At 47.2% G+C, this 71,864-nt stretch overlaps 2 protein-coding genes across 2 annotated transcripts; one reads left to right on the top strand and one right to left on the bottom strand.

Moving 5' to 3' along the window:
• The first annotated feature begins 13,879 nt into the window (after positions 1-13,879).
• Positions 13,880-38,253, top strand: Nlrp5 (NLR family pyrin domain containing 5). The gene is made up of 8 exons (XM_032896294.1): positions 13,880-15,366; positions 17,930-18,100; positions 20,824-20,991; positions 22,387-22,557; positions 29,592-29,762; positions 31,726-31,896; positions 33,766-33,936; positions 38,121-38,253. The coding sequence occupies exons 1-8, from the start codon at positions 13,880-13,882 to the stop codon at positions 38,251-38,253; spliced, it is 2,643 nt and encodes an 880-aa protein (XP_032752185.1).
• A 7,135-nt stretch (positions 38,254-45,388) lies between these two features.
• Positions 45,389-70,694, bottom strand: Znf787 (zinc finger protein 787). The gene is given in 6 exon segments (XM_032894594.1): positions 45,389-46,323; positions 46,326-46,451; positions 46,454-46,486; positions 46,489-47,088; positions 57,362-57,450; positions 70,650-70,694. Coding segments are annotated over 5 exon segments (1,131 nt in total). The 5' UTR covers positions 57,441-57,450; positions 70,650-70,694; the 3' UTR covers positions 45,389-46,030.
• Positions 70,695-71,864: the final 1,170 nt, after the last annotated feature.

The raw sequence follows: 71,864 nt of genomic DNA, 5'->3' as shown, positions 1-71,864 counted from the left end.
TCTGTAGATGTACCACATTTTCTGTATCCATTCCTCTGTTCAAGGGCATCTGGGTTCTTTCCAGCTTCTGGTTATTATAAATAAGGCTGCTATGAACATAGTGGAGGATGTGTCTTTGTTATATGTTGGAGCATCTTTGGGTATATGCCCAAAAGAGGTATAGGTGGGTCCTCAGTTCAGTGTCCAATTTTCTGAGGAACCTTCAGACTGATTTCCAGAATGGTTGTACCAGTCTGCAATCCCACCAACAATGGAGGAGTGTTCCTCTTTCTCCACATCCTCGCCAGCATTTGCTGTCACCTGAGTTTTTGATCTTAGCCATTCTCACTGGTGTGAGGTGAAATCTCAGGGTTGTTTTGATTTGCATTTCCCTTATGGCTAAAGATGTTGAACATTTCTTCAGGTGTTTCTCAGCCATTCGGCATTCCTCAGCTGTGAATTCTTTGTTTAGCTCTGAACCCGATTTTTTAATAGGGTTATTTGTCTCCCTGCGGTCTAACTTCTTGAGTTCTTTGTATATTTTGGATATAAGCCCTCTGATCTTTTCCCAATCTGTTGGTTGCCGTTTTGTCCTAAGAACAGTGTCCTTTGCCTTACATAAGCTTTGTAGTTTTATGAGATCCCATTAGTCGATTCTTGATCTTAGAGCATAAGCCATTGGTGTTTTGTTCAGGAAATTTTCTCCAGTGCCCATGTGTTCGAGATGCTTCCCCACTTTTTCTTCTATTAGTTTGAGTGTATCTGGTTTGATGTGGAGGTCCTTGATCCACTTGGACTTAAGCTTTGTACAGGGTGATAAGCATGGATCAATCTGCATTCTTCTACATGTAGACCTCCACTTGAACCAGCGCCATTTGCTGAAAATGCTATCTTCTTTCCATTGGATGGTTTTGGCTCCTTTGTCAAAAATCAAGTGACAATAGGTGTGTGAGTTCATTTCTGGGTCTTCAATTCTATTCCACTGGTCTATCTGTCTGTCTCTGTATCAATACTATGCAGTTTTTATCACTATTGCTCTGTAATACTGCTTGAGTTCAGGGATAGTGTTTCCCCCAGAAATCCTTTTATTGTTGAGGGGATAGTTTTAGCTATCCTGGGTATTTTGTTATTCCAGATGAATTTGCAAATTGTTCTAACTCTCTGAAGAATTGGATTGGTATTTTGATGGGGATTGCATTGAATCTGTAGATCGCTTTTGGTAAAATGGCCATTTTTACTATATTAATCCTGCCAATCCATGAGCATGGGAGATCTTTCCATCTTCTGAGGTCTTCTTCAATTTCTTTCTTCAGAGTCTTGAAGTTCTTATTGTACAGATCTTTTACTTGCTTGGTTAAAGTCACATCAAGGTATTTTATATTATTTGGATCTATTATGAAGGGTGTCTTTTCCCTAATTTCTTTCTCGGCCTGTTTCTCTTTTGTGTATGGAAGGCTACTGATTTACTTGAGTTAATTTTATACCCAGCCACTTTGCTGAAGTTGTTTATCAGCTTTAGTAGTTCTCTGGTGGAACTTTTGGGATCACTTAAATATACTATCATATCATCTGCAAATAGTGATATTTTGACTTCTTCTTTTCCAATCTGTATCCCCTTGATCTCCTTTTGTTGTCTGATTGCTCTGGCTAGAACTTCAAGAACTATATTGCATAAGTAGGGAGAGAGTGGGCAGCTTTGTCTAGTCCCTGATTTTAGTGGGATAGCTTCAAGTTTCTCTCCATTTAGTTTAATGTTAGCGACTGGTTTGCTGTATATGACTTTTACTATGTTTAGGTATGGGCCTTGAATTCCTATTCTTTCCAGGACTTTTATCATGAAGGGGTGTTGCATTTTGTCAAATGTTTCTCAGCATCTAATGAAATGATAATGTGGTTTTGTTCTTTCCGTTTGTTTATATAATGGATCACATTGATGGTTTTCCTTATATTAAACCATCCCTGCATGCCTGGGATGAAGCCTACTTGATCATGGTGGATGATTGTTTTGATGTGCTCTTGGATTCGTTTTGCCAGAATTTTATTGAGTATTTTTGCGTTGATATCCATAATGGAAATTGGTCTGAAGTTCTCTTTCTTTGTTGGGTCTTTGTATGGTTTAGGTATAAGAGTAATTGTGGCTTCATAGAAGGAGTTCGGTAGTGCTCCATCTGTTTCAATTTTGTGGAATAGTTTGGATAATATTGGTATGAGGTCTTCTATGAAGGTCTGATAGAATTCTGCACTAAACCCGTCTGGACCTGGGCTGTTTTTGGTTGGGAGACCTTTAATAACTGCTTCTATTTCCTTAGGAGTTATGGGGTTGTTTAACTGGTTTATCTGTTCCTGATTTGTTCGGTACCTGGTATCTGTCTAGGAAATTGTCCATTTCCTGCAGATTTTCAAGTTTTGTTGAATATAGGCTTTTATAGTAAGATCTGATGATTTTTTGAATTTCCTCTGAATCTGTAGTTATGTCTCCTTTTCATTTTGATTTTGTTAATTTGGACACAACTCTTTGTGTCCTCTCATTAGTCTGGCTAAGGGTTTATCTTGTTGATTTTCTCAATGAACCAACTTTTGGTTCTGTTGATTCTTTCTATGGTCCTTTTTGTTTCTACTTGGTTGCTCTGAGTTTATTTCCTGCCTTCTACTCCTCCTGGGTGTATTTGCTTCTTTTTGTTCTAGAGCTTTTAGGTGTCCTGTCAACTGGTGACATATGCTCTCTCCTGTTTCTTTCTGCAGACACTCCGAGCTATGAGTTTTCTTCTTAGTACTGCTTTCATTGGGTCCCATAAGTTCGGGTATGTTGTACCTTCATTTTCATTAAATTCTAAGAAGTCTTTAATTTCTTTCTTTATTTCTTCCTTGACCAGGTTATCATTGAGTAGAGCATTGTTCAACTTCCATGTATATGTGGGTGTTCTTCCCTTATTGTTATTGAAGACCAGCTTTAGGCCATGGTGGTCTGATAGCACGCATGGGATTATTTCTATCTTTCTGTACCTGTTGAGGCCCGTTTTTTGACCAATTATAGTCAATTTTGGAGAAAGTACTATGAGGAGCTGAGAAGAAGGTATATCCTTTTGCTTTAGGATAGAATGTTCTATAAATATCTGTTAAGTCCATTTGGTTCATGGCTTCTCTTATGTCTCTGTTTAATTTCTGTTTCCAAGATCTGTCCATTGATGAGAGTGGAGTGTTGAAATCTCCTATTATGGTTGGGGACTTAGCTCAGTGGTAGAGCGCTTGCCTAGGAAGCGCAAGGCCCTGGGTTCGGTCCCCAGCTCCGGAAATCTCCTATTATTGTATGAGGTGCAATGTGCGTTTTGAGCTTCAGTAAGATTTCTTTTATGTATGTAAGTGCCCTTGTATTTGGAGCATAGATATTTAGGATTGAGAGTTCATCTTGGTGTATTTTTCCCTTGAATATGAAGTGTCCTTCCTTATGTTTTTTAATGACTCTTGGTTGAAAGTCAATTTTACTTGATATTAGAATGGCAACTCCAGCTTGTTTCTTCAGGCCATTTGCTTAGAAAATTGTTTTCTAGCCATTTACTCTGAAGTAGTGTCTGTCTTTATCTATGAGGTGTGTTTCCTGCATGCAGCAAAATGCTGGGTCCTCTTTATGTATCCAGTCTGTTAGTCTGTCTTTTAATTGGGGAATTGAGTCCTTTGATGTTGAGAGATATTAAGGAATAGTGATTGTCACTTCCTGTTATTTTCACTGTTAGAGGTGGAATTATGTTTGTTTGTCTCTCTTATGGTTTCATTGCAAGGAAATGATATTCTTGCTTTCTGTATGGTGTAGTTTCTCTCCTTGTGTTGGAGTTTTCCATCTATTATCTTTTGTAGGGCTGGATTTGTAGAAAGATAATGCATAAATTTGGTTTTGTCATGGAATATCTTGGTTTCTCCATCTATATTAATTGAAAGTTTTGCTGGATACAGTAACCCAGGCTGGCATTTGTGTTCTCTTAGGGTCTGTATGACATCTGTCCAGGATCTTCTGGCTTTCATAGTCTCTGGTGAGAAGTCTGTTGTAATTCTTATAGGTCTGCCTTTATATGTTACTTGACCTTTTTCCCTTACTGCTTTTAATATTCTTTCTTTGTTTTGTGCATTTGCTGTTTTAACTATTATATGATAGGAGGACTTTCTTTTCTTGTCCAATCTATTTGAAATTCTGTAGGCTTCCTATATGTTGATGTGCATCTCTTTCTTTAGGTTAGGAAAGTTTTCTTCTATAATTTTGTTGAATATATTTACTGGCCCCTTAAGATGGGAGTCTTCACTCTCTTCTATACCTATTATCCTTAGGTTTGATCTTCTCATTGTGTCCTGGATTTCCTGTATGTTTTGGGCTAGGAGCTTTTTGCATTTTACATTATCTTTGACAGTTGTGTCAATGTTTTCTATGGTATCTTCTGCCCCTGACATTCTCTCTATCTCTTGTATTCTGTTGGTGATGTTTGTGTTTATGGCTCCTTTTCTCTTCCTTTGGTTTTCTATATCCAGGGTTGTCTCCCTTTGTGCTTTCTTTATTGTTTCTATTTCCATTTTCAATCCTTCACCTGTTTGGTTGTGTTTTCCTGTAATTCTTTCAGTGATTTTTGTTTCCTCTCTAAGGGCTTCTACTTGTTTACTTGTGCTTCCCTGCATTTCTCTAAGGGAGTTCCTTATGTCTTTCTTTAAGTCCTCCATTATCAAAAAATGTGATTTCAAATCTAAATCTTGCTTTTCTGGTATGTTTGGATATCCAGTATTTTCTTTGGTGGGAGAACTGGGCTCTGATGATGCCAAGTAGTCTTGGTTTCTGTTGATTAGGTTCCTGTGCTTGCCTTCTAGCCCATTGGGTTATCTCTGGTGTTTGCTTCTCTTGCTGTTTCTGGGAGTGACTTGGCCCTGCCATAGGCCTCTGTGTCCACAATCCTGTAGAACTGTTTTCCTGTTTTCTTTCAGCCTTTCCTGAGAACAGGTGCTCTGCTCTCAGCTGTGGCGGTGCTCCTGGAGACTGTCTGCCAGCTCTAAGTGCGGGCAGGAATCAAAGGGTCCTGCCCCTGATTGCTCGTGTAGGTCCTTGCGGGCACAGTTGGCACTATGTGCTTCCCTCTTGGGTCTGGACTGTGGGCAGAGGGTAGTCTCCTCTGACTTCTCGGGAGTATCCACACTTCTGAGGTTTCAGCTCTCTCCCCCATAGGATTTGGGTGGAGGGAGCTGATTGGCGGGATCAGTTGGATCCTGGGTGCAGACCAGAACTACGGGTACTGGCGGCTGTCTGTTCCCTATATCCCTCTGTCCAGAGGCACTCTGCAGTTTCCCCTTGGACCAGGGATGTGGGCCGAGGTGTGCAGAGGTGGCAGTTTGTCCTGCAGCCTCGGGATGTCTGCACTCCTGGGTGGTCTGCTCTCTTCCCTGCTCCAAGATTTGGGTGCAGGGAACTGTAGGATGGTATCAGTTCACCTATATTCAAAACTCCATTGGGTGCCTGCAGATGAAATAGACCATGGCAAACAACTGTGTACCCACAGCAAACAACTCTGTACCCACAACAAACACAATGTTGAAGATAACTCTAATTACAAGTATCAATTAAAAGCTAATTACAGTCTAATTATAAGCTGCTTACACAGGTCTGAAATTTAAAGGAATTGAGGATGAATAACCAAGATGAACCCTAAATGCCTATAACAGGACATCTCATTGCGAAACCCACCATGAGGCACTCGGAAGTAATAGTGTAGAATGTACAAGTTAGGGTCCAAATGGAATAGCTTTGCCTATCTCTGCTGCTTTAATGTACTCCTGAAGCAAAAGATCTGGCCTCCTAGTGAACACAGGGCATAAACTGAGGAGAGGCAGCTTCCCTTAGTCCTCTATGTAATTTGGACATAAAGTGTTCTCATCCCCAACTGGGAAAATTACACTGAATTAACTCTTCTTCTCTATTGCAGAGAGGACAGTTACTCCAGAAAAACATGATAAAGCAACCCAGAAGGACCACGAATCAGAGGAGGAACAGATACCAGGTTTGCAGGCAGGAAGGGTGGGGTGTAAAGATGGGTACACTTAAAGCCACATGCTGTATAGGTTTTCATCTGAAGAATTAGACCCCCAAATTTTTATGTGTGTGCATGCAGGTTTGAGATGGTTTACCAGCCACACCCACATGAGGTGGCTTAGGTATAAATCCCTCTCCAAGAAATCGAGCACCTCTGTCCTCTGCTGGCACAAGGCTCATCCATAGCCACAGATAGACATGGAATTAAAAGTTTAAAATAAGTCTTTGTGTTAGGGTGGATGTTTCCTGAGTAACAACCCCTAAGGTTGACCTCTGGCACCAACATCAACATGCACACACAAGTAGCACTTTATTACATACAACACACATATGGTTGGGTTTTTTTCCAATTAATTTATTTTATGTATATGAATACACTGTGGCTCTGTTCAGAAACACTAGAAGAGGGCATCAGATCCCATTGCACATGGTTCCGAGCCACCAATTGGTTGCTGAGAATTGAACTCAGGACCTCTGGAAGAGCAGTCAGTGCTCTTAACCCCTGAGCCATCTCTCCAGCCCATAACACACATATGTACATGATTGATTCTTCTACATTCTCCAGACAGAGGTGTGGGAGGGTAATTTTGGGTTTCTCAGCCCTAGGTGACAGGTCTCTGGGCCTGTCCTTTTACAGCTATCCCCATTGGCTAAATTGTTGTTTCTTTAATGGTATGTGACTTTTTATGTGATTGCAAGATTTGGGGGTGGGGTGGGTTCTTGGTTTCATTCACTGTATCATGAATTTTAAAATCACCTTGACAATTTCTTGAATGGAAATGATAAGCTAGTCTCCTGATATAGACTGCATTAAATTGCATCTGTGTTTGGGTATATAACTGTTATTAATTTTGTTGTATCTGGAAGTATTTCTTGCTCACTCAAAGTAATGCTTCCTGCACTAGAACCAGAGTTCCATTCCCAGAAACTACCTAAATATGCCAGTGGGAGGGCCATGTGCTTATAATACCACCACCAAGGAGGCAGAGACCGAAGGATCCCTAGGACTTGCTTGCCAGCCCAGTCTACCATGGTGAAATACAGGTTTAGTGAGACTCTCCAAAACTAAGATTGGAGAACAGAGAGAGGGTTCATTGTGAAAGATCACTTGGCCAGTCTTCTGTAGGATCCAAGTTGAGTTTTGAGCTCTGACAATCCAGCTAACATCTGTAAGTCTATTCCAGGGGATGTGCCCTCTTGTGGTCTTAGCAGGCATACCCTGCCGGCACAGGGTACGGGGACATACATACAGGAAAAGCATTCTTAAATAAAGTTAAATACATCTTTAAAAGTTAATATTGAGAGTGAGTAAGACATGAAAAGTCAACCTTTCGTCCATACATGAGCACACAAATGTGCACATGGACCGCCCCCTCCAAGTACACACTGAGAGCTATTACAACCAAGCAGAGGTCAAGCTCCTGCAGAGAAATGATTCCAAGTGCTGACACTTCCTCAGGAGCCCCTACCAAGTGTCTTAGGCAATTTTAAGTGACTCAATCTCGCACAGGTAGTCCCAGCTGCATGACTTCATGTGCCCAACAGATGTATGATGTCCATAGGACAGCAGTCACACCTCTCCTCACCATCATCTGTTGCCTAAGGGTGGGGGAGAATGATACACATGGTACCTCTGCTTTGAACAAACAGCAATATCATGTTCCATTCAAAACACCCATGTTCAAGTGACTCCGAGTCCACGTTCTCCTCTGGCCTCCAAGGCCATCTGCCTGCACACAGAAACATGTAGGAAAATGAAATGTATATTTTTTCCAAAATTTGAAAGGTCCCTGCAGAAGAAAAAGACCACAGGTGACACCTGTGCACCCACACAAACAGAAGTTGAAGACAACTCTAACTACAAGTATTAAGTGAATATCTGCTTTTGCATGTCTGGAAATTGAAGCAATTGAGGTTGAGTAATGAAGATGAACCCTTAAATGCCTATGACCCAGAACCCCTTGTGACACCCACCCTATGCCTCTCAGAACAAGTAGGGTAGAATGCACATGTTGCAGTCCCAGTGGAGCATCTTTGCCCATCTCAGCTGCTTTACTGAACTCCTGAGGCAATGGTCCTGACATCAGAGACTACACAGTACATAAACTGTGCAAAGTCTTCCTTAATCCTCTATGTAGTTTGGACATGAAGTGTTCTCATCCGCAGCTGGGATAATTAGACTGAATTAACTCTTCCTCTCTATTGCAGAAAGCACAATTACTCCTCCAGAAAAAGATGATGAAGCAATCCCAGAGGACGAAGGATCAGAGGAGGAACAGATATCAGGTTTGCCGGTGGGGTAGGGTGTAAAGATGGGTACACTTAAAGCCAAATGCTGTATAGGTTTCGATCTGAAGAATTAGACCCCTGCATTCTCATGTGTGCATGTAAGTTGGAGTTGATTTACCAGAAGTCACATCAGGTGGGGCAGAGCTAGGTATAATCCAGCTCCAAGAAATCCAAGACCTCTGTCCTCTGCTGACAAAAGGCTCATAGATACCCACACAGAGACATGGAATTAAAAGATAAAAATGTCTTTGTTTTAAGGTAGATGTTTCCTGAAGAAGGAAACCTAAGGTTGACCTCTGGCACCAACATCAACTTACACACACATACTTAACACTTATCATATACCACACACATATATACACAAATAATTCCTCTGCATTGTTGACACAGAGGTGTGGGAGGGTAATGTTGAATTTCTCAGCACTAGGTGACAGGTCTCTGTGCCTGTCCTTTAACAGCTATCCCCATTGTTGTAAATGTTGCTTCTTTCAGGGTGTATGACCTTCTATTTGTCTGCAAGATTTGGCGGGTGATAGGTTCTTGGTTCTGTTCATTGTATCATAAATGTTAATATTGCCTTTACAATTTCTTGGAGGGAAGTGATCAGCTAGACTCCTGATATAGACTTCATTAAATTGCATCTGAGTTTGGGTATATAGTTGTTATTAATAAGATTGAATCTGGGGGCTGGTCTTGCTCAGTAAAGTAATGCTTTCTGCACTTGGACCAGAATACCATTACCAGAACCTAACTAAATATGCCCGGTGGGAGGGGCCTGTGCCTATAAAACCACTACCAAGGAGGCAGAGACAGGAGGATCCCTGCTGCTTGCTGACCAGCCCAGTCTACCTTGGTGAGATCCAGGTTTAGTGAGACTCTCCAAAACTAAGATTGGAGACCAGAGAGATGGCTCAGAGGGTTAAAAATCACTTGGCCACACTTCTGGAGGATGCAGGGTCAGTTTTCAGGTCTCACATGCCAGCTCCTATCTGTAAGTCTAGTTCCAAGGCATGTGCCCTCTTGTGGTTGTAAGCAGGCATAGCCTGTCTACACAGCTTACAGTGACACATACAGGAAGAGCAGTCTTACCTTTTAAATATGTATTTATCATTATTTATTATTAACAGTGGCTGATAGAGACTTGAAAAATCAACCTATTGTCCATACCTTGTGCACACAAATGTGTACATGGACCTGCCCACTTACATATACACACAGAGATCCTTGACCACCAAGTAGATGACTTGCTTTTATGGAGAAGTAACTCCAAATACTGACACTTTTTCATGAGCCCCTACCCAGTTTTTTTTTTTTAATCTTTTTTTTTCTTTTTTTTTTTTTTTTTTTTTTTTTGGAGCTGGGAACCAAACCCAGGGCCTTGCGTTTGTTAGGCAAGCGCTCTACCACTGAGCTAAATCCCCAGCCCCCCCTACCCAGTTTCTGATGCAATTTTAAGTGATTCAATCTTGCATATGTGGCCACAGCTGCATGCCTTTGTGTGCACAACAGGCATGTATCATGTGCAGAGGACAGAAGTTCACAGCTCTCCTTCCCACTCCTCTGTTCCCTTAGGATGGGGGGAGTTCATACGAATGGTATCGCTGCTTTGAACAAAAAGCAGTATCGTGTTGTTTGGGTGGTTTGCCCTTTTTTGAAGCCTTACAAGCTAAGGAACAAGATGCAATGACAAAGGCGGGTGAATGAGGTGTTAAAATTCTTATTGTGGCCAGTCTGTAAGGGAGACTGAATGAAAGAAGCATATGGCATCCAGATAGGAGTATGGGCTCCTTGTTTCACTAGTGTCTCTCCCTGAACCTCCCCTGTGAATACTGGGGACAAACATCATAGACAGAGCCCTATGGCTCAGTCAGTCTCCGTCGGGTCACAATTTAGGAAAATTTCAAATGACTCATAAATCCAGCAAACTCAGAACTCAAGCCCAAGGTTTGCTAATTCTAAACACATCTGAGAGGAGTTTACCAGGGCAATCAAACTTAGAGATTTTTATTAGGTTGCAAATTAGCATACGATGTGAATTTTCTTTTTCGTTAATTGATTTTCTTATCATAGATTATATATAACGAGCTTCCCTTTGATACTTTCATACAACTATCCCCACCTCTACCTTGATGTGTGGTCACCCAATGAGTTTGATCAGGTTGCTTAGTCAAGCCTGGGAGAAAGGTTATTTACAGAGGCCTGGACAGCTTCCCAGTGGTAACCCCACTGAAGAAAGCCTCATTCCCCAGTAACCATTAACTGCTAATCAGTACTCAGGCAGGGGCAGGACCTCATGTAGTCCAGGCTGGCCTCAAACTCTTTATGTAGTTGAGAATGATCTTGAATGCTTAATCCTCCTGAGTGATAGTTACAGGGGTGGGTAGGAGTGTGTGTGTGTGTGTGTGTGTGTGTGTGTGTGTGTGTGTGTGTGTGCACGCGTGTGTGCGCGCGCGCGCGCTTATACATCCAGTTTATATGGTGCTAGGGGTTTAACACCAAGACGAGTGGCTCTATCCACTGAGTTACCCTCCCAGACTCACTGTGTCTTCGCTCATGCAGTTTATTCTAATCTGTCATCCTCTTCCCATTCCAGCCTCTGCCCTCCACTCCATAGCCACCTTCAGCTCTCATGTCATGTGTATTGTCATCCCCACTTCCTTCTCTCCATTACTTAATATCCCCTCGCCCCTTCTCCAAGGTGTCTCTCTACTTTTATGGTGTGTGTGGGGAGGGGGTTGTTGTTGTTGTTGTTGTTGTTGTTGTTGTTGTTGTTGTTGATGATGATGATGATGAAGATGATGAAGATGATGATGATGAACAATCTAGGAGAAAATATGCAGTATTTTTTTTCTGAGTCTGGCATATTTGCCTAACATCAATCACCAGTTCCATCCATTTTACTGAATAAATAGAATTCCTAAGTAAAGCCTGATGGTAGTGGCTCACACCTTCAATCCTGGCACTTGGGAGTCAGAGGCAGGTTGATCTCTGAGTTTGAGGCCAGCCTGGTCTACAGAGCAACTTCCAGGAGAGCCAGAGCTACACAGAGAAGCCCTGTCTCAGAAAAAAAAAATCCATTGTAAATATCACTATTTTTTCATTCCTTGTGATGCCTTGTGCTATTACATTGTTAATCCCAGCACTCAAGAGGCCAAGGAAAGTGGATCTCTTTGTAACTCCCAGGCCAGTAACGTCTACATAGTGAAAAATTAAAAGTAAATAACTTTCCATCATGGAGCTGGAGAGATGGCACAATGGTTAGAGCACTTGCTGCTATTGTAGAGGTACAGGGTGCAATTCACAGCACTCATATGGCAGCTTGCAACCCTCTGGAATTCCAGTTCCCAGCAATTTGAGGCTGCCTCTGACTTTTTCAGATACCAGGCATGCATATGATATACATGCATATACATACACATACATGAAAAACACTCATACACATGAAATTTTTAATCTAAAAAAGCCCTAATGCATTGTATGAGCAAGGTGAACTCTCAATTCTCCTACTGGTGGGATTTTTTCTTTTGCTCGCTCTTCTTTGTCAGTGGTAAATCCAGCTTGTAAGCACATTGTGCCCACTGAGGGACTGTTTAAAAGCAGTGATCAGGGGTTGGGGATTTAGCTCAGTGGTAGAGCGCTTGCCTAGCAAGCGCAAGGCCCTGGGTTCGGTCCCCAGCTCCGAAAAAAAAAAAAAGAAAAGAAAAAAGAAAAAAAAGAAAAGCAGTGATGGAACTTGGATGAGATATTTATATTGAAAGCTTAGTAGGATGGAGAATCTGACCAGTTCAGACAAGAGAATCCAAGCTGCATCCCATTTTGCTTCAACAGCCCGGTGGGAGGCAATGCTGGGAGTCATGACTCTAGACCTTTTGGGGGTCAAACAGCCCTTTCATAGGGTCACATAGCAGATATCCTAAGTATCAAATGTTTACATTGTAACTTATTACAGTAACAAAAGCATAGTTAGGAAGCAGCAATAACTGGTTGGAGGTCACCACAACATGAGGAACTGTATTAAAGGGTCAGAGAATTGGAAAGGTTGAGAACAACTGCTCTAGACTGCAGGCTAGGCCTGTGCAACTGGTAAATGCATCATGTTGGCCATGCATGAATTATACCATAATTCAGGCCATATTTGAAAAACTGATACTTTCCAGTGTCTTCCAAATTAGAACCCATGCTATTTGAGAGAGGGTTAAGTCTTCAAAACAGGGTTTTCTGTCCTGGAACCAGCTGGCTTCGAACTCTGAGATCCACCTGCCTCTGCCTCCTGAGTGCTAGAATTAAAGTTGTGTGCCACCTCTGCCTGACTGGAATCCATACTATTAAATATAAATATTGATGGCATGTTGAGCTATTCACTATGGGTCAGGCACTGTGGTGCACATAGTATATGTGTCACATCACTTGTTTAATAACTACTTTGTTAAAGGAATTAATATCTGTCATTGTCAGGGTTTCTATTGCTACAACAAAATACACGACCTAAAAGTAAGTTGAAGAAAGGATTTACTTGGAAATCTGGAGCATGGGTGTAATAATTAAGTATGTAGGTGATTGGGGCAGGGGGCAGGAAGCCAGAAAGTCTTAGGTCCAACTGGCAGGCTGCCTTCTGACTTTGCACGCAAGCCCAAATCTGTTAGCATGGCTCATGTTCAATATAAAGATATTACATTGGTCCAATTCAGCAAATAGAGATTAAGATCTAGGTGAAGAGCTTGCCTTACATGCATGAGAGCCTGAGTTTAGGACCCCAGAATAACATAAAAAGTTGGGTAGGATGGCAACGTGGTTAATAGTCACATCAATGGCTTGTAATCACAGATGGGATTGAAGAGAGAAAGGCGAATCGCTCCAGCTCACTGGTCAAAGATAGCCCAGTCTACTTGGATCTCATGAGAAATACATGGCTCAGAAGGAGCTAGACTGAACTATGGATGTAACTAAGTTGGTAGAGTGTCCCCTAACATGCATAAAACCCTGGGGTTCAGTCCCCAGTGCCACATAAAACTAAGCATGGTGGTGCACACCTGTGATCCTGGGAGTTGGGACATAGACAGGAGGATCAGAACTTTAGAGCCATTATTGTTTACACAGCAAAGTTGAGGCCAGCTTAAGTTATGAGACTCTTCAAACAAGTAATGAAGTGGTAAGAATATTGCATATAGCTATCGGACTTAAAACTAAGGAGAGAGTGTGTGTTAACACATATTTGTACATGTTCAGTACAATGTATTTTGATTCATTAGGGATATAGCAGTGCTCAATTAAAGGCAATTAGCATTTTAATTACCTTAAACTTCCATCATTTCTTTACTATAAATCCATTCAGATTTCCTCCCATCTATTTTGAGATGTTTTAAGCCATTATTAATTATGTTCATGGTGTAGATATATATGTCAGTTTCATTAAAAATAAGATTTTATTCACATTTCATTTTTCTTCTATCCTCTTATCTGACTTCATATCGTGGGGGTGACCTACAAGACTACAAGGCCCACGTGATCGCTAAATTCGACACAAGTGTGGATCTGCACTATGACAGCCCAGAGATGAAAGTATTGTCTGATGCTTTTAAACCACACCAGAAAACCTTCAGGCCTCACACCATTATCCTACATGGAAGACCAGGAGTTGGGAAGTCCGCTTTGGCCAGAAGTATCATTCTGGGCTGGGCACAGGGTAAACTCTACCAAGACATGTCCTATGTCTTCTTCTTCTCTGTCAGAGAAATGAAGTGGACAGAAAAGAGTAGTTTGGCACAGCTGATGGCCAACGAGTGGCCACACTCCCAGGCTCCAGTGACAAAGATCATGTCCCAACCAGAAAGACTCTTGTTTGTCATAGATGGTTTGGATGATATGGACTCTGCCCTCCAACATGACGATATGACACTCTCCAGAGACTGGAAGGACAAACAGCCCATATACATCCTGATGTACAGCCTCCTGAGGAAGGCCCTCCTATCCCAGTCCTTTCTCATCATTACCACCAGAAACACGGGCTTAGAAAACCTCAGGTCGATGGTGGTGTCCCCCCTCTACATACTGGTTGAAGGACTATCTGCATCAAGGAGATCTCAACTAGTCCTCGAGAACATCCCTGATGACCATCAAAAAATACAAGTCTTCCATTCTGTGATAGAAAATCACCAGCTATTTGACCAAAGCCAGGCCCCCTCCTTTTGCTCGCTGGTCTGTGAGGCTCTACAGCTGCAAGAGAAGCTGGGTAAGAGTTGCACCCTACCCTGCCAGACTCTCACTGATTTATATACCACCTTGGTGTTCCACCAGCTCACCTCAAGAGGGCCTTCCCAGAGGGCACTCAGTAAGGAAGAGCAAATTACCCTAGTGGGTTTGTGCAGGATGGCACTGGAGGGAGTGTGGACCATGAGGTCGGTGTTCTATGATGATGACCTGAAGAGCTACAGTCTAAAGCAGTCTGAGATCTCAGCCCTCTTTCACGTGAACATCCTTCTCCAGGTTGGCCACAGCAGTGAGCAGTGTTATGTTTTCTTCGACCTCAGCCTGCAGGATTTCTTTGCTGCCTTATATTATGTTTTAGAAGGGCTGGGGGAATGGAATCAGTATTTTTCCTACATTACAAACCAAAGGAACATCATGGAGGTGAAGAGATCCAGCGACTCTCACCTCCTCGAGATGAAGCGTTTCTTATTTGGCCTCATGAACAAGGATACCTTGAAGACTCTGGAGGTTCTGTTTCGATGTCCTGTGACCCCGCCTATTAAGCAGAAGCTCCAACACTGCCTCTCTCTGATAGGTCACCAGGTCAATGGCTCCAGCCCAATGGATACCCTGGATGCCTTCTACTATCTCTTTGAGTCTCAGGATGAAGAGTTTGTTCACATGGCTCTCAAAAGCTTCCAAGAAGTGTGGCTTCTGATTAACCAGAAGATGGACTTGATGGTATCTTCCTACTGTCTCCAGCACTGTCAGAACTTGAAGGCAATCCGGGTGGATATCAGTGACCTCTTCTCAGTGGATAATACTCCCAAGCTGTGCCCTGTCGCTCTCCAGAAGTGAGTATGGGATGATTTTTATTTAAAGCCAGTTAGTCATTTTTGTATGTTACTATGCTTAGACATGACTTTTGGAAATATTTGGGGTACCAGATGGCACTTAAAGAATGATTCGGTTACTAATGGGACATGGAAAAGTCTGGTTTGATATTATCTAGTGGAAAAGCCCTTTTAAAACTGTACCATGCTGGGGATATAGCTCAGCCAGTAGAGTCGTTGCCTAGCATGAATGAAGCCTGGGGTTCAATCACAGCAAGGTAGACTGGGTACATACCTGCAGGCCCAGAAATCCAGGTAGCAGAGGTGTCAAGCTAGGTTCCACCACTAAGCCTATTAGAAGAGCCAAATTAATAATAAAATGCAGAAAAGGGAGATTCATCCAATGAGGCCACAGTGGAAAGAGATCAAAGGTCCCCATAGCCTATCTTTTGGATGCTGAAGTGAAGTTAAAATAGAAGTTCAGGGACATGCATGTCTTAAGTAGTTCTGAGCAAAGTGCATGAGCCCTTCCCACTGTTGACATATCATCTGCCCTCCAGTCTCTCCAGCAAGGTGGTCTGCTCTGTGTGGAATTGCTTTCTAGGAGGCAGGTTCCCCTCTGGCTGATACCAGGCTCAGGGAGATTCCTGGAGATTGGCCTGTTTCCAAAATCTGATAGTCAGAATGATGGACAGATTAACAGACAAAAATATCTAGACAGAAGAGGGGGCTCAGTGATTATGAGCATGCGCTGCTGTTCCAGAGGACCAGAATTTGGTTCTCTGCACCCAGTGGGGGTGTCTCTACAACTCCATGGCCGGGAGCTCCAGTGCCCTCTTCTGGCCTCCACAGACACCTGCATGTTTGTGCATGTAGTCACAGGGACATGGCATACCATACACATATATAAAAACTAATTTTAAATATTTTGATAATAAAATACCTTCATCTCTGTACACTGGTTACAGAGAAAGGATCAGATGTTCAAGTTTTTTAAGACCATTTAGCAGTTTTTAAGTATATATATGTAACATATTAATATCATCATCATATATTAAATCACAATGTGCAGATCTAAGTTTGTTCCTTCTGATTGTGATAGTGTGGTCTTTGACCATCTTCCCTTTCCCCTCCTCTCAGTCTCTTGTGACTTCACCATTCACTAGTCACTTCTGGAGAATTTTGTTTAAGAAAAATGGTTCCATTTATTGTGTGTCTCTGTCTCTGTGTATGTGTCTTTGTGTGTCTGTGTGTGTGTCTCTATATCTGTGTGTACACATGTATATGCATGTCATGGCATGCATGGAGGTCAGAGACCAACTAACAGTAATGGATCTTCCCACCTCTGAGGTCTCCGGGTTTGATCTCAGGTACTCAAGCTTCACTGCAAAGTCTCACCTCACACAGATAATGTCCTGATAGGAGCTGTCAATGGAGTCATGTTTTCAATTAGCCACTTCCACATATACTCTAGCATCCTCCAAAATCACTTGCAACTGACATAGGGCACAATAAGACAAGCTGGAGTCCCATGTCAAGGGTCCTATAACCTTCCTCTTGCTGCTATTAGGAATTAGCCACACTTCTCTTATCATAGACCTGGCTCTGCCTGTACTGTTGTGTTCAGGTAGTTGCCACAACTAACAGGAAGTGGCAATCTCTACTCCAAGATGGAGATGGAATGGTCTATTATTGCCAGAGTAAAAATAAAATCAAAGCTAAAGAGATGGCTCAGTAATTAAGAGCACTTTCTGTTCTTCCCTCTGGATTTGATTCCCTAGCATCACTTTGGGTGGCTTATAGTCGCCTATAACTCCAGATCCAGGGCAATTTGATGCCTTCCTCTGGCCTCCATGAGCACATACATAGAGATACAGAGACATGAAGACAACACGCAGACAGACAGACACACACACACACACACACAGAGAGACTGAGAGAGAGACTGAGAGAGGGACTGAGAGAGGGACTGAGGGACGGACGGACTGAGGGACGGACGGACGGACTGAGGGACGGACGGACGGACTGAGGGACGGACGGACGGACTGAGGGACGGACAGACTGAGGGACGGACGGACTGAGGGACTGAGGGACTGAGGGACGGAGGGACGGAGGGACTGAGGGACTGAGGGACTGAGGGACTGATGGACTGAGAGACTGAGAGACTGACGGACTGAGAGACTGAGAGACTGACTGACTGACTGACTCATGCACAGACGCACTCCCAGTTACACAATCTTAAAAATAGAATCTCTTTTTAGTGCCTTTATAACACAACCATACCATTTCACCACTACAGTGAGCTAGAATTTAAGTAAATAGGTGACTGGGAGGACTGAAGGCTCCTCCAATTGGTCTAGCAAATCCCCAGGAGATATTGAAGTGTCAAAGGAGGCTGACTGTAGGGTTGGTCCTATAGAGAGCACACCAGGTAACATCTACTGGCTGGCTTTATTTCCTCAGCTGTCCTGTGCTCCCTTACAGTCTAGTCTCCCTCCTGTGGCTGGCCTCACTGTGGCAGTCACTCCTGTTCAAATCCTCCTGTTCAATCCTATTTCTCCCACTCTTCCCCTCACTGACACAGGACACAATGCAAGCCCCTCATCATAGAGTGCTGGGAAAACTTCTGCACTGTGCTCAGCACCCATCCGAACTTGAAGACACTGGACTTGGGCCACAGCATCTTGAATGAATGGTCCATGAAGATTCTATGCCTCAAGCTGAGGAATTCATCCTGCAGCATACAGAATCTAACGTAAGTGCCACCCAGCCTGGTGCAAGCAGTCTCCCATGGCTTCTCCTGCGGAGACAGGGTTCATCTGTACACCCTGAGGAGATGTATTCTGAGAGAATGCATGCTGTAAAAGATCTCTTGCATGCACTAAGTCCCCTGAAGCATGGGATGGGAGTTGACCAAAAGACCTTATAAAGAGAGGTGCAGAGGTTTAAGGCAGGCTTCATTATCGTGGATTTTGAAGCATAAGTAGGAATTGATCAGTAATTGAGAATGTAAGAGGAGGACTTTGGGGCCAATAATGTAACATGAGGTAATTGGTCAAGGTGTATGATGCATGTCATTCTCTGATCACTCTTTAATAACTCTAAAGCTATACAAATATGTGAACAGCTAATGGTTAAATATAATACATCAGTCAGTTTGGGAAGGAGCTGACATAATTACCTTCAGAAGAGGCGGTATTATGGAAGAGCAGAATTTACAGGAACAATACAGCGTGGAGAGATCCAAACATGATGGGGCCTTTAAAATGCAGAGGTTTCACTTTAAACACTGGAGAGAACAAGGCGGAGGGATGGAGGGATGACTTGTTGGTTAAGAGCATCAGCTGCTCTTGCAGAAGACTTAGGCACTGTTCCCAGTACCCACATGGTAGCTCACAGCCTCTCTCAACTCCAGCTCCAGGGGATCCAATTTCCTATTGCCACCCCCTTGGGTCCTGGCATGTATGTGGTACATGTACAGTCATGCAGGTGCACACACACACATACACATTAATGAGTATGCCAAGTCATCGCAAGAGACATGTTGGGGCTGAGTCAAAAGGGACCACTTTAGAATGAGCCCCTTGTTAACACATCTCTCACCAAATCCCTCTGAGAAGTCTCTCTGGACCAAATCCCCAGAACAAAGAGAAGGTCTTGCTTTTAGGAGTAAGAAGTTTCCCATCACATAATTTAGTTCAGCATAGCATATGTGACAAGGAGCATAAGGGACCCAACTGAGAGCTGTCAAGTCATGGCACCAGACACTTAGCTCTGTCCCAGGGAGAGCTGCAGAAAGGCGGCAAGGCCTGTTCGCTTACCTCAGACTGTGCCATCTGACCTGTTGTCAGAAACACTACCTTTTAGAGGCAGCCTCATACTCTATCACTAATAAAAACCTGAGCCTGCTAAAGATGTCAGGTATCTTGGTGAGGGAGGATAAATCCCAGCTCTGCTCTAGACAAAAAGCCGACTCTTTAACTTGCCCTCCCAAGCCAGAGGAAATCCCACATGGCATCCAGCTAGGGGCTGGTCAAGTTCTCAGTTGCTAATACGTGCATTGAGTTCCTGCCCTGACTTCCCTAGATGAGAGATGACAAGCTGTAGTTGTGGTGTTTTATTATAGTGATAGAAACCCCAACTGAAACAATGACTAAAAGCTACATGAGGAGAAAGAGTTTTCGTTCATAACTTTCAGGTCATAACTGTATCACTCCGCTAAGTCAGGGCATGAACCGAAGCTGAAGTCATGGAGGAATGCGGCTTACAGGCTGGCTCCCCATTGCCTGCTCAGCCTGTTTTCTTATAAACCCAGGACTACCTGCCCAGGGGTGGCACTGCCCACAGTGCTCTGGTCCCTCACACATCAATCATTACCCAAAAAAATGCCCTACAGATGCGACTATAGGACAATTTGATTGAGGCATTTTCTTAATTGAGGGTCCTCCTCCCCAGATTCTAGCTTTATCAAGTTGACAAGAAAAGAAAGAAAAAAACAAAAATGGAGACAGCAGGTAGGTATGGCCATGCTCGGTGAACTGTAATGAAGCATAAGTCTTGTGTTTGATGCCATCTGGTATCCCTGTATTCAAGCTTTATCTGTGGGTTGTGACCCTTTGGTGGTCAGATGACCCATTCATGGGGGTCACATATCAGATATCCTGTATACCAGATAGTTACACTATGATTTATAACAGGGAAAATAATTTCCTGATTGGGAGTCACTACCACATGAGGGATTATAAAAGGGGCCACAGTATTAGGAAGGGTGAGAACCACCACGCTGGAGGGAGTTGTCCAAAGCAGGATTGTTTGATGTCCCATTCCTGGGGCCTCGGGCACATTGTGGGGTTCTGTAAAATTAAAGGCAAACAGAGCTAAGGCTTAGTAAGATTCTTGTCTGGCATGCAATAAGACAGACTTCAACCACCGGGATCATGTAAATATCCGTGAGGGCCCAAGCCTGTAATCCTAGCACTTGGGAAGTAGTGGCAGACGGACCTGAAGTCCAAGGTCAGTAGCTTGCAGAAGACCAGCCTGCAACTCCAGCTCCTGTGAGCTAGTGCCCTCTGCTGGCCTCCATGGGTACCTGAATGCACATGCGCACAAAAACCTTTAAGAATGTTCCAAGTTCCGTGTCATTCTCAGCTACATTGTTGGAGACCAGCTTAGGATAAATTAAGAGTCCACTTCAGAAAAGGAAAACTTCACTGACAGTGTTCACACAGGGCTGTAGTCCCAGCACTTGAGTGACAGAAGGAGGAGTTTCACACAGCACAGGGATACATGAGACTTTGTCTCAGAAATAAACTGTATGCAAAGAGCTACAGCTTTGCGAGCTGGCTAGATGCGTAAAACGGAAGAGTGTTACTGATTAAATGTGTTTAATACGACTATTCTCTCTTCTCCCTGCTCCCTTTCCCTCCCTCCCCCTCTCTCCTTCTCCCCCCTTCCTTCCCTCCCCTCCCCTCACTTCAGGTTTAAGAATTCAGAGGTAGTTTCTGGCCTGCAGTATCTCTGGATGCTCCTTGTTAGCAATCGGAACTTAAAGTACCTCAATCTAGGGAACACGCCCATGAAGGACGATGACATCAAGTTAGCCTGTGAAGCACTGAAACATCCAAGCTGTTCTCTGGAGACTCTGAGGTGAGTGTGTGACTTCTCACTTTAAAATTCGGAATAATTTCCAGGAAGTTGCAAAACTACAGCAACTTGTGGGTGGTGAACCCTTAGGAGGGGGTCACATATCAGATATCCTGCATATCAGATACTTATGATTTATAACAGTAAAAAATTTACAGTTATAAAGTAGCAACAAAATAACTTTATGGTTGGAGATCACCACATCATGAAGAATTGTATTAATTTTAATTGCATTAGGAAGGTTGAGAACCACTGCTCTAGGTTAGAGATGGGGAAGGTCTGGAGGCAGTGGTTTTGGCAATGCTGTAATGGGGATGGGAGACAGGAGAAAAGAATGGGCTACATGCCAGCAAATTGAGCATTTTAAACAGTAGATTTTAAGGTATAACTATACATCCATGTTTACAAAAATTCAGTGTTTTGTAAACATTAAAATCAGGACCAGTGAGGTGGCCTGGGGCATAAAGGAGTTTGCACCAAGCCTGATGACCTGAGTTTAATTCCCACATGGTGGGGGTGGGGTGGCTGGGGAAGAGAGGGAGGGAGAGAACTCCCAAAAGTAGTCCTCTGACCACATGCCCATCATGGGACACGGGTGTGCACCCATACACACACATTAAGAAATATAAAAATGATTAAAGCAAGTATACACCTGTAATGTACCACTGTGGTTGCTGGGTCATGGGGATGGCAAGTTCAAAGCCAACCTGCTTTGTCTAGCATGATCCCGTCTTCAGAATAAGGGGCTGTGGTAAAGTGGTAGAGGGTAGAAAAGCTCAGCTGGTAAAGGTCTCATAGAGCATACAGGAAGCACAGGGTTCAGTCCCCATAGTTGCACACACCGAAGCACAGTGTGTAATCACAGTGCTCCAGAGGTAAAGGCAGGAAGAATGGATCAGCCTCAGCTATTTAGCAATTTGGAGACTAACCTTGGCCAACTTGAGGCCCTGTCTCAAAATGAAAAGGATCACAGGTAACCTCAGGCATTTTTTTTTGAATGGTTATGTGCTACAGTGAACTTTCTCAATGAGAACTGGACACGGGCCATCTTGTGAAGTGTTTCCCATCATGTTAAGGAGTTGACACTTTGGTTTTTCTTTTTAATTAGATTTTATTTTGTGTGCACATGTAGCATGTGTGTGGTCTGGGCAGTGAGCACCTTTAACCCACTGAGAACTCACCAGCCCCAGGCTTTTTTTCCATTTAACAAATATAGATGGTGTATTGTATCTAAGGGGGAGTGGTGTGCTGGGTGACAGTATTGATGGGCTACTATAAGGAAGAGAAAAAAATAAAACTATCTGTGTGAGCAGTCTCCTCCAGTTCCTAAGGAGCTAAGTGGAGAGGGGGTTACCCAAGAGGGACAAGAAAATAATCTTGTGCTGCCTCTCTCTACAGGTTGGATTCCTGTGAGTTAACCCTCACTGGTTATGAGCTGATCTCCAAGCTCCTTCTTTCAACCAGCAGCCTAAAGTGTCTCAGCCTGGCCAAAAATAAGGTGGGGGTAAAGAGTATGACATCCCTTGGGGAAGCCTTGAGTAGCTCTACGTGTCCACTGCAGAAGCTGATGTGAGTCTCCCTTCCTCTCGCCCTATGACAAGATGCCCCAGAGGTGGGTGGGACTGGCAAGCATTTCTGCAGAATGAGGATGGTAGCTATGGCCTCATGGGAATGCCCTGGTATTGGGGCATACGAGAAATCCCATTCATTCAGTCATGGCAGCCCTTCTGTTGAAAGGGAGTCTAGTGGGTGTCAGCCAAAGGCCTCTGTTCTAACAAAGCTCTTTTAGAATGTGACACCTATATAAGCCAAGTGGGTTCGTTCACATTTGACACCACAGTTATAGTGACCCACTCATTCAATGACCCAGGACTTCCTTCTTGGTTATCCAAGCCGATTGCAGAGCATGTACATGGTTGGCATGGGTATATAGTTACAATACCCAATAAGGTATAGTTGTATATGACTGACTATATGCCAGCACCCAGGAGGCTGAAACAGAAGGATCATAGCAAGTCTGAAGTCAGCCTGGGCTACACAATGGGATCTTGCACGCTCGCGCTCGCGCTCTCTCTCTCTCTCTCTCTCTCTCTCTCTCTGGGGGGGGGGCTCTTTGGCTCCCTCCCTCTGTCTCTCTTCCCACCTTCTCCACACACACACACACACATGCACCAGGAAGAAGTGCTGGGAAGGTGGCTGTGTGGGTGAAGAACACAACACCCTGTACAAGCATGAAGACCAGAATTCTGATCACCAGAACCCCAGTAAATGCTAGATGGGCTTGGTGGGTTACATACATCACTAAGGCAGACAGAATCTCCAGAGCCATCCAGCTTGTCAGACTAAGCAAATTGATACAGAGACCCTGTCTCAATAAAAAGATGGAGAATGATCAAGGAGGATGCCCAGTGTCAATCTTGGGCCTCGAGCATGCGTGCAGAGACATTTGCAACTTAGGCATACATGTGCAGTCACAGCCATACAAATATACATACACGCACACATTACTCATGCCAAAAAGAGGAGGAGGAGGGTCCTAACACAGGGCCATATGAATGCCAGATAACTCTGACCTGGGGAGACAAAGGAGCCAACAGAAAGATACAAGTCTAAGAATGTTTTATAGACCTGCTTCTCATGGAAACTTAGGGCAGTTGTCACTGGCCCAGTCGTCCTGTTTATAGAGAGGAGAGTGAAGTGGTAATAACTGTAGAAACCACTATTTAAATTGAAATGAGATTTACCAGCTCTTGTCAGTGCCTGCCTGCCTGCCTGCCTTCTCCAAACATGTCTATGGAGTGGCCACGGTCTTTAGTCTCATGGGTAAGCAAAGAGGCAGTTTTAGGCTAAGCCACTCATTCGTGGATGAACTATGATCAATGGGCAAAACAGAAAGTCTGATCCACAGCCACTGCTCAGAGCTGTGTGCTGGCACCTGTCACAGCTCTAGCTGCTGCTGCTTCTTTTTTTTTTTTTTTATTTCTCCCCTTTTATTGAAAATAGATTTTTCACATAATATATCCTAATTACAGTTTCCTGTCCTCTATTCCTCCTAAGTCCTTCTTCCCTCCTCTCCCATCTGGATCTATCCCTTTTTTGCTTCCCATGATAAAACAAACAGGCTCCTAAGGCATAATAATGCAATACAATACAATACAGTACAGTGCAGTATAACACAATACAGTACAGTACAGCTTCTTAAAGTCACTGCTAACAAATAGTACAAATCACCCTTTAGAGGCCAGAGGCACAACTGGAAAGATGTCTCCAACGTTAACCGCACTCGCCACTGGATCTGGTTCAAGACACCCATATCAGATGGCTCACGGCCACCTGTAACTCCAGCCTCAAGGGGGCTCTAGTGCCCTCCTCTGGCCTCCTCAGGCACTGCACCTGCATACGCATACACACATAAGTACAAATATTAAAGGCCAGAAGCGGAAGAAATCACAATCATGTCAACGTGGTTGCTGGGCACTGGTCCAGTCCAGCTGACTTCTTTATTCACCAGAAGAGATCCACCATTAGTGATCCTTCACAACACATACAAGCGCCAGGCCATCCTCAGAATTCCAGGTTCGTTGAGGATGGTTAGATTGGCCACAGCCCTAGGAAAAGGGGTCTGTGGAGCTTTTGTTTTCTAGTCTGGCAGCTTTCCTTTGAATGGCTGAGTCTGAGGTAATCAAATCGATTTCAAATATGTCAATTATATAATCAAATAGTTTACATAATCAACCTACTGTCACGCATAGAGGAGTTTCCTTCCATAGACTCGTAGTGGTGCTCAGTGAGATGGACAAGAACAAAGAAGTTGTAGAGCAGTGAGATGGCTCAGAAGATACCCGCTGCCGAGGGAAAGTTTAACTGAATGCTTTGTCTGTGTCTATACTAAGATCTACTCCATTTTGTGGGTGTCTGAGTATTAGTGCAGTGCCCTGGGAGGACAGAAGACAGTATCTATCAGATCCCTAGGAGCTGGAGTTACAGGTAGTTGTGAGGCATTCAATATAGGTTCTGGGGACTGAACTCAAGTCCTTTGGTGGAACAGCAAGCTCTCACCCATCGAGCCATCCGTCCAGACTCTGTACCAGTGCGTCCTATAGGTTCAGCATCACACTCACACACTGATATATGCCCACCCACTATCCCCTTTTCTTCTCGGGGACACATTCATTTCTATTTCCCTGTTTAGACGTACACAGGTGTATGTGCACATAAAATCATGGGCTGGCTGATCAGCACCAGGCCTTGGCAATCCTCACCTAGATCTCAAACCCACGGGTGAAAAGTGACATTTCAGTTCTCTACATGCACACGTTTGTGTACGTGTGCACGAACACACGCACTCACACTGTGCCCCCCCATGCGTGCATCTAATAAATAAAATGCACGTTTAAAGAAGCGTGCGGCTGAAGAGGTGGCTCGGCGGTTAGGAACACTTGTTGCTCTTTCAGAGCTCTGCACACCCACGGTGGGCATCTCACAGTCACCTGTAACTCTGGGCTCCAGAGAGTCTAATGCCCTCTTCTGTCCTCTTTGGGTGCCCACATAGCAATGCACATAGATACATGTAGACAAGGCCACAGATACGCATAAACATTCTTAAATAATTGAAATTTTTAAGTCTAGGAATCACAAATGAAATCGGCTTTGATTCGCTTAACATGCTTGGCTCGTGTGCCTCCATTTCTCTACAAATGGCAACTTCATTCTCATGATGGCTGGAAAAAAAATATTCTATTAACTACGTACGTATACATTGCCAATATCAATTCTTCTGTTGCTGGATACTTCCGTTGGTTCCATAGTTTAGCTGTTGTGAATAGTACCATAATGAATGTCAGAATGGGGCACGTAGGAGGGAAACCTAAGAATGGACCTCACTGTTCCCTCTGTCTGGGGTGTGGGGCTCTGCTTACAGACTGGACGGCTGTGACCTCATACCTGTCAGCTGCCACATGCTGGCCTCCGCCCTTTCCAGCAACCGGAACTTGACTCACCTGTGCCTGTCAAACAACAGCCTGGGGACTGAAGAAGTGCAACAGCTGTGTCAGTTCCTGAAGAAACCAGAATGTGCTCTCCGGCGGCTGATGTGAGTCTGGCTCCTTTCTTTGGGAGGCCATTACAGCTTTCAGACTAATAGGTGTGTGTGTTCCATAAGGGAAAGATGGAGTGGGGGGGGGTTGGAGTGATGTGGTAAGCGGTGCGGTAGGAGCACCTTCCTCCAGTGTACTGGATACTTTTCTATTGCGGTGATGCAACATTCTGACAAAAGGTAACTTAAAGAAGAAAGGGGGTTGTTCCAGCGAGATAGATTCTAGCTCAATGGGGAAGACTTGGCAGCAGTCAGGAAAAACAAAATGGCAAGAGCAGGAAGCTGCTGAGCACATTTTTAACACATGTAGGAAGCAGAGAGAACTGGTAGCGAATGAGGCTCTGACGCTCACAGCCCACCCCCAGCCTTGTGCTTCCTCCAGTAAGGCTCCACCCCATAATGGTTCCACAACCTCCCTGGAGGGCACCACCGACTGGGAACCAATTGTTTTAACACAGGAGCCTCAGAGACCACTGCCAGTATGCTTAGGGCTCCTGGTCTTCGACCCTCATTAGTCCGAAGCCTTTTTATTATCGCTACTTGTGTATATTTTGAAGATGATTGTAGCCTTTATTACATGATTATCTATATACGGGGATGAGTACCAATGCCACAGCACTCACGTGTAGGTCGGGGAGTGGGAGGGTCGCAACTTTTGCAGGAGTTGGTTCTCTCCTTCCACCATGTGGGTCCCAGGGATCAACTCAAATCATTAGGCTTGGCTGCAAGCCCCTTTTCCCACCAATGCCATTTTACCAGCCCTCAAGATTCGTTCTAAACACAACCTTTGTTTTTTAATTTGCTTGTGTATATTTGTGGGGAGAGGCAGCTAAGAGGATGTACATGTGCATTCTAGTATGCATGGGTACAGGTGTGTGTGCACATGCATGTAGAGGCCAAAGGTTGCTGCTGTTGTGTGTCTCCAGTCACTCTGTCTAGAGTCTGGCTTGACCCCAGTTTGCTAATTCAGCTACACCAGCTCGCTCAGTGGATCTATCTCTGCCTCAAAACCACTGAGATGACAGCAGGGTCCCCAGGTCTGACCTGCATGTCTATGGATTCCTGGGATGGGAACTCTGGCCCTCATGCAAACAACTTTACCCAAATATCTCAAGTTTTATGGTATTTTTTAAAAATATAAGATGGGTGGACCTGCAAATCACCTACACACATCTCCCCGCACACTCACGTCTTATTTCTAATAACATAGTGAAGTATACATGGTATGTAGTCATTATATTCTGTTACTGAATATGGACCCAAAAACTGCCTTACGTGTTGATTGTGAGCACAGCATTTGTTTTGTTTTTTAATTTTTGATGCAGATCTTGTTGAATGTACAGGTGTAGAGCCTGTGCCTGTGGGTAGCCATCTGTGCCAAGTCCTGTCCCTGTTCATCTCTGTGCTTTGCTCTGTCCTTGGAAATCCTGTCTGTCTGAGTTTTCTTGGAGTGGAAAAGGGTTCCTTCAAATATAGTCAAGCTATATTTCCTAAATATTCTCAACTGACCAGTCCGAAGCTGTTACTCCAGGTGACACAGGATTTTTCTTCCTGGGGTCTTTGACTGTACTCTCATCAGCCACTCAGCTCTCAGACTTTGTGATTTTCCACGGAACAATGCTTTCCTTACAGTCTACTGTTGACCCAGTGCCACTGTGGCTTGTGCCCGGACAACTGTTATCTAGCACATCACAGGACATCCTAGCCCCCTGGTGCTTAGCAATACTGCATGTCACGTTCTAGTCGGGGTGTGCATGTGTCCAGGAGGGGGTGGTCACTCATGGGTGAGACACCATCTGTGTGAGTACAGACATGTGCATGCCACACTGAGGACAGCCTCAGCTGTTGAGTCTCCCCTTGCACCTTCTTGAGCCACATCTCTCTGTTGTTAGCCACTGCATTTGTCTGACTAGCCAAATTGGCAAGGGGGGGACTCTGCCTCAAGGTAATCAGGCAGTGGAGATCCATCAAGGAAGACACCAGCAGCTAGCCGTCTAGCATCTAGACATTCCCATCTGTCATTAGTGGTGCAAGAGTTGCAGATGTGTGCTGGACTCTAGGGATCCAGACACACAGGTCCTTACAATTGTGTAACAGGCACTCTACCCACTGAGCCATTCCTCCAGCCTGAGATTTCTGAGAGCAGGATCTTATGAAACCTCATGAGGCTCATGATCTCCTGAGAGGAATGACTCTTCAAAGACCCCTACACACATGCACATGTGGACACGTACCTATAAAAAGATTTCTTTTTAGGAGACCGCACTTGACTCAGGGCTAAGACCACAGATACATGGTCTTGGAGGTTCCTGGGAACACCACTTGTGCAGGTCACAGCGGGAAGACATTCTCCTTGGCTGTTGTGTGATAATAATCCCATGTAAATGTTTTACAAACTAAGTCATATTCAACCATAAAGCTTATGTCTGACAAAGAGTGAGATTCTTGTTAACTTAGATTAACACAACCAGCTTATTCTGGTTGGGAACATTGTGAGGGGATACTTGTTGTACATTCCCTTTGAACAAGTAGTCCACCAATAGCTTCTTGGGAGTAAAATTCATGATATGAGACAGGTGATAGGGAACTCGCAGTCAAGCTTGATGACCTGAGTTCAATCCCCAGGACCCACATGGTGGAAGGAAGGAGAGGACTCACACATTGTCTTCTGATGTGCATACACACTGTGGCATGTCCTAGATGATACTCATACTGTCATTTGAAAACACGGACATGTGTTCCACATAAACCAGAATGTTAAAGAACATGAGTTTAGCTGCATGGGATGGTGCTTAGTGGTAAGGACAATATTCAGGACATGGAGGTAGGAATTCTAGGTTATCCTCATCGACAGACTGAGCTCCCAGCCAGCCTAGCCTACCCTAACAAAAGTATAAAAATAGGGGCTGGCAAGATGGCCCAGTAAGTAAAGGCACTTGTGCCAAACTTGACCATCGGAATTTGGTCTCTGTGACCTGCATGGTGGATGGAGAGAACCAACTATCCTCTGACCTCCCTTCACACACCATAGCATAAGTGCTGTCCCACACATGCACAAGAAAATAAAGTGTAATTTTTTTCATCCCATTAAAAATACAGGAGAAATAGTCGGAGGGTATGTGTATGGCTGTGCCTGTGCGTGTGCCTGTGCCCGCACAGCATGCATATGGGTGGCAAAGAAGGTAAGACTCAGTTGTTTTCTTCCCAGAGAATGAACTCAGGTTGACATTCTCAGGCTTGACAACAAGCAGTCTTACCTGCTAAGCCATCTCACCCGACTGCTCAGAGTTTGAGAGTCTTCCAGCATGGCCTAATGCTAGGAACTATCCCAGGAACTACCAACTTCTCTAATCACTCCCCCGCAACCCCTGACTTAAGGATGATGCCAATGGGCAATATAAAGAGGAGCCCCATCCTACAGAAGGGTAAACTGAGGCCAAGAGGAATCTCTTGTCTAAGGCCATGGGAAAGAACAGTGGTGGTCTTTCTCTTGCATGTGTCTCCACAGACTGAATCACTGCAACATTATGAAGGATGCCTACGGCTTCCTGGCGTTGATACTGGCAAACAACAGAAAGCTGACGCACCTGAGCCTGACCATGAACCCTGTAGGGAATAGTGCAATGAAGCTACTGTGTGAAGCTTTAAAGGAGCCGACTTGCTACCTTCAAGACCTGGAGTGAGTGAACAGTGGGACTGAGGGTCATCTCTGCTGCCCAGGTTTCTAGAAAGCAAGAGATTAATAAGGAGATGTGCGAATCAAAAACTGTCTCTAAGGGCAAGTGCTCATCCTTCCAGGAAGCACACTAGGTAGAGTGAGGGGCTGAGTCCACAGGGCTGAGGGCAGGAATTGCTATGAACAGGAGTCCCGAGGTAAGATTGTGAGTTCTTGGTCATACTTGGTCCCTAAAATCTGTTCATTTTTCAGAGATTATTTGGGGTTTTCTTTTTGAGGGGGTCCTGTTTGTTTGAGATAATCCAGGAGTGGAACCAAGATCCTTGCATATACACTCTATCGCTGAGCCAACCACACTCCCCAGCCCCTCACTGGGGATTCTCTTCAGGAACCTAACCACTGAGCCACACTCTCCAGCCCCTCACTGGGGGATTCTAAGCAGGTGTTCTACCACTGAGCCACACTCCCCAGCCCCTCACTGGGGGATTCTAGGCAGGTGTTCTACCACTGAGCCACACTCCCCAGCCCCTCACTGGGGGATTCTAGGCAGGTGTTCTACCACTGAGCCACAGCCCCAACCCCTAGGGTTTAGGGCCCAAATCTAAATGTAAAGTGGACTCCTATTTCATAGATGCCTTAAGCATAGAGCGTAAAGGTGGTTTCACACAAAGCTTTAAGTGCAGACACATTGTAGCCTGAGCTGTCACATGAGGTCAGACGTGAGACTTTTCCTGTGTGGTAATCATAGTGAGGTTAAACTTCATATTCAGGGATGTCTGGGTTTCAGATGCACAAACTCTTTGAGAATCTTTAATTTAATCAAACTCAAGCCACCCAGGCATGGCGGCACACACCTTTAATCCCAGCGCTCAGGAGGCAGAGGCAGAAGGACCTCTGTGAGTTAGAGGCCAGCATAATCTCTACACAGTGAGTTCCAAGACAGACAAGGCTGTACAGACTCTGATCCCCCCAACGCATATGCCCCTGTGCTGTGGGGTCACTCCACCCCATTCACCCCACTCCGCCTGAGGCAGACACACAAGGTCCACCCCTTTGGAAATCCCAGCTTCTCTTGGTATAAAATAAGTTTCTGTGCCCTTTCGTCTCTGTCCTGGTGCTCTGCCAACAATTTCTTCAGTCCTTGCCTGTCTCTCGGGCTGTGGACAACCTTAGCCCCATCTATAGCTGAAGCTTAATTATTATACAAATCATTTTCCCAAAGAGACTTTGTTCACCCACTGCACTTTCTCCCCCACTGCCCTCTCTCTCCCACGCTAACTTAACACCCACTCTGCACCGTTCATGAGAATAGGTTAGAAAGGCCACCTCTTGGGGCTGCAGAGATGGCTTCATGGATACAGAACTTGCTGAGCAAGCACAAAAATCCTACATTCAGAGCCACAGAATCCATGTAAAAACCTCCAACACATGCCTGTAAACCCAACTAGGGAAGGAGGGCCAAACAGATCCCAGTGGCTCACTGACCAGGGAGTCTCTCTAAAATGACAAACCTAAGGAACATGGAAATAAGCGTTTCTGTTGCTTGTATGATGTCCATCTCTGACCTCCAAGCACATGTGCACAGGTGTGACTACCCCTACACCCCCATACACATAAGCACCCACATGTACACCACAGACTGAATGAAGATCATCTCTGTTAAACTACATTTGTTTTCTTATTTGGGGTGAGGGCCTTTATTGCAACAGGGTTCTGTTTATTCAACAGAGCTCAGAGGACAATTTGCAGAAAGCATTTCTCCCCTTCAACCACATGTGGGTCCTGGGTATCAAACTAGAATCCGGCAGTCTTGGTGGCAAGTACCTCTATCCACTGAGCCACCTCTCACTGACTGCAAGACATTCTCTTAGAAGAAAATGAAGGCAGATGTTGTGAGTGTTTTTGAATGTTACCCCGCTGTAGTTGTTCCCCACTGAAGACGTGAATTCCCCCATGTCTCTTGCAGACTAGTGGACTGCCAGCTCACGGAGAGCTGCTGTGAAGACCTGGCCTGTATGATCACAACAACCAAGCACTTACAGAGCTTGGATCTTGGGAACAATGCCCTCGGTGACAAAGGAGTCATAACCCTGTGCAAAGGATTGAAGCAAAGTAGCAGCTCCCTGAGGAGACTTGGGTAACTTCTTGGGGTTAACTCTTTGAGGGGATGAGCTCAGTGGAGGTGGGAAGACTTGGAGCTGCTGTCATGTTAAAGTCAGGTAGTATTTACCTCAGAGTCATGGATGGGTCTGGGTCCTGGATCTACCAGCAGAAAGCCTTCAGATATATGCTCATTGAACTTCCCCTCGGTGCTAGCCATGGTGCTGGGTGCTAGGTGCTGGAAATACAGAAACTAATACCTTGGTGGTCCAGCACATCGAATTGAGCAGGAAGAATGAATTCAAAGCATCCAGGAACAGCAGTGGTTCTTAAGACTTTAGTCAGCATCTCATCCACCTGGGAGCCCATTAGACCAGAATCCTACCCAGGTATGGTGGTTCACACCTGTAATTCAGCACACAAGAGGATGAAGTAGGAGGATCCCCTTGAGTCTGATGCCAGTCTGGACTACATTGTGAGTTCCGTAAGATCTAATACGTGTGTGTGCGAACACACATTCATGCACACACACAACACACATAAATAGAAATAAAGTTTATTTAACTACTAGAATGGGCCATTGGGAAACTATAGTAAGTTCTCATCAGACCCCACACACATGCACAACGGTCAAGCATACACACACACACACCCACACACACACACACACGAAATGGGCATAACTTTTTATGTATAAGAACCCTCCAGTATACCATTACCAACTCATTTTACCCCCTTTGAGACTGAGTCTCTCCATGCAGCCCAAGCTTATGATCCTTCTGTCTCAGCGTCTTGCGTGCAAGGATTACAGCAGTGTGCTCTTATGTCAACTCCATGGTCGCTTGATCTTTTCATTTAAAGTTCATAGTGTAAACATGTGTGTACATACCTGCATCTCTAGTTGCACCACATGCATGCTTGTCCCCACAGAGGCCAGGAGGAGGAGGCATCATATCTCTTGGAGCCAGAGTAATGGACAACTGTAAGCCACCTGATGTGGGTGTTGAGAGGCAAACCAAGTCCTGTGCGAGAGCAGCAAATGCTTTTAACCACTGAGAAATTGCTCTGGTGCCCTTGTCAATGATATTCTCTGACATGCTGCTCTTAGCATAAATTCCTAAATCTTTATTGCATACATTCATCCTACATAGTATTGGGTTTCACAGGGACACTGTCATACAAATATATAATGTACTTTGATCAAGTCTCTCTCTCAACTCACACAGGCACACACGCACGCATCCCTCCCTGTCCCACCCCATTAGTTTGCTTTCATTCCCCTAGAATCAGCATCACATCTGATATATTTATGTCGTATATTTATGTATCTACATATATCACATCTACATATGACTTTATGTAACTACTTCCATGAACAAGAGACAACAATGCAATATTTGTCTTTCCAAGTCTGTCTGACATCACTTACTATGCTAACTTCCAATTTTATCCATTTTCCTAAAACCCTAAACCTTTAAAGTGTTCAGCTTTATCTCATGTATCACAGTCTCTGACTAAGCTCTGACCACCTAGGCATGGTGCCCCCAGTGAGAGCAGTGTGCATGCAACTTTGTATGTACCATGAGTGTGTCCAGACTTCCTGCATCTTCCATGCAGCTCCCCACCCTTTTGAGTCTTTTATTAATCAGCAAATATTTCTGTAGTTCTTGTCATATTCCCTATTTCAGTATAGCTGGACTTTTTCACAGAGACGCTTTGAGGTACCCAGCAGCCATCAGCCAGAACCAGAACTTAGAAATGAGAATGCTCGGGCTCCCCCCAAGAGCGATTAAATCAAGCTCTGCATGGAGCCCCTCTCACCTTTTTTAAGCATTGGGTTGAACTCTTATGGGCCAGCCAAGTGGAGGGTCCATCATTGATGGGTTCTTTCTTGGTCTTCCGGTAGGTTGGCAGCATGTGGGTTGACTTCCAAATGCTGTGAGGTATTGTCATCGGCCCTCTCTTGCAACCCGTACCTGAACAGCCTGAACCTAGTAAGAAATGACTTCAATACATCAGGGATGTTGAAGCTCTGCTCTGTGTTCCAAAACCCTGCCTCTAACCTGTGGATAATTGGGTAAGTTCCGAATTGTCTTCGGAGATAAAAAACCTGACTCTCTGATGAGTTCATTGGAGAAACAGAAGCAATTGAAAGTAGTTGAGCCCATGGCTTGACAACTATCTTTATCTAGAGCAGTGGCTCTCAACCTTCCTAATGCTGTGACCCTTAATACACTTCCTTGTCTTGTGGTGATCCCCAACCGTAAAATTATTTTTTTTTCTTTATTAACTTGAGTATTTCTTATTTACATTTCGAGTGTTATTCCCTTTCCCAGTTTCTGGGCCAACATCCCCCTAATCCCTCCCCCTCCCCTTCTATATGGTGTTCCCCTCCCCACCCCCCATTGCCGCCCTCCCCCCAAAAATCACGATCACTGGGAATTCAGTCTTAGCAGGACCAAGGGCTTCCCCTTCCACTGGTGATCTTACTAGGATATTCATTGCTACCTATGAGGTCAGAGTCCAGGGCCAGTCCATGTATAGTCTTTGGGTAGTGGCTTAGTCCCTGGAAGCTCTGGTTGGTTGGCAGTAAAATTATTTTTGATGCTAGTTTATAACTGTAATTTTGTTACTCTTATGTAACTCCCTGAAGGGGAGGCTCTGAATCCACAGGTTGATAACCACTGATAAAGTTCTAGGACAGCAAAGGCTACACAATGAGACTGTGTCTCAAAAAAACAAAAACAAAAACACTTGTACATCCATGTTTTTAGTGACAGTTTTCAAGAAAGGGAATTTGATTCGTGTTCCTATATGAGTAAGACACAAGGACTTTATGTTGAGTGAAGTCAATCAGTCACAAAAGACAAATAGTGTGTGACTCTATTCATATAAGATTCCCAGATGGTAGACTCATTGAGACAAACACTGGAGGTTGCTAAAGGATACAACCGAGGTTAGAGGCTGAACTCAGGCCAAGAGCCCTTTTTAGCACCTGTAAAGTCCTGGGCTCCATCACAGCACTGCCAAAATAATTTAAAAGGGAAAGGAAATTTTAGAGCTGACAGCATCTATAGACTTTTCAGTTCGGGATGATGGGAGAGTTCTGAAGATGGAAGGGAGCAGTGATTGCATTACATGTGTGTAATGCCACTTCTACTTCCAAAAAATGGTTAGGATGGTTCATTTTGCTAAGTGTTGTGACTCTCACCTACAACTATAGTATTCGTGAGGCTTGAGACAAGAGGATGGCCACAAATCTGGGGCCGTCTTTGACTACATAGTGAGTTCTAGGACAGCATAGGCCTCAGATCTCACCTCAATCAAAAATAGACAAGTTTGTTGTGCACGTTAAGTATTGAATGTAGCTACTGATGAGATGTTGTGTTCTGATAATTAAGGCCCCCACTCATTATTAAATGGAGTGGGTCAAGATGGGGCTGGAAAAGTGGCTAGATACTTGAGAGCATTTGCTGTTCTTGCAGAAGAATGGAGTTCAGTTCCCAGAACACACCTGGTGGCTCGCAGCAGCAATGTCCCAAGTTTTGGTGTTCTAATACCCATTCCTGGGCTCTGTGGGCACTGCGAGTGCATAGTACACAGACACAGGCAGACACGTACGTTTTAAAATACATTTGTGTGCACATGTGGAATCAGAACAACTTGCAAAAGTCGGATTCTGAGTACACTTGGGCATGTGAAATGGCTCCGTGGATAAAATGCTACAGTAATCAGAATCCAAGAAGGTAATTTGGCTGAAGCACTGAGTAAGGTGGTGCATGCCTATAGTACTCTCTCAGGACGCAGAGGCAGGGGGAGCCCAGGCATACCTAGTACATTCTGGGCCAGGCAGCCCTATATAACAAGACTGTCTCCAAAAATAAAGAATTTGAAGATGATTAGGCTGGCAGCCCAGGTGAGCCATGACTTATCCACAGTACAATTTTTAGCACAGGGCACAAGTACAAAAGGCCCATGAGTGACCTCTAGGGATATGGAGTACCATTGAAGACAGGCAGGAGGGAATGGGGGAGGTTGAAAATTCCAGCTGAGTGAGGTGGGCAATATTTACAGAAATACATTACAAGGCACATGCACAGACAAGTCCAAGAGGCAGAATATTGTTTAAAGGAGGCAACTGTAGCAAAGAGCCACAGGGCACAGCGTCCTTGACAGGGCCCAGTGGTGAGGATGGTCTTGGGGAGATGGTCCCTTCTGTAAAGAGCTTCCGACACAAGCCTGAGGGCCTAAGTATGGACCCTAGGGCCCAGACAAAAGCCAGATGTGTGGTGCACGAGGGAGGCAGAGACCAGAAGATGCCGGAGTCCCTCAGTTAGCCAGCCTGCTTAGCCAATCGGCAGGCTCTAGATTTGGGGAGTTTGTCCCAAAGTGAAGAGAGATGGAGAATGACACCCAGTGCTGACCTCTGTTCTCCCTCTTCCCCCTCTCTCTCTCCCTTCCTCTCTTCCTTCCCTCCCCTTCCGTTTTCCCTCCCTCCCTTCTCCCTCCTCCTCCCTCCCCCAATCTCACTTCCCTCACCACTAACACATGTGCTCCTTGCTCTCCCTTTCCCTCCCCTTTTCCCTCCCTCCCCTCCCCCTCTCTCCCTTCTCTTCCCTTCCCTTCCCCCCCTTCCCCTTCCCTTCCTTCCCCTTCCCTTCCTCCCCCTTCCCTTCCTCCCTCACCCTTCCTCCCTCACCCCTCCCTCTTCCTCCCTCTTCCCTCCCTCCTTCCTCCTCACCCTCCCTCCCCTCACCCCTTCCTCCCTCACCCCTCCCTCTTCCTCCCTCTCCTTCCTCCCCTCACCCCTCCCTCCCTCACCCCTTCCTCCCTCACCCCTTCCTCCCTCACCCTTCCTCCCCACCCTTCCTCCCTCACCCCTCCCTCTCCCCCCTCCCTCACCCCCCTCTCCTCCCCCTCCCTCCCTCCCTCTCCCTCCCTCTCCCTCCCTCTCCCTTCCTCTCCCTTCCTCTCTCTTCCTCCCTCACCCCTCCCTCTTCCTCCCTCCGACTCTTGGCCCCTACACCCCTCTTTCACCTGGAACACATCCATACACTACCACCACCCACATCCACAGTCAAACCTGGATTTTTACCAACTAATCTGTCATAGGCAAAATGGGATTTCTCTGCAACTGTTTAAATACTTACATACCCTTTTCCTCAACTGAAGTGGGTGGGACTTTGCCTTACCCTTACCTTTACCCATCACTGTGCCTCAAATCTGGGACAAGACCCAGCACACAGTAGATCCCTGTGCATTTCGGGCTTCTTTTCTATGTGTGGATTCATGTGTGTGTGCATACATGTTTATATGTGGCTCACATGTATATACCTGTACGTGTGAAGGTCATTCCGGTCTCAGAATGGCTATCCATCCTTGGACTTTGGGTGGTGGTTTTGTTTTTTGTTCTGTTTGACAGAATCTCGCTGTGTAGTCCTGGCTGCCCTGGCATCAGGCTGGCCTCGGACTCACAGATCTACCTGAAGGATTAAAGCTGTGTGCAGCCAGGCCTGGCCCATCTCGGGTTATGTTTTGTTTTTCTATTTTAGATATTCATTTTTATTTTATGTGTGTGAATGTTTGCCTGCATGTATGTTTATATACTACATGTATACAAAGCCCACGGAGGCCAGCAAATCTTCTGGGACTGGAATTACAGGTGGTTATGAGCTGCTCTGTGGGTGCTGGGAATCGAACCCAGGTCCTCCAAAAGAGCAACCAGTGCTCTTGACCTCTGCGTGTGCTGTCTCTCCAGCCTGGAAGCCTGGCTTTTCACTGTAGGTTAAAACAGCAGCTCGTGCTTGTATGGCAAATACGGCATAAACTGAGCTTCTCTCCCTGCTCCTTTGTTAAATAATATACTTACTCTTTGGAATGTTTATACATTCATATAATGTCTTTTGATGATATCCACCCACCACTACTTCCTCCAGATCTTCCCATGATGCTCCAATACGTCTCTCTCCCAACTTGTTTTTTAATTAGTTTGATAACACACTGCCTCCAACTATTGCAGTTCATAGGCGTGTTAGTGTGATGTCATCCACTGGAGCATGAACAACCTACCGTGTCCCCAAAGAAGTGAAAGTGACTCTCCCTCTTCCACTGGGGTGGGACCTCAGAAGCCCCTCCCTCAGCTTTTAATCTATGGGGGTGGAGGGATGTACTACTTTCATTGAGAGTTCTCAAAAAGGGTTGTAGTCCCCTGATCTGGCTTCCAGGACACCTAGGTCCTAGCATGGCACCTTTTCCTCCCAGCCTGTGGAAGCAGCAGTTCTATGCCCAGGTGAGAAGACAGCTGGAAGAAGTGCAGTTTATCAAGCCCCACGTGGTGATTGATGGCGACTGGTATTCTATTGATGAAGATGACCGTAATTGGTGGAAAAACTGAAGACTGAGTTCCCCTCTCCTTCAGTATCTGTGGAATGTTTGTCTCACCTCAGAGGATGTATCCAGAATGAAATAAACACAGAGCATTTAGAAAAGCAGCAGGTGGTTATGTCGATCATGGGGGGGGGGAGTGGGGGGAGGTGTACGGGCAGAGATAAGATGGGGTGGCTCAGCTGGCAAAGGGCTTTCTGCAAGCATTAGGGTCTGAGTTCAATACTCACCACCGGTGTAAAAAGCCAGGTGTGGGGACACACGCCTGTAATCCCAGTGCTGGGAGATGGAGAAAGAAAATATTCTCACAGGTTCAACTTGAAGGCAGAAATGGTTCCATGTGTGCACACACAAGCATGGGGGACCCACATTCATTCCCACACATGTTCAAAAACATGCATGTACACACACAGACACCACACATGAAGTTGAACTCTTCATCCCTCTGGACCACCTCCTTGCTATGACGCATATACTTTTTGTAGCTATAGACCTTCATGACACGCAAGACATGAGTAGCTTCCACCCATCTTTTAAGGACTTTGAGGCATGGGTACCTAAGCATAGAGTGGGAGAGCCATCACTCAAACCCAAGAAATCTACTCTGAATGCCACTGTCATGCCTGGAGCACCAGGGAAGCAGTTGGCCACTTCCATATGCCTCAGACAACTTTATATTATAGCCCCATATCCTGAAGCTTGAGAATGTTCTAGGCTCATTCCTTTGAAAAAGCATGAAAGTTCCCAGGTATAGAGGTGCCCACCTTTACTCCCAGCACTAGAGTTGCAGGACAGTTTGATGGTCTACAGAGTGAGTTCCAGGACAGCAGAGTCTACATAATGAGACCCTGTTTTTAAAAGAAGAAAAAGCCCTTAAACTGAGATGACTGGCCTGACTCCCCTACCAAGTCTTCTAATGCGAATGAAAAGCTTATTGGAGGGAGTGGAGGCAAGATAGCTCAGTGAGTGCAGGCCTGAGTCACCGAGACTGACAGCCTGAGGTAGATCCCTAAGACTTGCATGAGGGAAAGGGAAAACTGACTCCCCAAGTTACCCTCTGGCCTCTGCACGTGCACTGTGCCTCCCTTCGTCCACTCACACAAATACTGTTTGAAATTTTACCAGGAGTAAGAGTGTGCAGCTACTCTGTGCTTGATATCATTAGCATTGTCCCCACTTGGGCTGCTTTGCAAGAATTCCTCTCTCGCTGGAGAGATGGCTCAGAGGTGAAGCGCACCCGACTACTCTTCCAGAGGTCCTGAGTTCAATTCCCAGCAACCACATGGTGGCTCACAACCAGCTGTAATGGGATCTGATGCCCTCTTCTGGTGTGTCTGAAGACAGTTGCCATGTACTCAGCATATAAATAAGTAAATAAATAAATAAATAAACAAACTAAAAAAATTCCTTTAAAAAAAAAAAAAAAAAAAAAAAGAATTCCTCTCTCACCCGAGGAGAGTTAACACTATGTAACACCCAGACATTTGACCCATGTGACGTGATCTGTGAAGAGAACGTGGGTGGTGGGAGGGGCCGAAGTAGTCCTGGCATACACTGAGGAATGTATACATACAGGGTACACAGCCACCAGGAAAGCTTGGGCTGACTGATACTTCCTATCCAGGGGTGATAGCATAGTGTTGTAATCTTCACATGCAGCTGGGAAGGCAGGAAAACCAGATCAAGGCCAGCCTCAGCTATTTTATGTTCAAGGCCAGCCTGGGGTATGTGAGACATATTTTTTTAAAATCCCAAAGAGAATGTGGTGTAGTGATCAATACAAATGATCCGCAGCAGCTGTGTATTCTGTGGACAGCTAGATGCCCAGACTTAGAGCTTCTGCCATCTGCACGGACAGGGGCAAAACTAACCTAGAAAAGATGGCTCAGTGGTCAAGAGCACTGGCTGTGCTTCCAGTGGACCCGAGTTTGAGTCCCAGCTCTTGAGTAGTGGTTCACAAGTATCTATAGCTCCTGTTCCAGGGGATCTGATCTTTCCTGGCCTCCAAGAGTACCAGGCATGCACGTGGTGCACAGATGTGCATGCAGGCAAGATGTCCGTATATATACATATTAAATGTAAAGAATGAGACTTTTGTTTCAGAAACACAATAAAAAACTATATAATATAAGCCTGACAGCCAAAGGTCAAGGGTTCCAGCCTTCAAGCTACTTCCCCCACTGTCTGCGGAGAGCAGAGAAGGGTCCTGCTCAACCTGGAAATGAAACCACCTCACCAGGGCTCCAGCTCAAGACAGCTAAGGACAAACTAGGATGTTTGCAGTTCTCAGACAACTGACAGTCATTCTCAGACTAACCCCCCAAACATTGACCTCCTGGCTTTTACATTTGTTCTTTGTAACAGGAGAGCCATAGAGGACAAGGCACACTCACCTTAGCAACATTCACCTTGAATATGGCAACGTTACATTGACCAGGGTGCCGGGGTATAAAGCGAGGCTGAGAGGTGCCGATTCTTTGTATTTTTTAAGGGCTTTAGTTTTCTGTGTTTGGATCATTGGGCACGAGTGTGCTTAGAGGACAGAAGTGTTTAACCCCTGACACTGGAGTTACAGGAGGTTGCGTTACTGACATGGATGCTGGGATCTAGGGTCCTCTGCAAGAGCAATAAGTGCTCTTAACCACTCTCCAGACCCCATTCTTTGCATTTTACTATAAATCTCAGGTTACTTATCTCTGCCAGCCTTGCTACATCCTGCAGATATGTGACAGGGTGTGTGCAGGTTCCCTTAAATCCTCCATGCTCTTGAGTTCTTGTTGTTCCCTCAGTGCACACCAGGTGGCAGTAGAGCGCCATTTCTTAGAAGAGCTCCAGAACAGGAAGGTCCCTTTCATTTGTTCCTGGTCACTGGCCATTTTTACTGGACACTGGGGCTGCCTTCTGTTTTAGGGCCTTCCTGTGCACTGTGTGATGCAGGAAAGCATGCCTGTCTTCAGTGTGCCACAAGCCAGGAAGACTCCCTGCCCTAATGCAACAACCAGAAATGTCACTAGGTATTCCTTGCTGGGGCCAAAACCTCCCTGGCCTGGGTCTGAGTGTCACTGATTACAGTATTCTTGGAAATATCAGTATAGCATCCAGTGACTCTACCTTTATCCGTGCGAAGTTACTGATTCAGATTCTGTCATGGGGAAGTAACAGGCCTTTGGGATTGCTGTCCTTTGCAAGGCTGATCATGTTGTGAGATGTCTCAAGGGAGGAACAAGACACAGCCAGGGCCTTTTTCAACCACTTTTGGGTTTCAGCTTGGTTTGGTTTTTTATTGCAGGGGTGGAGGGTGGGGTACACATGTGAAAATGTGCCAGGAATGGCCAGGATAGGAGGTGTGGCTCATGCCTTTAATTCCAGCACTGGGAAGGATGAGTTAGGTAGATCTGTGTTCCAGACCAGGCCTGGTCTACAGAGTGAGGTTCAGGAGAGCCATGGCTACGCAGAGAAAGCCTGTCTTAAAAAACCAAGGGTGTGGGGGAGGCTAACACTGTGCATGAATCTCTCTCCTTCCACCTGGGGATAGAACTTGGACTTTCAAGTTCGGAGAGAGGTACCTTAAGTCCCTCCAGGCTCTGGGCCCACTTTCTACATCTGTTAAGGGAAGTGACACCCTGCCATGTTCCACACACATAGCTGGTGTACATTAAACTTTCCCCCTCAATAGAATCAAACAAAAATCCATCATAACAATGCCTTCATTGGAGAAGGTGGAGGGCGGGAGTGAGCAGCCACCATGCACACTGCCAAAGGGCACAGTAAATCGGTCTCATCTCTCAGGAATGAAACAGCTTCATCTGTCAGAAATGAGCAAACACACACACACACACACACACACACACACACACACACGTGTGCACGCATGCCTGCATGTGCACGCACTCCTTTCATGGGCATGGGTTCCTGCAGTGGCATGGTAAGCAGCAGGGAGTCAGAAACAAACCAAACAATAACTGAACCCCTTAAATCCACACAGTGAGACATTCAGGTGCTATTAAACTGACGGCAGCAGACCTTGAGGTTTCGGGGGTAGAGTACATGCCTAGCACATGTGAAGCTCTGGATCTTATCCCCAGCACCACTTAAAACCCAGCACTCAGAACAGGGGAGGTGGAATGATCAGAAGTTCAAGGTTACCCTCGGCTATGGAGCAAGTTTGAGATCAGGTTAGGATGGGGAAGGGGAAAAGAAAGGGGGAATAGAGTGAAGGAGGGAGGAAAGGGAGACAGAGTGGAAGAGAAACTAAGAGATGTGCACTGGGCCCTCTAGACAATCACGGATAAATGCAGTTGATGGAAATGGGTGATGTAAAGAGAAGGTAAAGCCACTACCCAAAGACTATACATGGACTGACCCTGGGCTCCAACCGCATAGGTAGCAATGAATAGCCTAGTAAGAGCACCAGTGGAAGGGGAAGCCCTTGATCGTGCCAAGGCTGAACCCCCAGTGAACGTGATTGTTGGGGGAAAGGTGGTAATGGGTGGAGGATGGGGAGGTGAACACCCATAGAGAAGGACAGGTGTAAGGGTTAGGGGGATGTTGACCCAGAAACCAGGAAAGGGAATAACAATCGAAATGTAAATAAGAAATATTCAAGTTAATAAAGATTAAAAAAAAAGAGAAGGTAAATGGAGACTGAGGATGTGGCTCAGTGGCAGAGTGCTTGCCTCGGGTGCATAGGTCCTGGGTTGGATCCCCAGTGACGGGGACAACAAAGTGGGATAAATAGAGATAATACAGTTGGTGACATGCTAACAGATGGTGATGCTACGAGATGACAGGTAAGTAAAGGAAGGATGGTATGTGGGGTGTGCTCATATGGAAAGAGTAACTATTGCCGTGTGTGAGTGAGTGGGCATAGTCAGGGATGTGCCACAGCATACATGCAGGTCAGAGACACCTTCTAGGAGGCAGAGTTCTCCTTCCACCATGTGAATTCCAGGGGGTAAGCTCAAGTTGTTAAGCTTCCACCCACTGAAGCTATCCCGCTGGTGCAGAGAAGGCAGCAGGTCTTTAAACCCTCTAGTGTGCCGCTTGCCCATTCGCAGAAACCAGCTGTGTTTCTGCCAGTGTATGGCATGAAAGTCAAAGGGCACTATTTGTAGAGGAATAGGAACTGAGGAGAGGTGGAAGGAGGGGAATACATGTTTGTCATATATTCTAAAATGGTGTGTGTATGTGTGTGTGTGTGTGTGTGTGTGTGTGTGTGTGTGTGCACACGCGCGCACACGCACATGCCTGCAGAGACCGTATAGGGCATCAGATATGCTGGAGTTGGAGCAATTCATGTGGGTGCTAGGAACTGAACCCAGGTTCTTTGCAAGAGCAGGATGTGCTTTTAACTACAGAACCATCTCACCAGCCCCAGAAATAGATTTTAGCTGAGTGATGTAGTATACATAGGCAGTCTCAGCACTGAGAAGGGGAGGCAGGAGGATCAGAGGAAGGACATCTTCAACCACACAGCAGGTTTCTGGTTTCAAAAGAATACATATTTTAATTCTGTGTGCTAACTTTATAAAATCAAAGCCTTGTTTTTGTAATAAATATGCCAAAGGATGATGAACTGAGGACAGTAGAAGCTACTATAGGAGAGCTGGTAGCATTTCCTTCATAACTTAAGAAATAAAACCGACTGTGACTAAACACCAATTCTTTGCCCAAATTCCCCCAGCACAACTACCATCAGCCCAAATAACTGTACCACTCGAAACAGTCTATATGAGTTGATGGCTTAGCAGGAAAAGGCACCTTCCTCCAAGACTGCTGACCGGAGGTTGATCTCAGAATACGCACAGTGGAAGTAGAGAAGTTAATTCCTGCAGGTTGTCCTCTGATTACCACAAGCATGAGGATAGTCAAGGAATCAATGTTTAAAAAAAAAAGTCAAATCTGTGGGCTGTTTTCAATGTGGCATAGTTTATCGACTCAGAGTCTAATGGTTAGTATCTGCTATTCCTCTACTGAGAGAACCTGGGCATTATACTTGGCCTCTGCTGACCTGTTTCCTTAGCTGGAAAATGGGACACTGCTCCTCATAGTAGGACATAGGTGGGTAACAGACTAGGATGTCTGTGGACTAAGAGGGAGAGAGGGGCTCCATTGGAGGAGACCTAGGCCTTGGCTCTCTGTCCATGGTGCTGACAGGCAGGGCTAGGCATATGGTGGCAGAATTTAGCACACCAAGATGCTCTATGAATGAATAAAAGATCTTATGACAAAGCAAGTTCAGAAAACATCGAACACTGTATCTCAGCTATTCCCGCTCTTCCTCCTCCTCCCATGGTCCACTTCATCACTGAACAGCAGCATCCCACCCTACTCAGCCTGCTTTAATGGAGAATATGGCTGCACGACTGGCTGGGAACAGATTCGGGCAGCGGAGTTGTGTGCCATTTTTAAGTCTTCCAAGAGGCACAAGAAGGGGGTCAGGGAGAGTTGGAATCATGAAACATGTCAAACACTGTTCTATATATTAAACTTGCATCTGGCATGTTCCCAAGTTACTTGAGGTGGGGACTGTATGACTAAGAAACAACACCTAGCACTGGATCCCTTCTGATCCTGCAGCTGCAGGGGTTCTGAGGGATGTACTGGACTGGCATTGGGCAGCACCCGAAACAAAGCATGCATGGTAACAGCCGATATCCTGTCCTCATTTGGGTGCTGGATCCAGAAACAGTCTACCCCCAAGCTGCTGCTGCTGCTGCTGCTGCTGCTGCTGCTGCTGCTGCTGCTGCTGCTGCTGCTGCTGCTGCTCCTCCTCCTCCTCCTCCTCCGCCTCCTCCTCCTCCTCCTCCTCCTCCTCCTCCTGCTTTGATCCCCTTCACTAAACAGTAGCAGTCACCAAGATACAGCCTGCTGTGCAGAGAAGGCAGATATATAGCCAGGGAGGAGTGTGCTATTTCTATGCCCTCCATAAGCCATCCCTCTCCCGCCGTCTCAACAGTGACCTTGTTACCAGGTCAGCAAGGGGCTCCTTGGAAAGCAAGTCTCTTTTCCAGAACTGGTTTGGGACACCCTGGGCCCTGCATGATCACCCATCTGGCACTTGTCACTTGTGCACACCAAAATAAGGTCAGCTCCCATTTAACCTCTCTCCCTTCTCCATCCCAACCTCAAGAAACAGGCAGTGCTGGGACAATTGAATAATGCCATTTATTGCCCCCACATCCCTTCTTCCACCGCCAGGACAGGGAACACACAGGACCCCATCCTCTCAGTAAGACCGTGCTGGGAACAGGAAGCTACTTCACTCCTCTGCTACTGCAAACACAGGAGGGAGAGGAACGTCTTGGGCTAGAAAATTGATAAGGACCCATGGGGCAGAAAAAATAATGGATGTGAGGGATCAAAACGGTATGATTAAAAGAAAATTCTAGAAGAGAAGGAAGACCCTCTCGATGCATAAGGCCAGGATTGTCTCCATTCCTTACACCTCAGCCCGACACCTGTAGTTGGAGTGGTCTTTCTCTTGAGGGTCTAGTGCCAATTGATTCTCGCAGTTCTCTCAGTCTCTGGCTCCCAGAATGGGAACCTAAAAAGGGCTGGTCCGCCAGGCGGTAGGGCGGGTCAGCAGAGAGGCTGTGGGCAGTCCTGAGAACCCAATAGCTGATAGCTGCGGGTCCCCTCACACCCAGGACAGCACGGGGTACAGAGGGAGACAAGGCTGCTGCTCCTTTCGGTCTTGTTCTCCCTGGTCCTCCCTCATGGTCTTGCTCACTGGTAGTCCCCACTGAGCCCGAGGGGCCCTTTCCACCCCCCGGGCATCCCCGTCCCTACCGGGCCTCCCCACCCCGACATTCCGCACACCGCGCAGCAACAGACTGGTCCTCCCCATCGTCCTCTCCGCCCGCCCGATAGAAACTCTGTCCGCAGCTGCTGCAGACCGAGGGCGCCCCAACTGCATGAATCTTCTTGTGTCTCCGCAGTGCGGCACCCTGCACGAAGCCCTCACCACACTCCACGCAGATGTGTGCAGGCTCCTCACTACCCGCTGCCCCCAGCCCATCCCCGTGCTGAGCGCGCTGGTGGGCCAGCAGCCCAGCCCCGTGCCCAAAGCCCTTCCCATTTCTATGCACACGCACGGCTTGGGCGCCGCGCCTGCGCGACCGATCAACCCCGTTGTTCAAGGCCCCTCCCCCAGAGCCAGGCCGCTGCAGCCTTCCGTCCCTGGTGGGCCCACCACGATGATACCCTGCCGTCGCCCACTGGGATGGCGATTTGTAAATCGCTGCTGTGGCTTCCTCGGTGCCTTTGGCTCGGCACACTGCTTGCCAGCACCTTGGCCCACACCTGGCCCCTGACAGCTCTGGGTGCAACCGTAGGTGGCGTGCCAGGCTCTTAGGCTGGCTGAAGCCTCTGCCGCAGCGCGGGCACACAAAGGGCTTTAGACCACTGTGGGAGCGCCGGTGCTTGGCCAGGCTCTTGCTCTGTGTGAAGCTGCGGCCGCAGTCGGGGCAAGTATAAGGTTTCTCGCCTGTGTGGATGCGCTGGTGCTGCATGAGGTTTGAGCTCCAGCTAAAGCGCTTGCCGCATTCAGAGCAGGCGTACGGCTTCTCGCCTGTGTGGATGCGCCGGTGCTGCACCAGGTGCGAGCTCTGCGAGAAGGTCTTGCCGCAGTCGGTACAGGCGTTAGGCCGCTCGCCCGTGTGCGTGCGTTGGTGCCGCGTCAGCTTCGACCAGTGGCTGAAGCTTTTGCCACACTCAGTGCAGATGTAGGGTGCAGGTGGCCGCGGCCGGGGTGGGGGCCCAGGAGGAGGTGCAGACTGAGGTGGGGAAAGCTTGTTCGGGGGCCAGCTTGGGACGTCGTCGTCATCCATGATGAGGATGTCCACTGCAAAGCAAGAGGGAAGGAGGAGGCAAGTCAGAGGTGGCAGACCCACAGGGACCATGCCAATGGATTCTAGCTTAGTGAGTGCCCCAGGACAGCTCATCCTTCCAGGGTTCTTCCACCCCGGGACTGCTGGGTTGTACCAATGCATATCCCATGCACTTATCCCATGGGACACCAACCACTCAAGGTATTTCATGTATTTTTGTATTCATAATCCAGATTCCTAATACTTGTTCTCCTTCCAAGTGGATGTTCTCTCTGCTAGCCTTTCTCTGGACCTGCAGACTAATGCCGAAGGCTACCAGGCCCCCAAAAAGGTCTACTGACCAAAACTAGGGCCTAGGGTAGGGGAGCTAGGAGAAGCTCAACACAAGTGCCACCTGAAACCCAATGAGGATGGGAGGACCAGGCCTGCAGACTAAGAAGTCGTCACATTTGGACAACTGTGACTGCAAGATGAGAAACAGAAAAGGAGAAACAAGCTGGACAAAGAGGGCGGGACGCCAGCTTGAGAGGTGTGCTAGCCCCTCTCTCTGGGCATGCAGGGTCCACCCACATAGCCTCTATTACAAATTAACTTGGACTGCCTCACCACCACCACAACCACGGACAACTATAGTATAGGAACCTTGGTCTGGACAACTGAAAACAACACCCACCTCTCAAGGTAGCCCATTCTTTCTACAGGTGTGCCCTGTCCAAGGCCAAGTCGTCCTGCTCTTGAGGCCTGGGTGGACTTTGACATCTGCTCTCCAGGGGCCTGCCCACCCCTCAAATTCCCTCTGCCTCCCCATTTCCCAGCAGAACCAAGGCCCACAGTCAGATGCCAGGGCCTCATCAGGTATATACCCTGTCAACCAACCTAGATAGCACCCCAAAGTCTCTCTTCTTAGGCTCTCACAGACCCCTGGAAGCTCTTTACCTTCGTCACCAGCTCCAGGTGCTCAAATGCTGCCTCTGAGGTAATCTGGCAGATGAGTAACTGTAGCCCACTTTGAGGCTGGGTCAAACTCACATCTGGCAGCTGCTGTACAACCTGCTTCTCTATAATGGGATGCTAGGGAGGTGAAACTTCGCAATGGGAACACACAGCCATTAAAGCCCTCTTTCTGAGACAAATGATGTGAATAGTCTACAGCTCCTCTTCTCAACGTCCAGAAGTTTGTAAAGCCACCTATCTCCCATCAGGACTGGGTGACAGTGAACTTAAGGCAAGGTCCCTTCTACAATAAAAAGTCCAGCTTTAAAACCTAAGGAGGCCAGCCTAAAGCCAAATAGATAATGACAATACTCATGAAGACGAGGTACGAAAAGGTCCTTTAGTAGATATATACTTCATATGCCCCCATAGATCCACTATAAACTCTTGCCTGCAGAGCACCACAGCTGAGCCTCATGGTGGGGGGAGGGGGAGGGGGAAAGTTGTAGAAAATTCAAAAGGAGGCTTATGGCACTGGCCTTCAGGGGCTAGATCAAAAGTAAATTCACCAGAGGATAAAGATCACAAACTGTGATAACTGACTGGAGGGCTAAAGCTGAATTGGTGGGGCCTTGAAACCGGCCCCACATGTAAGAAGGGAATAGGTGAGTGTACATTATTGCTATACCCTTCCTTGACATCCTGAGTTCTAGGCCACACACAGCAACTCTCCGCTGACTGTAATGCTACAACTACAAAGATTAAATATTCCCTCCTTGGTTGGTCCTAGAGAGAAAAGCTGCTTTCACCTATGCTCACACCATCCTGGGAGAGGACACGTGCACCCTCAACACAAGGAACAAGACCTGGGCCCGTAGTCCTTACTCTTTCCCATGTCTCCCTTCTTCTGTTTCTTTTCTCCCAATACCCTGACCCTTATACCAATCTCTCTTTCTCTAAGTCCAATCAACTATTGTCAAATCCTCTTTGGTATCTGTAAACTCTTGGATCAAAACCAAGGTCCTTGTGGGGCTCTGTGCCCTGGCTACACTTCTTTCCTCGGAAGAAATATTCCAGGTTCCAGGAACTAGGAACTGAAGTTGCAGCCCATGGTGATGGAACCAGAAAGCCAAGATCTGCAGTGGCCAGTGAGATCCACTGAACAGCCACATCAGTGATCACTGAACACACATGCAGCAGTTCCAATCTCAGAGCTAGCCATGGGTGCTCTCCCAGTGAAGCCCTAGGACCTCCATGTTTCACTTTAATCCCCAATTTCAGCTGTACTGTCACAAGCCCAGCCAGGTGGCTCCCTATGCTCAAGGCTGAGACTCACTAGTCTAAGGCAGAAACAATTAGCATCATTCAAGTAGAAAACAAATGCGGGCACCAAGTGGGCAAAGCAGAAGCACCTGCACCACTGTCTTCACTGCTGCACTGTGGATCACCACTGCGCTGCCAAGAAATGAGGCCTGCCTAGAAGCCTTCCCCAAAAGAATGCATAAAGAAAATGTCTTGCATACATACAATGCAATTTTATTCAGAGGTAAAGTATGATATCTTCAGAAGAATAGCTGAAATTATAATGTATGGGGTTGGGGGATGGAGCTCACTTGCTGTGAAAGCAAGAGGTCCCAAGTTCAAACTCCCAACACCCATGTAAAAGCCAGGCATGGCAGTGCAGGCCTGAACCTCCAGAGCTGCCTGGTGGATAGAGACAAAAGGGTTCTGGGAGCTCCCTGGCAAGGCAACCTAACTGACACATGGAGCTTCAGTTTCTGTGGGACCTTGGCTCAAACTACTGGGTGAAGAGTGAAGATCAAGACAAGAATCCACATCTTCAAGCATCGGCGCAATGCATACATTTAAACACCCATGTGGGAGAGGAAAGTAAAAAGGACATGGGACAGGACAGTTAGATGGCAGCTGGGGGAAAAGAAAGCAGAGGGACTGACTGTCTAAGAGGGGAAAGGGACCAGTCCCAAGCGTGGTGGAGGAAGCGGGTAAAAACAAAATACAGTGATGCACATGTGCTCAAGTGTGCTCATGGGCCTGGGGGATGGCTGCGCAGGTAAATGTGCCTGCTCTAAGCTGACAATCTGAATTCAGTCACAATACACACAGGGTGGCAGAAGACCAGCACCCTCAAGCTCTCCGTGTGCATGGTGGCATGCTTGCCCACACCCTCCCACGCACACACAGACAAAATACAACTGAAAACATCTGAAGGCTTAGAAATTCAGAAGGCCAGGGCACTGTGTGCATCTTTCAAGTCTTTGCACCATGACATGGAATCTGAGTGCTGAATACAGCCCGGTGTCTGGGAGCACAGAACGCACACAGCTGCAGAGGGCGGATAATATGCAGATAATGCGTTAAGTGATGATCTAGGAAGAGCTGTCTAAGACCTGGGAAGGCTGGGAAGGAGCAAGGAGAGTTTTGGTCAGGCAATGTCTTCCCTAGGCACTGCCTTTCTCTAAGGTGTCTGGTTACTCTGTTTAGTCTGCCTTCGGTTTAGTTTTGTAAATAAGCAGATGTTGAATGACTGGGGAGCTAATTACATAAAAGGTGGAGTTCGTTTTTTACCTGACGCCTGGAGGCTGAAGTAGGCCAGAACCTGTGCTCCACAGGACAGCAGGTTCTAAAGAGCACTGGGGTTTGAAAGAGGTGGCTGTAGGAACTTAGCAGGGGGACTGGAGGGTCAGCTTAGGAGGTGAGCTTCCCTTGATAGCACTGTCTCAGAAAATACAGGGCTGACAACTTTTTCTACCTCAGTATGGTCTTCAGAGATGGCTCAGTGGTCAAGGGCACTTGCTACCCTTGCAGAAGACTCAGGTTTGATTCCCAGCACCCAGATGGTGGCTCACGAGCACATGTAATTCCTGTTCCTGGGGCTCTGATACCCTCTTCTCATCTCCCCAGGCACAGGGGAAACATGATATACATACATGCACACAGACAAAACATTTATACACCAAATTGTAAACGTTAGAATCAGGGACATATGTCTCTTGTCAGCTACACAGTACATCTGTGGGGCAGTGTGTGGACCATGCCAGGAAACTCGGAAAGGTCGAGTGGGTTCGGAAACCCTGGCACCTCATATCTGAGGATGGTAGGTGTTTCACCTACTCCCAACCAGATTCCTGGCCTGGAACAGGGGATCATAACTCCCCACATAAAGAGCATGACCACCTGTCAAGTGACACAGAACACAGAGTTCTCCATGCTAATTGGTATCAAGATGGGTCCTGAGGTTTAACCAATAAGCTTCCCTTCTGGGACATTCCTTGCTGCAAAAGGTATTTAATCTCTGGTCCACCCTGAGGTTGTATATACCTATTCTCCACGATGATCAATAAACAGTTTATAATCAAGGACTGTCTCTCTCACCAAGAACCATCGTGGGCACTGTGGAGCAACCTTCATCCTACAGAACAACCCCCCCAGGCTCCGGGACATTCGCTGCTAAGCAAAGCCAGCGTTCCTGTCACCCCAGCCCCAGCCTCCCGTGGACCCCTCCATTGCACAATCCTCACAGCTTCCAGTGGCAACTGGACACCCAGGACTTAGGGGACCCCAACTTCGGTTTTACCTGGACCACTTCTCACCCTGGCTGAGGCACCCATCTTAGGCTGCGTTTTCCCACCTGAGCAGTGCATCAGTGCTTCCCACAAACCAAGCACCTGATGGTGGTGACGGGTAAAATGCAACCTAGCATTCTGCATTTAGTCTGCCCAAGAGAGTTCACACACCCCAGCAGCAAGATGAACACAGAACCTCACCTCTGGACCAGTAGACTAGTACCCCACCCTCTGTAGCCCCAGCCTTCCCAAAGGCAGTCTTGAGATGCTGTCCTGGTATCACCTTGGGACAATGCTCAGATCATAAATGAACTGGACAGACACGGGGCAGCTATTTTGTTTGGTGGGATAGCAGTTGTGATTTCAAGGCACCCCATCAGGATCAAGCTCTTGGTACTTGAATCACTTCAGAAGGCTGTAGGTAGGGCACTTGCCCAGTATTCAAGTGTAGGTTGGTTCTCTATTCTTCACCAAATGAATCTCTCCCTCCCTAATATCATAGGAAACACAAACTACAGGCTGGTCCGGGTGACACAGACCTGCAATCCCAGCTATGCGGGAGGCTGAGGCAAGTTTGAAAGTTCAAGGCCTCCTTGGGCTAGGAGCTCAAGTCAACTTAGCAAGTCCCTGTCTCAAAATAAGAAGTAGAAACAGAACTGAGAATGTAGCTCTGTGGTAGGGCTCTTATCTAGAATGTCTATCCAAGACTCCAGGTTGGATCCTCAGTACCACAGCAAAAACATGTTAAATTCCCTTTGGCTAAAACTGCCCAACCCTAGTGAGTGGGTGCCTCCTCAAAGCTTGTCTTCCCTGGGTCCTGGTGCCCTCAACAGTGTACCATTTATCTTATATCCTTCTTGTCCTAGACCCTCCAAGCACAGCTTGCCAAAGCAATACTCAGGGAGCAAAATCAGAAAGTGCCTGTTTTGTGTCTTATTTTCAAATAAAAATCCACACTGGTGATTGCCACGTGAATCCTCAGAAACCAAAGGTTTTATTTAAGCTATTGAGTCCCCTCCAGATGCCACCTCGTCACATGAGGACAGTCAGAACACAGCAGTCGCTTACAGGTTTAAGCCATGCTGCCTTCTGAGGACAGCTATACTAAGTGCCCTAAGGAGGCTCTTTGCATTTTCACAGTTGGCTTCACAGGCAGGTGTCTGGGTGGCCAGCTGGTTCTTCGCTCCAGTGAAGGCCATGCTCATGCTATCTTTCATCTGTCTCTCCCTGGTCAATGGGGTTGTCCAAAGCTCAATCGCCATTAGATTTTCAGGAAAAGGCATACAGGCGAGGGACTTAACTGGTTCTTGCTCTTTGTCAACTCCATTCACATTCTTGGCTCACCCCTTACCCTGCATACTGTCGTGGTTAGACTGTTAGGCTTAAGTGTTGTCGACAGGAAGTCTAACAGCTGCCTTTACTTTTCCTTATGTCATTCTGCCAGGAAGCTGGGTTTTGGCTTTACAGCAGAGGGGATTAAACACAGGGCTCTAGGTATGCCACACAAGTGTGCTGCCCCTGAGCCATGTCGCAGCCCCCAGCTCTTTAGAGCTCCTCTCGATGTTTGTGACTTGTTCTCTCAACAGCTCTATTGCAGGGCAGGGCTCCTCACTGGAATTAGGGCTTAGGATGTACCTGTACTTGCATGCGTGTCTGTGTAAATGAATGCCACAAGTGTACGGGTAACCAAGAGGGCACTAGATCCCCTGGAGCTGGACTTACAGGCAGCTGTGAGCTGCCAGACAGGGGTACTGAGGATAGAACCTGGGTCCTCAGCAACAGCAGCAAGCACTCTGAACCACCGAGCCATCCCTCCAGCCCATGAATTAGTTTTACCATGTACTCTATTCATTTGCTTTGCATGTGTCAGGGACTCAGATAATGTATATCACACACGTTCTCTTCTAAACCCAATATTCTTTACTCCTTTTGCATCTTTTGATTTTTTCATTTTTGCTGGGCAGTGGTGTTATGCACATGCGTTTAATCTCAGCACTCAGAGACAGGCAGATCTGAGTGTGAGGCCTGCCTGGTCTACAGAGCAAGTTCCAAGACAGACAGAGCTACACAGAAAAACCCTGTCTCAAAAAGAAAAAAAAGTAAACAAAATAACTAAAAATTCATTTTCATTTTATAATTCACAATTTTTAAATTTTACTTACGGGGGCTGGGGGAGCTGTGGGTGTGGGTATAGATGCCCAGAGCCCAATTATCAGGCTCTCTGGAGCTGGAGTTACCGGGGGTTCCTCTGGAAGATCAGTTCATGTTCTTAGACCCCTTCACCTTTAGTACTGGGGACAATGTGCTTGTTCACTTGACTTCCTTCTAGTCTTTTCATTCTGAGATGGTTTGGGTTTCGACTCCTAATCTCTGCTGAATTTGCTCCACTGAAGAGTTTCTATGATCATGGATTTGCAGCGTGCCCTATTCTCTCTCAACACATCTAAGCAATCCAGCTCTCTGGGAGGAGGAAGGTATTCCTGGTCACCTGTCTGTAAAGAGGCTGTCCTGTTTTCTTTTCAGTGTACAGGCAGGTGTCCTGACCTGTGAGGCAATAGGAGGGACTTGGCTGCTTCATAATGCGGTCACACCAATGGCCATCTGCCGCCCTGTTACGATCAGATGTTCTCTACCTCTTTCCTCCCTGCTCACAATGACAAGGACCAGCAGGCTCACTCTCTAGGCTGTGTCCTGCAGGGTTGGACCTAGCTGGTTCAAGAAACCAGGCTGCTCCAGGCATTCGCCTCCCTGTCCTCTCACGTCCGACAGGGTTCTGCACAAAACACCTACTTCAGCTGAGTTTCTGAGTATGTCCCTATCCCAGCCCCCAAGCTTCCCAGATGAACACCTGAGGCTCATCTCTTCTGCTCCCTTCCTCTTAGCCACCCCAACATAACCAGGCTGAAGTGATTATCCCATCCGCCATCTTCTAGCTAGCAAGCATGCTCAAGGTCTGATAATTGTCAGTGCAGTAAGGGTTTTGGATTTGGGGTTTGGCTATGTGCTGCTGTATTCCTACATAGGGACCTGGGAAGGTTCACGGGCCATTCTACAGTTCTGAAGTGAGCTCTCTCTGGTGACCAAGGTGCACAGCAGGGTGGATGCTATGTTCCACATGGAGGACAGAGCCTCATCACACAGTAGAAGACTACAAAATACCAGCTGAAAGCCCTTTTCTCATGGGACTATTCTATTTCTTTCTGAATATCCTGTTGCTGAGCTAAGGACCAAGACAGTCTGGAAGGATTCCTTTGGCCATGGCCACTGCCCATTTAACTCGGCAGCTGCAACAACCAGGAGAAATGGAGTCTAGGAGGTTTGATTATGAAACTGCCCTAGGGAGACCCAGTTCATCCCTGCACCCCATCCCCAAGCAAACTGCTCAGCCTCGGCCCCAATTCCATCTCCCCACACCAATATCCGTTCAAAAGCACGGCTGAGCAACAGGCAGCCTGGCCTTCCAAGGTTTTGTGTGCTCTTAGTGAGATGGCCCACAGAGGTTCACGAGGATTACGGACACACTAAAGTACCATTCTCAGTAGCAGCATTAGCCTCTCTGGGTTCAACAGGCTTCCCAGAAATGTGCAAATTCAACAGTCAAAAAAAGAAAAAAAAAGGAATTCTAAAACTCTGCAATCTAATCTTCTGCCAACTTGACAGCATGGCTTCCACTGTGCAGAGGAATACTGTGCCAGTGCTTGCCGAGAACCACTATTAGTGCCTGGTCAGAGTGACAGAGAGGCCAGCACTGGAACAAGGCAGAGCTTAGGGAAAGCAACATCAGTGTGCTGGACAGCTCTGTCAACCTGACACAACCCAGAATAGCCTGTGCAGTCTCACGAGAAAGTTGTCCACAGAGATGTCCTGAGGGTGTACCAGTGAGAACTGTCATCAGTTAACTGATGTGGGCCAGCTCACTGTGAGGGTGTCAGTCCCCTAATCAGAGAACCTTAAACTGTTAAAAATGGAAAGAAATCAAACTGGGTCCAAGCTAGCAAACATGCATTTATTTCCCTCTGCTCCCGACTGTTGATGTGCTGTGACTAGCTGTTTCAAGCCCCCGCCCCTGTGACTTCATGGTATGATGGACCAGGAATTAAAAGTTCAGGTATGCTCCTTCTCCCCTAAGTTACCTGATGTTGTTACTTTAGCACAGCAACAGACAGGAAACTAGGACAGGCAGTGTGGGGCAGTGGACCATGCCAGGAAATGTTATGGTTGAGTGGGTTCAGAAACCCCAGCACCTCATGGTAGGTGTTTCACCTACTACTCCCAACTAGAATCCTGGCCCAGAGCAGGTGACCATAACTCCCACATAAAGAACATGACCACCTGTCAAGTGACACAGAACACAGAGTTCTCCGTGCTAATGGGATATCTAGACAGGTTCCAAGGGTTTAGCCAGTAAGCTTCTTCTCTTCTGGGGCATTCCTTCCTGCAAAAAAGTATTTAATCTCTGGTCCACCCTAAGGAGGTTGTATACACCTATTCTCCACGATGATCAATCAATAAACAGTTTAGAATCAAGGGCTGTCTGTCATCAAGAACCGCTGTGGGGCCGTGGGAGCCGTGGGGGCCATTGGGAAGTCTTCATCCTAAGTCTCCCGCAGAGGGCCTCTCAGCGTTCAAGGACACTTGGGCTAAGCCAGAGTTGTCGCCCCCACCCCCTAATTCCGGGCTTGTCCTTGCAGGCCTGGGAGGCTAGGGAGTGGACCTGCTTTGTTTTGACTCCACAAGGTTCCCAGCTGGGCCTGCCTGTTTCTCATCCGGGCTGGGGCCCCCATCTTAGACTGCGTTCTCCTACCCCTGAGCAGGTGCAGCAACACTTCCCACAAGCCTACCACGTGATGGTGGCATAGGGTAAAATGCAGCACAGCCCTCTGGGTTTCATCTGCCCAAGTGGAGTTCACACATCCTGGCGAAGAGACGTAAGTGGAACCTCAAGTCAGCATGTACTTCAAGTTGTCAGGATTGTGCCAAACTTTATTGCAACCCCACACAGATGGGTTTGTGGCAGTGTACAGGTGGAGGTGACAACAACCTTGGGCCATGAAAGCAAAGTCTAAGGAACACTGAAGCAATGTGTTGTAAGCACCAATTTATTAATATGGAAGAAGCCAATGCCGTCTGCTCCAGGTGTCAGACACACAACTTGGCCCACTGTGCCTTCTCATGAGCTTTCTTGTCATCAGGCTGGAATCACCAGGGAGAGGGAGGAGGGTGTTGGTGGGCCAGGATGGGTCTTACCCAACAAACCTAGGCTCCATGTAACCCACAGGTGAGTTTTTCAACTCAATAATGCTTTATTAAACAAAGAGAACACATGTTGCCAACACTTAAAAGTGAATAATTTCATATTTAGCCCAGCCCACCCTTCCCAAATCTTACCATGTGACCTCAGATTCCCCTTACCAGTCCTTCCCTTGTTCATTACAACTTCCAGATCCTAGGTTTGTAGGCCCACCATGTGAGGAACAACCATGAAGCAGAATTGGTACTTATGGAACCGAAGCGGGATATGGGGCACAAAAGGGGTGCTCACCAATAGCTAGCTGAAGACATGAGACAAAAGATGGCTCCAAGGATCTGGGTGGTTCTATTAAAAGGACCCTTGGGGACCTGAACACCAGCCTCTCATTCTAAGCTGGGAGTGTGGGGCTCTTGGAGGCCAAGGGGCAGGAGTCCAGGCACCCCAGAGTCACAAAGGATGGTTCCCTGGCCTGGTGGGAAGACAGTGGGGTTGGCTGAGGGACCACCAAGGCCACCTCACCTGGGTTCTCATGACTGGCCATCTGCTGGTCCTCAGAATCCAGTGGCCCTGGAGACCAAGCTTCTTCCCGAAGCTCCATGTCTGGGTCCCTGTTGGAAGAGTACAAGACAGGAAGACAGAGATTACAAGTGTTGAACAGAACAGAGAACTCTCCAAAGCAGGCAGTCACCCAGCAGTCAGGAGCCTGCACCAAGATAGTGGTGGCTCAGCTGCAGCACCTGACTCAAGAGAAAGAGTTCAGCCCCTCTCCCAGACCCCTGCCCTGCTCCACCTAGCTGGAAACAGGCAAAACAACTCCATGACTCAGTTTCCTCCTGGACAAGGTGGAGGACAGAGGTGCATGGGGTTTCAACACAACCATGCAGATCTGACCCTTGCTGGAAGAGGCCCATCTGCCTTTACAGCTACAACACCCAATCAAAGGACTCCTTAAAACAAGGATGCTCAAGCACAACTAGGAGAGCAGTGTCAGAAGACTGTCTTGTTCCTACATCTAAATACGAGCAACAAAAAGAAATTTCAAGGGCCAGGCATGGTGGTGCACGCCCAAATCCCAGCACTTGGGAAGCAGAGCCAGGGTGATCTCTGTTAAGTTTGAGACCAGCCTGGTCTACAAAGGGAGTCCAGGACAGCCAAGGACTCTATTACACAGAGAAACTCTGTCTCAACCCCCTACCTTCCCCACCCCCCCAAAAAATTTCAGACATAGAAACCCCCATACCTCCTGTATCAAACATTGTGGACTGACTGACTGGCTGCCTAAATTTATACCCTGAGAAACTGCAGGCAGCAGGGCTGGATAAGCCTGATCCACAAGACAATAGTAACTAACACATGGGTCTTCTAGACTAGCCAATGGAAAGCCTGGGCTAGGTCCAGCCTTCAGGAACTCCATGAACCACAGGTTCTTTACCAGCCCAGTCACCTGGGCCCCCTCAGCTGTGTTCTTCCTGGCTCCTGAGAGCCTTTAAGCATGTGATGACAGCTGTCCCTGCCAGACTATGTTTGAGGTGAGTCACCTCCTCAAAAGGCCTGTCTATCCACCCTTTACCCCAACCTGTCCCTTTATCCTCCTCAATTCTAGTGCCCCTTCATGTTGTACCAAGTTAGTCTGTCCTCAGACATCTATTCCTAGGCCAGTACTACCCATGGGACCTCCAGCATTCACAGCCCAAGTGCTCCAGAGAACAATAATATGAATGAAAACACAGGTGAATGAAACTGGGCCAAGGAGAAGCTTAAAGGACAAAACTCGGTAAATCCCAGTACTTGGTCCTGCCCCAGGAGGGAGAACCACACAAAAAGAACAAACAGACCCAAGTGGGCTCCAGTTGCTGGAGCCAAGTCTGAACAGCTATGTGGTGGCTATGTGGCTCAAGAGCTGCATGCAAAGGCTTATGGAACTGGTCCAAGATGACCTCTCCAGAAGCTACTGGGAGAGAAAACGGCAAGGTTTAAAGGGGGAAACTAGGAGTCTGGACTAAATGTCAGCAAACCACAGGAGCCTATTCCACAATGACCATGTGTATGCATAGGAGTTGGGCCAAGGGATCTAGATAAGGTGTCACAGGCCATAAGGGTATGACACCAATAGGGTCCTTCTGCTCATAGAAGTTGAGTTCAAGTCTCTTCCATTCTGTTCATTTTCTCTCATCTGACAACCTTAAGGACTATACAACAGAACAGACAGTTTGTGGGCAAAAGCTGACAAAAATGGCAGAACCCTACCAGAACACACCACCAGGCAAGGGATGGTTTCAGCTCAAGGACTGTGGCCACACCAATGACTCCCTTTTCTTCCTGAAAGCCAGAGCATAGCTTCCCTGTTCCAGGGGAATCAACTATCTTATCAGAGACAAGAGACAAGGGCAAGGGACTTCTGCACAAACAAGCCTCCCCATCCACATTCCATAATAAAAACTCTAGTCACCAGCACAGAACAAACACCAGGCCCATCCATACACAGGGCCTTGCTTTCACATGATACCCACACATGTAAGGAGGCACCTAAACTTTCTTCTAGTCAATCTGCCTTATGTCAGCTTATTTCTCAGACACGGCAGTGAACTCTAGGAAGGAGAAAGTTCTGTCTGCCCTACACAAGACCCAGCACTGCCAGGCACCCAGGTGGCACACCATAAACACCAAACTTCCAAAGGAAGTTAGATGTAGTATGCACGCCTGTTAATACCAGCACCTGAGAAGGAGAGGCAGGAGGATCCGAAGTTCCAGGCACACCTCAACTACATAATACATCCAAAACCACTAGGTTACATGAGATCTTGTCTTAAAAATGAAACAAGAACCTCCACAAGGAGAACTTTTAAGTACACCGGATGGCACTGTTACTCTGGAAAACAGCCCATTTCTCAAGAAGTAAGCAGTTACCAAGTCACGCTATAGTCCCATTCTTGGCATACACCCAAAGAAAACATGCATCTGCACAACACCATGAGTGAACAGGCATCCAAGTGCTGTGTGTGGCAGCTAAAAAGCAGACACCAAATGCTAGGGAAAGAAACAAAGACTAAGCCTATAATTCCATATGCATAGACTTCCCAAGATCCTTAAGTCTAGGGCCACATGGCTGCATGAAATGCCAAAGGTTACTAAGCCCAGAGTCACATGGTGTATGGCTCTATGTGTATAAACTACCTAAATCACAAAGCCCAGGATCACCAGGAATAGGTTTCTGTGAATGAAATGCCCAAGATCACTAAGCTCAGGATCAAATAAACCCAGTCACATGGTATAAGATTCTGTGTGAGTGAACTACTCAAGGTCACTAAGACCAGGGTCACACCGTGTAGGAGTCCATGGGTATGGACTCTGTAGACAAATCCACAGACAAGAAGCAGACTGGTGAGTGGCTGCAGGGGAGGACATAAACAGCAGTGACCATGAAGAGGTACGGTCTTCCTGACAGGTAATAGAAACATTCAGGACTAGACAGCAGTGACTGCTATACAACTCTAAATATATTAAAATATATCACCCAACTGTGTGCTTGCTTTAAAGCAACATATTTCTAGCTGTGGCAGTAGTGACACGTGCCTTTACTCATAGCAATGGGGAAGCAGAGGCAGGCAAATTTGAGTTCAAGGCCAGCCTGGCCTATGGAGTGGGTTCCAGGACAGGGCTATTACACAGAGAACTCTGTCGCAGAAAAAAATAATAATAATAAAAATAATAATAATAAAACACCAACACATTTTCAGCACACAAATACCTTTAATAGAACTTTTTAAAAAGTATACAAGTACCTAAGGGGAAGGGGGGAAACAGGACTTGAGCTGCAGGTACTGGCAGGAGTCAAAGACGAGGAAGAGAGGGTTGGCCAGTGAAAGGCGGTTGCTAAGTGTGATACTGTGTTCTCACTTAAACAAGCTCAAGTAAACAAGCTCAAGTAGGTGGGAATTCCCAGCTCCATCCAACTTCCTGCAGGAAGGAGGGCCGGGCTATAGGTAGGAGGCAGGGTAAGCCTGCCTGTATTCTACTCGCCTCACCCCTTCAGGTCTTCAGTGGTCAGAGGAGGACACCCTCTTTCCCAAAACCAGGAAGCCTTACTATACTGACCAGGCAGTGAAAACCCCAAAGGAAACTGATGCCCCAAAGAGAGCTGGCAGGGTTACAACCAAGGATGCAGAGCCTAACCTGTGCAGGTTGGAAAAGGTTTGCCAGCCTGGCCAAATTCTTCCTACTGACACTATGGTGTCTCCCTTCAAATGGTCACATTTTAAATGTTCCGAGTCACCTATAACAATTTTGATTTGCACTATCTGGCCAATTACAGGAAATGTTTAGTTGACTCCTAATATTAATGAGCAAGAAATGCAAAAACAAGGGCAACTTTCAAAGCCAAGGACTGTGGGAGTCCTGAGGAAAGCCATGGTTGGGAGCACAGCCAACAGGAGGCAGCCTAGCTTATCGACAGGCCATATGCTGCTATTGATGATTGTCTAAGTTCCTCTGAACCTAGGGAGCACACAAGTCCACAACACTGCTGGGTCCAGGCTGTGGGAAGGGTTGGCTCCTATACCATGAGTGAAGTACCATATAAAATGTTCTGGTAGGGGCTGGGAGATGGAAAACTCAGCCTGAAAAGGCCTGTCACACAGCAGAAAGACTAAAGTCCAGTACCCAGCACCCATGTAAAAGCTGAACATGGCAGAATGCCTGTACCCCACTGCTAAGGAGTGGAGACACAAGGTTTCCTGGGGCTTGCTGGCCAGACAGTCTAGCAAGATGGGGAGCTCCAAGTTCAGTCAACAATAGTTTTAAAAATTAAGAAAATAACTGGGAAAGACTTGCCATCAATGTCCATTCTCCACAAACACACACAACATGCCCTGAAAACTTGAACTTCAGAAAGGGAAGGCATTCTGTTCCTCCTGCCTTGCTGCATAACATTTTGCTTTGCCCCAGGCCCCTGTCGGCAAACTGGCAAAGAGGTGCAGCAGGCCACACAACACAGGAACCTGGGTTTATCTGTGGAGTAGAGGCAGATCTTTATTAAGCCTCAATGGTGCCCCTCTTATGTCTGTCTCCTCTAGTTAGCAGAACTGCAGGGCTATCTAGGTGGCTGCCTAGAGCAGGACAGAGTGCTACAGGAGCTGACAGCACCTGGCCGGCTTAAGCAAACAAGCTGAGAGCAGGCCTGATACCAGACGGAGGGACACACCTCTCTTCATCTGGAAAATCCCAGCCTGGAAGTCCAGCCCATGTCACCACAGCTGCACACTGTGACCCTGAGCAGGTAAGAGCTCTCAGGGCTCAGCCGTATCCTTGTACGACAGGTGTTTCACAGCACGTGTGAAAGCCTCCAGTGGAAGCAAGCTTGTGGGGATGAATCAGGGATTCATATTCTTGCAAAGGGTTCAAGAAGGATCCAGTCTTCCCGTGTATTCACTCACCCATTCATAAAGATAAACTACTGGCCCTCTTGTTCAAGTTCTTGAGGTGTGGGGCACACCCCAGATCTCACAGCGTGGGGAACAGATACTTTATCTGCAGGGGAGACACAGAGGCACCAGGGAAATCTTAGAAGTTACAACCCAGCTCCATGTCTCATGATAGCTCCACAGAGAAGGGTCCCAACCTGAGCCCAAGAAAACTCCCAAGATGTGCAAAGATGATCAGTGGCAGAACTCATGCCTGGCATGTGACAGAGGCCCTAGGTTTGATCCTCTAGGTTCAGACTCCAGAACTTCTGCAGAAATAAAAAAGTCCAGGCAACATGATGCTAGGCACCTTCTGAACAGGAACCCTGGAGGTGCATCCTACCCTCTCCTTTCCTACTCCTTTCCCTTCTCAGCCAGCACCTCCAGCCTCTACAGGTGCTCACCCTGCTCTGACCTCCACCTTGAAGAGGTAGAAGAAAAGGCACCCTCCCTCAGCCCCGACCCCTCCCAGCAGGGCCCTTAAGCAATCCAATTAGCACATGGATCTGACAGAGCTATTAAGCCCAGACAAATTATTGTTATTATTGTTGTTATGAGGTCCCACCCACACACCCCCTGGATGCCTGCCCACCAATTATCCCCTTGCTTTCTTCTGCTGCCAATCTTGCCTCCTCTTCCCCCTGCCTGCTGGGCCTGGGTGCAGAAGCAGCCCCTCCTGCGCACACTCTTGTTTCTGTCTTCCAGCCTGGTATGCCTCACTCCTCTCCTCCCGCCAGCAGGCAAGAGTGGTGACATCCCAATGCATCTCCTTCCTTACCAACCAGTCATCTGCAGGCCGACTGTTCTCTACTGGTTCTCATCAACAAACACCCTCTCTGACTTCACTGTCACCAAGTGCCCCCATCTACTTCTGAGTCTCAAGCACACTCTGTCCACACCCACATCCCTGGGTCACCAGCAAGGACATCATTTCCCCCTTTCTCAAAGGCCCCAACCAAATCATTGCCTCCTCTGTTCTCGTTCCTCCCTCCACTTGCCCACCCCAGGACCTGCTTCTGAGTGCCTCCCCTCCCCAGCTCTGGATCCAAACTAAGCCTCTTAAGACCCCTCTCCACTCCATGACCTTAATCTTTGTAAAAAAAAAAAATTACTCAGTTCAAATAGCATGAATAAAAATCTGAGCAAACAAGCTGAGGCAGATGGCTCAGTGGCTGCACAAGCTTGAGGACCAAGTACGGAGCTGTAACCCCAGGGCCAGGAGGAACGGCCAGGCCTGTTTGGGGAGGGGAGCTTGCAAGGCCAACTACATTATCGACCCAAAAGGGTAAGCTCCAGGCTCAATAAAACCCCATCTCAAAAAAGAGGCTGGAGAGATGCTCAGTGAATAAGGACCTGGATCTGGTTCTCAGCACCCACATGGCAGTTCACATCTGCCTGTAATTCCAGTTTCAGAGGATCCAATGTTCTCTTCTGGCCTCAAGTACCTGCATACAGATGGCACACATAAACAGGTACATATCATACATGTTAAGTAGATGAGTAAATAAATCTTTAAAATAGAAGTGGGGGTTGGGGATTTAGCTCAGTGGTAGAGCACTTGCCTAGCAACCGCAAGGCCCTGGGTTCGGTCTCCAGCTCCGAAAAATAGAAAAAAAAAAAATAGAGAAGTGACTGAAGTCAACCTCCACATGTGCTCATAAGCACGAGCACAAACACAGACCGTACACAAACGCCACACTGAGCAAAAGATCTGAATAGCCTTTTCTTCAAAGATATCCAGACGGCCAGTGAGCACGTGAAATGATGCTGCCACAGGGAAATTCAAGCAGAAACACAAAGAGGCTCCACTTCTTACTACAGAGTAGTGTCATGAAAGGACTTCGAGAAAGGAAGCCTCTGCCTTGGCTACAGAGAGGGCAAAGTGGCGCACCTGCTTCGGAAAACACCTGTCAGTCCCTCCAGGTTACAGGGGAAAAAAAAAAAAAAAATCACCCATCAATGCGGCAACTTACTAGTCTACACTCTAAGAGTGTGGAAGGAAAAGATCCTCCACATGGAACTCTAGATGTGAATGTTCAGGGAAGCCGTAAACCCAAAAGCCCCAAAGAGCCAATACAAATGGCCAACTTGTGAAGCACAGCACACAGCCACAAAAACACACACAGAGCAAAGTTGAACCTCCAAGGCTTTCTGCTTGTAAAGCAAGCCAAATTCAGGAAAACATATACTGCTCAACTCTGTGTAAGACACCTAAAATAAGCAAACCCACAGAGCAACCTGTCCATTGATACCCCTGTTGGAGTCACATAGCAGAGACCTGCTAACAACTAATAAACAGTAGCAAAATTAGTTATAAAGTAACCAGGAAAATAATGTTCTGGTTGGGGGTCACCACATGAGGAACTGTATTAAAGGGTCTCAGCATTAGAAGGCTGAGAACCACTGCCATAGAGAAAATGCAATGGCTCCCAGGACTGGGGCAGGGCAGGTGGAAATTTTCTGAGTGACCATGGTAAAAGCCAGCAAACTGTGCCTTTAGTGGGTGAATTGTACATTATGGAAGGGATCCCCTAATTCAGTAAAACTGTCATGAGCAAGAAACACTTTCATGCCTAAAAAAGTCCCATCACACATTCCACTAGCCACAAAACCAAAATTCACCCCACATATCAAAAGACCTCAGTCTTGCCTAGGCTTTGCATACTCCCATCTTCCAGACCCCCGATCTCACTGTCTACTGCCATTCCCCTCTGGAGCATGCTCCCTCTGATTTTCTAGCTGCCTGTTCCTCTTCCCCTCTCACGGGCTGACTCAGGTATTCCCTCCTCCTGTGTGCAGGTGGGTCTTCTATCACACGCCAGCTCTGTATTATCTCTATCATCTTTCTATTTCCTGCTGGGATCCTTGAGGGCAAACACTAAGTGTGCCGGATACTCACCATTCTAGAATATGTTCCATAGATGGCCATTAGCTGGCCTCTCAGCTCGCGGTCCTGCTATCCTTCACTAGGGTGCTCCTTAGAGGAACCACTCTGCTTTCCCTAGCAGATCTCTTCTGCCTTCCCTTGTCTGTGGGTGGCCTCTCCCCTCACTCCAGGCCCTTCAACTCCTCTTTAACCAAGTCCTACATCCAGCACCAGACTGAAACTGAGCCTTCGTCCCCTCAGTCCTCAGGCAAGGCCTCACCATCCAGCAGATGCATCCCAGTGTTTGCCATCACTGGGCTCTTAGACTTGCTCCACAAAAGTGAGCTTGTAGGAACTGCTCCATCTCATCCAGTTTTGGTAATCACACTTTGAGGACATCATTTGCACCTACCCATATCTGAGGCTGTATTTAGACATGGCATGGAGCCAATTCCTGGTCCTCCTGGTCTCCCCTCCAGTGTTTTGGCGGATGAGATGCCTCTGATTCCTAACTGGTCTAGCACACCTACTTCCTGTGGACTCTAGTCTCTTCAGGAGAGCATGGTCACTGTCAACCAGGGCTAGTAAGGCCTGTTTGGCAAGGGAATGAAGTAAATATGGTCAGGATAGAGAAAAGCCTTGGCCCCACCTACCCGAGGAGAGCCTTCTGGATTCTTAATCCACTGTAAAGCTGTGGCACACCTGGCCCTCAGCTAGAGAAGTCCCTGAGGAGCACCCTGCTCCTTGCTGGCCAACCACAGCCAGGAAGCAGAAGCCAAGCACTAGCTCTCAGCCTCAAATGTGTCACTCCTGAGCACCTGAATTCTTAACCTTTGGAAAGTAACTGAAAACTGCCAAATGCAAAACCCTCTTCAAGAGTACACTGTGCATGCTGGATGATTACAATGTTCATAAGGATTTATTGATAACAGCAAGCTAACCCAGAGCCTGGGATTGGTAGAAGGAGCATAAGGGAAAGGTGCCTCCTGCTTAACTTTTCTGTGAACCTAAAACCCTCTAAAAACACTACATTACATTCTGCATTATAGGGCCATCTCAGACCCACCCTCTCAGCTGGGCTGTTTTCTAGGTGTGTAGACACCACCTGGCCTTACACCTCTCTGGATCAGCTGAGGTAACATGCCCATGTGCCAAGGCCCAGTATCTAAAGTTCCTCCCTTGGGAAGCCTTCCCAACTCCTCCCTTCTCTCTGTAGCAGCTGTCTTCCTTAGCCTACAGTACAGATCACATTCAGCAAGCAGATTAAACTCCAAGCTGTGGGGTACACGGTGTTATAAGCACATAAGCTTGGATCCTGATCCCCTGAACCACCAGGAAGAGAGGCCAGAGGACAATCCCTACAGGCAAGCTGCCAGGGTAAGAATCTACCCCACTGATGCCCAACCATGTGACCTAGCCAAGGTGCCTCATCTCACCCCATGCCAGCAGTATATCGTGACACATGCCCAGTACTGAACAAGAAACCTGCAGACACCTTCTTTTTTTTTTTTTTTTTTTTTTTCCGGAGCTGGGGACCTAACCTTGGGCCTTTATGCTTGCTAGGCAAGTGCTCTACCACTGAGCTAAATCTCCAGCCCTGCAGACACCTTCTACCAACAGACAATTCAAGGAAGCACTTCTTGCACACTATCACTGCTATACCTGTTTCAGAGATGAGAAAGTCAAGGGCTAGGCAGCTGAGTGGCTAATACAATGTCATACAGTCATGTCATACATGAGGAAATGCGGAGTCAAACTTGGGTAGGTCAGACCTCCTCTCGGGACACCAGCATCTCGGTGCACCAGCATTAACATCTACTTCTGTTGGCTGAATCCTAAGCTCCTATGGGTTTCCCTTCCCCCAAACATCACAAGGACTGTCCAGCAGACTGAGTCCTCAAAGGAGGACAGGAACTATACTCAGCCCTGACCAACTCATCTTGCATGCACACAAACCCAAACCTATGCTCTAAGCGGCCTTCCCCTTAGCTTTGAGGCTGAGATTTCATCTAATGTGTGTCTAGTCCCCAGCATTATCCCTTGTAAGGCAGGCACTCCCCACCAGGCACAGGAGAGAAGCCACTGTTCTGGGAGCCCATAGGGAAAGGCCAAGGCAGAAGTAGAATAGGAAAAGCATAGTGGCAACAGGGTCACCCAGCCCACTTGGACAGGAACTAGAATGATCTCTCTACAGCTTTCTGCACTCCACCTCAAGGTCATGACAGCTCAGCTTCCACTGGCTAGTGAGGCCTTCACTACAGTTAGCAGAAATCTCAATTCTCACTACCCATTCCAGCCACCAGTATTAGTCACCTCTGCCTCTCCTCCTCTGTTCCTACTCCAATCATCCTACTATAGGTCTTCTATAAAGAGACCAGGTCTCCAGAGTCTTCCAGGCCAGCAGCCCTGAATGCAGTCCTCCTGACTTTACCCACAGAATAAGGAACCAGGAACCCAACCCAATGGCTAGCACTTAAGAATAGGGCTGTAACCCCAGATCCAGCCCTGCCCAAAAGAACTGTTCCAACAGAAGGGGTGGCACTACAATCATGAACTTACACATACTGTATCCTGAAGTTACTTTAGGGTCCAGAGCACACAAGCACCAGCACAAGTATCTGTCCTGTCTTGCCAAAACTAATGTGACCACTTCTGTCCCAGGGCTTAAAGAGAACTCAGCATCAGGTGCCTGCCAACCTCTCAGAGCAAGTCATCAAATGTTCAATATCTCCTAAATATGGAAGTCCAATACCTAACACATCCTTGGTTAGTCAGAGGATGACAATATGGTTTTGGAAAACCTGTGAAGTGTGTCTGTGCACTCACAAGAGCTATGGGTGCCCATCAGCGACTACATAGTTACATAGATGGCCTTGCCATCGCCCTAAGTCCCAGGGTCCTCTTGTCCAAGGCTCAGCAAAGAGATCACAGCACCCGTGCCATGTAGGCTCCAGAACTCTCATGGACATTCTAGCATATCTCCCTATTGTCCTGAGCTACTGAAAAAAAAGAACTACAAGATCCTTGTCAAGTTGGCCAGTGTCACCCACCAGCAGGCCTGGCCCATGGAGACCTTGAGGACAGCCCTCCAACTCACATGATGTCCCTACCAGTGCAATTCAATGTCCCGGGATTAGTTGTTTGTAATCTTGATGGACTGGGCATATTCGGGGAACTGTAACAATGTAACTATTAAGTAGACTGAGGCGGAAACAGCCTGGGAAAGGGGAAGTGACACATCCAAGGTCACAGAACTGTAAGCTGGCCAAGACTAGGAATCAGGAGCTGGCTCCAGAGACTTTTTAAACTTTTGCCTGAAAGCAAAGTATGAAAACCCTTGCTCTGGGGGTATCACTGTTAACACCTCCAATGTGTCCTTGTGGGGAATGGCATGAAATTTCTTATCTATGACTGCAGAAGTTAGGAAGCCAAAGCAAGGATCTGAGCTTCAGAGCTCTTGGGCTGCAGTGGCTGCAAATCATTCTTGAATTTCACCATGGGCCTAACCTGAGGATATACCCTTCCCTTCCCATCCTCAGCTCAGCTTATATGAGATAAGCCAAGTCAGAATCTGATGTGAAAGTTTCTCTGGGTCAGGCAGCACAGCACTCAGTGACTCCAGAGAAGCAGGAAGGGAAGGTTAGCTGCACTTGACTCAAGAGACTTAAACCCCATTTGTGCTTTCCCCAGAGCTGAGGCCAGATCTCAGCTAGATCCTCAGCAATGCCCAACACGGAGCCTGAACCAGAAATTATGGGGTTGGAGGAATCCATCAAGTCGCTGCCTTCTTAATAACTCCCTGAGCATTCTCTAGGGCTGTACTGGGTCAGATCTCAGCTTCTGCTTTCCATCTCTACTTCTTGTTCATTTTCCTATCCTGGTGTTAAGTCAGGTGTCGTTCACGCTACACTACTTCGTCTGTGGATCACTTTTCCGGCTGACCTTTAGCAAGTGCTAGGGCACTCATGTCCGGAATTTGGGGGTCACTCTGTGACCTACTCTTAGGCAGACTAGGGGTGGAGGCCGGAGGGGTGTTGAGGGGCGGGGCTTCGCGCTGGACCCAGCCCTGAGTCCGCCCTGGGGAGGAAGGCAACAGTCCAGGCAGGGCCTTACGATCCACACGGTGCTGACCTTGGCCTTGGCCTGGTGCTTCCCCTCCCAGGACGTGTTTCCTGCCGCCGGTCAGCACGCGAGGGGGAAATAGATGAATGGGCCTCTCGCCACCTGCATACCCGTAATTACCCGCCGGATCAAAGGCCAGCGCATAGCGCCCGAGGCAGCAACGGGCCAGGCGACTAGATTTGGGAAAGAACATGGGAGAACTAGGGCCTAGACTGACCATGGGCCGCCGTTTCCGGTCAGCCCAGTCCAGGCAACGGGGTCCCTCCCACATCAAGCCTAGCCCACCACCCCCCCAACAAGTCCTCGGCACTTCCGGCCAGGATCCGCTGCAAGTACAGTCCGGGAGGCCCGGCTCCACGGTTCCGATAATCGAGCTGCCTGCCGGCCCCGAACAGCCGCAGGAGTAGCGCACGCGCATTGCCCCAGGCCGCGGCGCCAATCTCTCCCGCGCGCGCGCGAACTCCCGGGCCGCGCGCCGGCTCACGCCCACCCCCCCACACACACCCCTAACACGACGCGCACGCGCACTCGTCCGCTCTGCGGCGCTCGCCCTCCCGCCTCCCCACCCACCCCCGTCCGAAGCCTTGCTTCCCGACGCGCTCCCATCCCAGGCACTCGGCGCATGCCCCCCTGAGCCCGCGGCCGCCCTCACCTCCTCGGCCCCGGGGCCGTCACACCGCACTCTTCCTCTCAAATGCCTCGCGGATGGTGGCAGCGGCGGCAGCGGCGACTCAGACCCTGGGGTCAGGGGGACGGGCGCCCAGGCCGGAAGTGACCTTCCCGGCCGCTTCCGCTCGCGCCTCTCCCTCTCCTCCCCCTCCCAGGCCGCCACCGCTACCTCGCCGCTCTAGGCATAGGAGCTCCGCGACCCCTGACCGCCACCCCCCTTGAACCCCCCCTGCTCTATGGTACCGAGAGTCGTCTCATGACGCCACTTCCGGAATTATCTAGGACCCTGGTCCTCCGTCCTGCTCTATGGCGCCTCGCTCGGAGGGGCTCGGGCCCCGCCCCCTCCCAGGACAGAAGGCCGGGCTCGACCCGTTAGGCGCACACTTCCGGGTGTCGGGGCGGCCCCCCAACCCAGCCTCGCCGCTCGCGCCTGCGCGATGAGCTGCCCGCTGCGACGCTCCCACCACTACAGTCCTCCTGTCGTCTCTATCATCGTAACCCCTTCCGCCCCGGGGCACTTCCAGGCAAACGCCGGTCTCTAGGAAAAGCTCTGTTCCCGGAATCTGGTGTTTTTCCCCAAAATGCAACCTTCCCCGCCGCTTCTGCTCGCGCCTCCGGTGCGGGATGCATTTTGGGACGACCTCATCTTGAGCTCCGTCTCAATTTTGCAGAGGACCAGAGGTCACATTACCTTATTAAGTGACATAGCAAGAATAACCTCCAACCTTCAAAGTCGGCCTCCAAACTTAAGTGTTTCTCCATGACTTATGACTGCCTCCTAGAAAAAAGGTCCATCACAGTTTTGGAGGATGCTGATGATGAAGAAAGGAAATGAAAGGACCCTCTACAGCTACCTGCTTCCAAGGAGCAATTTGAAACTTGAAAAGCAATGTCAGCTTCTCTGAGAAAAATGGTATCATCATAATGTAACTACCTTTACAAAAGCAGACGTCAGGTGCTGCTGGTATTTGGACTAAGTGAGGGGTGGACTTTTTTTAACAAACTCCTGCAACCAGAGAAAATCCAGTACAACCTGAAGAAGCAAAGCCCAGAGGCAAAAAGATCCATAACACCTAAGGACAAGCTAAGAAAATGGAATGCATGACCAGACCCTTAGCAAGATGCCCCAGAAACACCACCCAGTCTTCGCTGCTGGGCTGTTAGGATATGTAGAAAGGTAGAAAAGTCAAGAGGAGGCCTGTGCTGAGCCCTGTAGTGGAAAATGTCCAAATTGCTTGTAATTCATGTTCAAGCGCTGGACTTCCGTGGTTAGATTAAAGATAAACCAGCCATGACCTTTCAACGGGTGATAAAGATCACAGGCTACTTGTAACTGATCAAAAAGGGCTAAAGGCGAACCACAGCAGGGGCATTAAAATGGCCCCAAAGCTAAAAAGTAAACGGAGGACAGTAAAAAATAATTAACTATTCCTTTCTGGCTCAAAGCTAACAAAACTAAAAGGCAAACTGGCTGCAGTAAACATGGTTAAGTCAGTTATCCCATCCTGAGTCCTAGGCCACCCAGAGGAATTCTTAGAATGTTAAACCAAGTAATGCGAAGGTTAAATATTTCCTCCAAGGTGAACCTCAAAGGATCAGGAGGGATGCACAATCACCTAGTACCCATGAAACCCTGAGGGGAACAGCTTTTTACAGCTTTCAATAACAACTACAAGGAACAAAGGCTCTGGGAATCCCAGGCTTTCTCCTGTCTCTCCACACTATATCTTAAAAAAAAAAAAAAAAAAACTCTAGTAAATGTGCAATTCTATCTTGCCCCTCCATCTCCTTTCCCACTATGACTCCACCCCGATACTCCGGTATACTTCCCTAACTCCAGCCCACCTCGCTAACCTCAAGTCATTTTTGTATCTGATTTGTGTGGGATTCTTTTTTCCCATTTCTG

The sequence above is a fragment of the Rattus rattus genome, chromosome 2 (assembly GCF_011064425.1).
Source record: "Rattus rattus isolate New Zealand chromosome 2, Rrattus_CSIRO_v1, whole genome shotgun sequence".
NCBI lineage: Eukaryota > Metazoa > Chordata > Mammalia > Rodentia > Muridae > Rattus > Rattus rattus.
This window is presented reverse-complemented; position numbering and strand designations above follow the sequence as displayed.

What these genes read in the sequence shown, in the direction of transcription:
- Nlrp5 (XM_032896294.1), top strand. Translation starts at nt 13,880, where the DNA reads ATGAAAGTATTGTCTGATGCTTTTAAACCACACCAGAAAACCTTCAGG. An exon ending in TGCAGCATACAGAATCTAAC is followed by an intron (nt 18,101 to 20,823) that starts GTAAGTGCCACC and finishes CCCTCACTTCAG; the next exon opens with GTTTAAGAATTCAGAGGTAG. An exon ending in AGCTCCCTGAGGAGACTTGG is followed by an intron (nt 31,897 to 33,765) that starts GTAACTTCTTGG and finishes GTCTTCCGGTAG; the next exon opens with GTTGGCAGCATGTGGGTTGA.